General features: G+C 40.0%; 2 protein-coding genes across 2 annotated transcripts; both read left to right on the plus strand.

Moving 5' to 3' along the window:
- Positions 1–12,424: 12,424 nt before the first annotated feature.
- Positions 12,425–32,653, plus strand: LOC127427484 (V-set and transmembrane domain-containing protein 4-like). The gene is made up of 8 exons (XM_051675119.1): positions 12,425–12,559; positions 16,007–16,405; positions 26,610–26,663; positions 29,643–29,750; positions 29,959–29,992; positions 30,096–30,217; positions 31,054–31,118; positions 31,646–32,653. The coding sequence occupies exons 1-8, from the start codon at positions 12,508–12,510 to the stop codon at positions 31,769–31,771; spliced, it is 960 nt and encodes a 319-aa protein (XP_051531079.1). The 5' UTR covers positions 12,425–12,507; the 3' UTR covers positions 31,772–32,653.
- A 3,989-nt stretch (positions 32,654–36,642) lies between these two features.
- lrrc18b (leucine rich repeat containing 18b) lies at positions 36,643–49,658 on the plus strand. The gene is made up of 2 exons (XM_051674711.1): positions 36,643–36,774; positions 48,705–49,658. The coding sequence occupies exon 2, from the start codon at positions 48,710–48,712 to the stop codon at positions 49,475–49,477; it is 768 nt and encodes a 255-aa protein (XP_051530671.1). The 5' UTR covers positions 36,643–36,774; positions 48,705–48,709; the 3' UTR covers positions 49,478–49,658.
- Positions 49,659–52,628: the final 2,970 nt, after the last annotated feature.

The following is a 52,628-nucleotide window of genomic DNA, read 5'->3' on the forward strand; positions in this document are numbered from 1 at the left end:
CGGCGGAGGCGGTCCCATTGGGGTCCCCAAATCGCCCCCAATGCTAGCCGTGCTGGCCTCATACCCGTGGGTAAAAGAACCGAGGCGGGAGCCTCTGGGGTGGCTTGCTTTCTTATGAAGGCAAGCCGCGACCGCAACATTGCCATGGACATAGTCTCGCAATGAGAACATGACCATCCACGAACGCTGTCTCCGCGTGAGCAGTGCCCAGACACGATCGTGACCGTTAGAAGGCGAGAGATAACGAGCGCAACCAGGAATAACACACAATCGGAAAAGCATCTTTAAAAAGACGCATCTTTAAAAAGATGTTCCGTGTGTGCGCTCTTTTAGAGAAATATATCATCTTTTAGAGGGGAAAAATGCTCTTTCAGAAAAAATACTCTCTAGTTTTTCTGCCGAAGCACCCAGGGGCATTCTCTGCAGTGCACCAGTGCAGAGGAGGCAGAAGCTGCTGAAGTGCGCCATCAGATCCAGCAGAGGTGAATGAACAGTGATATTCAGCTCAATGAGCATGACCGTTCGGCTCTGAAGAGAAAATCTGAATGAGTGGTTGCATACCAGCTCCTTTTATACCCGTATGTCCGAGGGAGTGGCATGCAAATACTACTCGCCAATTTTCATTGGCCTTTTATCAAAGACCAGAGGTGTCTCGGGCTCCCAAGAGTGACCCCTAGTGTCACTACATCGACACCAGCGTCGAGTGAGTGACAGATAGGGAACTCAAGGTTAATAACTACAGATCTCCCAGTAGAGCTTGTGAATTTTAGCATGATGCTTTGGTAATTTGGTTAATGGTCTTTTTCATCACCTTACTGTTTTAAGCCCTTAGTAGAGATATAGCTGAGGACTTTACTTTAAGGCAATGACAAGAAATGAAAAGTGGGTAAGATCTATCATTGCTATTATCATGAAATATTAGCAGGTAGATAAATCGAACATGGCTGTGTTTAATAAATCGCCAACAACTGGCAATAAGTGTTACTAATTTCAGCAGTTTTAAACATAGCACAGCACTTTAAATGACCCAATCAAAATATCTGGTTATTAAAACCCATCAAGCCATAAAGCTCTCAGTGGTCAGAGCTGTTATGAATAGCAGTTATGTAATAATCTTCTGATAACACCAGAGTGAAGCGCAATTAAATGATTATTAGGGCTTTCATAGGTTGCATTGCCTGTTTAAGCACATAATTTCTACACTTCACTTAACTTTTTTGACCCATAAATTCATCTCTCTCATTGTAAACCCTGACAGAATGTTACTTAATAATTTTTTTAGAAATTTTGCTGTTGCCCTGTAACATCTGAGCGGTCTCCTGCCCACCAGAGGGAGCCCTCACCTGAATTCTGAACTGTCACTTCCTGTTTCCTGCCACATCAGTTCCTGTATTGTCATTTCCTGTTTGCCTAGTATATAAGCCATGCATTCTCATTCCTATATTCCGAAGTATTGCCAGATCATCTGCCTTACCAAGCGTTTATATCATTGCCTTATTGCCTAGTGTTTTGACCTGTTTGTTTTGACTTCTCTTTTGGATCTCCCCTTTTGCCTGTTTGCCTGGTTGGACTGCTTTACTGTGTTTTTGACCTCACTGCCTGTTTTTCTGACACTGTGTTTGGATTTCGATGGACTGTTTGAATAAACATCCGCATATGGATTCTTCCTCGGCTTCCACCTCTCCATCATTACAGAATACTTCGCCAACTATGAATCCAGCGGATGTTTTTCAGCTTCAAGCGGCGTTCGCTTATCAGAGCGAAATGTTGAAGAACTACCAAGAGCAGCTCAACAAGCTACAGTCGGCAAACGATCATTTGACCCACTATATTCGATCGCTTCCTTCAGCTACACCACCAACGGTAAGACTGGCATCGCCAGACGAGTTTGATGGCTCTGCAGGACAATGTCGTGGTTTTATCAGACAAGCACGCATTTATGTTGAAAGCCAGAGATATCAGTTTCAAAATGAAGCAAGTAAATGTACTTTTCTGATGTCATTGTTATCTGGTAAAGCGATTGATTGGGCTGCAGCGGTTTGGGAGACAGATTCACAGTTTCGTTCCTCCTCTGCATACTTCTTACAACTACTCAGGGATGTGTTTGAATATCCCAAGGGGGGAAAGGATATTTCCACTCAGTTGTTGCACATGTCTCAAGGCAACCGTACCGCTGCAGACTTCGCTATTGAATTTAGAACCCTTGCCGCTCAAAGTGGATGGAATGATGTGTCTCTAAGGGCTGTTTTCAAACAGAGTTTATACCTTGAGCTTCAGACGGAACTGGCCTGCAAGGGTGAGGATTTAATGTTCTCTGAGTTTGTTACTATGGCTATCAAGATAGATAACCTGTTGAGAAACAATCCTAAGAGGAAATCTGCTCATCTGCCTCACACACTTCCTCACTACACCAACCGTCAACCAAGAACAAATAGGCTATGTACATCTATCGGATGAAGAGAGAACTCGACGCCGCCAACATGATCTGTGTTTTTATTGCGGTGAAGCAGGCCACCGTAACGTAGAGTGCCCACACAAAGTCGGGAGAGCCACCACTACTACCAGACGGGTGAGTGTTAATCAATGCTCTCTTCAGATTTCAAAATCGTTGTTGATTCCTGTTCAGCTGACTACTAAAAATGGTCCCATTACCTTGACAGCGTTGATTGACTCTGGTGCTGCTCTGAATTTGATCAACAAAGATATTGTCAAGAAATACACTCTACCTACGTTACCTTGTGTTTCCACAATTTGCATCACTAATGTCAACAATAAACCCATTGAGGGAGGTATCACCTGACAAACTGCACCTGCACAGCTACAGATTGGTCTGTTCTATAGTGAAAACATATCACTCTACATCATTGACTCACCCAGGTATGAAATCATCCTTGGACATCCATGGTTATCTGTTCACGATCCTGTACTATCATGGTATCATGGAGAACTGTCTCACTGGTCCAAATTCTGCCTAACCCATTGCATGAACATCAATATGCCAAGACCATATCTCGCCACGAGTGTTGAGAGTCCGCTCACTGCCCCCAGTCCCAAAATTCCTGCTTGCTATCACGAATACTTAGAGGTATTCAGCAAAGTCAAAGCTACACAGCTACCACAACACCGCCCCTGGGATTGCACCATCGACCTTCTGCCCAGTGCCATGCCACCTAAGAGTAAAGTCTACCCACTATCGCGTCAAGAATCTCAAGCCATGGAAGATTACATCGAAGAGGCTATTAACTCTGGATTCATTCGTCCTTCAACCTCACCAGCAGCAGCAGGTTTCTTCTCCGTTGAGAAGAAGGACGGAGGTCTACGACCATGCATTGATTATCGTGGACTTAACAATGTGATGGTGAAACTCCGCTATCCACTCCCTCTTGTTCTTGCTGCCCTAGAACAACTTCGTGAAGCAAAGATATACACCAAGTTAGACTTAAGAAGCGCTTATAATCTCATCCGGATTAAGGAAGGTGATGAGTGGAAGACTGCATTTCTCACCACCAGAGGTCACTATGAGTACTTGGTGATGCCGTTTGGACTAGCCAACGCGCCAGCTGTGTTTCAGTCATTCATTAACGATATCTTCAGAGACATCTTGAACCAATATGTTATTGCCTACATTGACGATATCCTAATTTACTCCAAGTCGGAAGCTGAACACATTGAACATGTCCAAAACATCCTCTCTCGTCTTCTTAAGCATCAACTCTATGTAAAAGTTGAGAAATGTGAGTTCCATGTTCAGAAAACAACGTTCTTGGGATATCACATAAGTCATCAGGGAGTGGAGATGGACACTACCAAGATCCAGGCAGTCACAGAATTGCCCCAACCATGCACAATCAAGGAACTTCAAAGATTTCTAGGTTTTGCCAACTTCTACTGCCGTTTCATCAGGAATTACAGCATGATCACCTCTCCTTTGACGTCTCTTTTGAGAGGGAAACCATCCAAGTTAAAGTGGACAAACGAAGCCACCATCGCCTTCACAAAACTCAAGTCAAGTTTTACTTTGGCACCTATCCTGAAACACCCTGACCCTAACCTCCCATTTGTAGTGGAGGTGGATGCATCTGACTGCGGAGTTGGAGCAGTACTGTCACAGCGTCAGGGTCAACCAGCTAAGTTGTACCCGTGTGCATTTTTTTCAAGAAAACTCACTTCTGACGAAAGAAACTATGATGTTGGAAATAAGGAGTTACTGTCCATGAAAGCTGTGATAGAGGAGTGGAGACACTGGTTGGAGGGAGCCATTCACCCGTTCCAGGTTATCACCGATCACAAAAATCTTGAGTATGTAAAGAGTGCCAAGAGACTAAACTAACGTCAGGCCAGATGGTCACTGTTCTTTTCAAGATTCCAATTTTCTGTGACATATCGCCCAGGAAGTAAGAATAGCAAGGCAGACGCCCTCTCCAGACGCCATGACCCTCCTCTCCAAGATCATTCTCCTGAACCCTTTCTCCCTCCTTCTGTAATTATCGCTCCTGTGAACTGGGACATCATGGAGGAGATCCAAAGAGCCACGCAGCAAAATCCTCCGCCTGCTATGTGCCCCTCGAACAAACAAAATGTTCCCCAGGAACTACGACAACAGGTCATGCAATGGGTTCATACCTCCATCACCTCAGGTCATCCAGGTATCTGGATATCAGATAGATTCTCCAAGTCTTGCCGTCTTATTCCCCTCAAGGGTCTGCCAACCGCCATGGAAATGGCTCAAGTCCTGTTTCACCAGGTTTTCCGCATCTATGGTTTACCTGAAGACATTGTCTCTGATCGGGGGACTCAATTCACATCTCAGGTTTGGAAAGCCTTCTGCCGACAATTAGACATCAATGTGAGTCTGACGTCAGGATATCACCCCCAGTCAAACGGTCAATTCGAGAGACTGAATCAAGAAATCGGTAGATATCTGAGAACATACTGTAGCCAGGAACAGAATCGGTGGGCAGAGTTCTTGCCATGGGCAGAATATGCACAGAATTCATTAACCCATGCCTCTACAGGACTAACCCCATTCCAATGCGTGCTAGGATATCAACCTCCTTTGTTTCCGTGGTCTGGCGAACCTTCCTCTGTTCCTGCGGTCAACGACTGGATACGTCGTAGCGAGAGGGTATGGGGCTCTGTCCAACCGGGACAGAGGGTCTGGCTCTCTACGAGGGACATCAAGTTACGTCTGCCGAGCAAGAAGCTCAGCCCAAGGTATGTTGGCCCATTCAAAATCGTAAAACAGATAAATGAGGTTACATATCAGCTTGAGCTTCCTGCTAACTACCGCATCTCTCCATCATTTCATGTCTCACTCCTCAAACCGGTCCACCTGAATGCTGATCCCAATGCTGAGTCTCAAGAACCACCGCCTCCGCTGGACATTGACGGATCGCCAGCTTATAGGGTGAACATGCTGCTAGACTCGAGGCGTAGAGGGGGTCGGCTCCAATACCTGGTGGACTGGGAGGGATACGGGCCTGAGGAGAGATCATGGATACCTGCTTCTGATATTCTGGACCCCTCACTCATAGAGGAATTTCATCGAGCCAGACCGCCCAGCACCACGACCACGGGGACGTCCACGCCGAGCGTCAGGAGTCGCTCCTAGAGGGGGGGGTTCTGTAACATCTGAGCGGTCTCCTGCCCACCAGAGGGAGCCCTCACCTGAATTCTGAACTGTCACTTCCTGTTTCCTGCCACATCAGTTCCTGTATTGTCATTTCCTATTTGCCTAATATATAAGCCATGCATGCTCATTCCTATATTGCGAAGTATTGCCAGATCATCTGCCTTACCAAGCATTTATATCATTGCCTTATTGCCTAGTGTTTTGACCTGTTTGTTTTGACTTCTCTTTTGGATCTCCCCTTTTGCCTGTTTGCCTGGTTGGACTGCTTTACTGTGTTTTTGACCTCACTGCCTGTTTTTCTGACACTGTTTGGATTTCGATGGACTGTTTGAATAAACATCCGCATATGGATTCTTCCTCGGCTTCCGCCTCTCCATCATTACATGCCCTAATGTGGTTTTGAATATTCATAGGTATTCATACTTACAGTGGGGTTCTATTACACATACATTTTCAGCACACTATTGTGATTATTTAATTATATAGGGTGCCAACTTCACGGAGGTCACTGAAACATCCGTAAACAACCTTGATGTATCGACAGTGTAGTATTCTTATGTTGGTCGTAAGCCAATCATCTGTCAGAGGCCATGCATGCTTTGTTCTTATTGGTCACAACAGCCTGTCCATATATTATGCAAATAACTCTGTGTTCAGTTCGTGCTTGCTGCTGAAGAGACAGTATTCCTGTTGTGTAGTTAAGCAAGTTAATAAATCAAAATCTTTACTTAAAGTGTACCGGCATCTTTGTATGCCTCATACAAGAACGCAAACACTTCAGACAGCATCCGAAAACATAAATCATACCATTCGAAACTATGTATGAAACTACTGTATGTTTCGGATTATGCCATCAGAAACAAACCCTTTTACATTTGAACTTTGGGGTTCTAACAATCAAAAGTTTCAGGACAGTTGTGACGGCACACACACACATACGCATACAGCAAGAAATTTGTGAAATGCGTTAATATTAAATTGACTTTGTTTTACTTACTGCATATTTTATACTTATTGAGCTTTTTAAAACAATTAAATTCAACCATACAAAGAGTCCTATTGGGATGTAATGTATACATCTGACAAAGTTTCTCCATCATTCACTGATAAATTAAAGTCCTGATAAGTATTAAACTTGTAAAGTTTGAATCGGCAGAGGATTCATAAAGATTTGAATGTCTCTAAAGTTGTTCATGCATAAAAAAGCAATTACGTTTTAGATCCTGTGATTATGTTGATATTGTATGTTTAAGTCATACGTCTTTTCAAACATACAGAAATGTACGTATAAACGTTACATTCACATATCTACAAATACTAATGAGATTCCCTGGTTGTTCCTAATAAAGTAAAGTTATATTTCCCTAGGTTAAAATTAACCTGCCCAAAGAAAGACCACACCAAGCTCAAAGAACTTCACCCCTCTGTCCAAAGGGGCCAACAACTGGGAAAATGGAGGGCCAAGGCTGTGACCCTGAGCCCAAGCTGCTTTCATAAAGGTCGATCACTGCTTGCAGTTTATCAAAACAAAATTCAACAAAACCTCTTAAAAGTGAACACTGAGATGAGGTAGCATGCTTTGCATTTTTTGATTGATCCATTAAGCTTCCATCTTTGTTGTGCCAACTTGTTAGCACTTGTCTGGGGAAAACATGCACTGCTGACACCTAGAAGTGCCCCCTGAAGAGTGAATCTGCATTCTTTCCAGCAAAACAAGCTGAGTAACAAAAGCTGTTTTCTCAGTTCTAATCCTGTTCTGTACACTCAATATCCATTTAGAAACCATTTAAAAACTGCACTGCTTCTTTAGGATTATAAAAATGACATTTTAAACAGCTGTGTTATGACTCCAGCCAGGTCACCTAAGCAACCAAATTGGCCCGGTTGCTAGGGAGGGTAGATTCTCATGGGGTTACCTCCTTGTGGTCGCTATAATGTGGTTCGTTCTCGGTGGGGCACGTGGTGAGTTGAGTGCAGATGCCGCGGTGGATGGTGTGAAGCCTCCACACGCGCTATGTCTCCGTGGCAATGCTCTCAACAAGCCACGTGATAAGATGCTCGGGTTGATGGTCTCAGACGCGGAGGCAACTGGGATTCATCCTCCGCCACCCGGATTGAGGCGAGTCACTACGCGACCACGAGGACTTAAAAAAGCGCATTGGGAATTGGGCATTCTAAAAATTGGGTGAAAAGGGGGAAAAATCAAAATAAAAAAATAAAAAAATAAAAAAAAACAAACAGCTGTGTTATGGTAGAATCTAAATGCATGGTCTAGCAGTGCATGTAATAGCTGAGGTCAGGTATAACATGTGAGCTCTGGTTTCAAAACAAATTGGTGCAATCGATCTCACATGCATGCAATGTGACTGCTACCTCTCAAAAAAGTGCTGGTTGGGTGGAGTATTTGAGAATTGAAAAATAATACACTGACATCATGTAAAACTTAAGTGAACATTAAAATAATATTGTTTAATGTCATATCACACATTTATAATCATAGTAATGTTTTTGAGCTAAAACAGTCTACAGTTTACTTTTATGACTATTTTCTTATCCTTTTTTTTCTACTTTGTCTTTAAGACTTCTACTGTATGTAAACACCCTCTTCACATGTGAATTGAGATACAGCGCATTGCTGCACTTACTCGCGAGCTGTGGGTTTGCTGTCCATTATAGTTTTATCCTCCCCAACCTTAAATAACCAACATGATAACTCAGGAAATCGATATGTTGTTTCCGAATGTTCATGTAACATTTACACCGTTCTACCAACTTACTGGCAAGAGGCATACTCCATCAGACATTTTCACATCAATTAAAGCATGGTCATCTTTCCTTGTTGCGCTACTGATTGCGTGATTGCCCATTGTGCATTGCGTGAGCCACCTCAGAGATACAGGTTCTGGTCCCATGAACACCAGTAGTAATTGTGTTCACATAATCAATGATATGCACAATTTGGAGGATAGAAATTTTCACTCTAAAATGAATTTTTACACCACTGACAGTTAGAGTTGGGGGTAGGGTTAATAAAACTCTTCATTGTCTGACCTTCCCCTTTGGCGTTGAAATGGTCTTTTTTTAACAGAGAGAAAGATTTAAAATTTACAGAATATTTTCATTGTACAATGAATTTTTTTGTACACAGTGCATCAAAGAGTGGTGCTTAAATCAGAGGGAGAATTTTCTGAATTGATACACCTTCTTATAAACATAGTGGTACGAAATGCACTAACTGCCTTTCAGCATTGGTTTTAAGCTAATGGAAAGAGCATTAAAGAGCAGCAAACATTTAATTATCTGCTCATCTTCTCTGGAAACCATACTGATTAACGCACAGGAAATGGTTCTATTTTGAAAGCAGCACATCAGCATGTAAACACAAAAGAACAAATGTAACAGACAGACATGAAAAGACTTCAGAATGTTTGACCATGCAAGATACTGCTCAGCCATCTCCTTTATCTTCACCATTGGTAAGTAGTTATATATTCTGGAAGCTGTAATTTTCTAACATTTCGCTTATTTTCATCAGGGACATAATTATTTTTCTTTATTATTACTAAATTGGTTCTCTAAGACATCAAAGGTATAATTAATATTAAGAAAAAATCCTAAAACATGAATTAGATATCAAAGTATAGAATGTTTATACTGTATGTGTTGACCTCATAAGTATACTTTGACCTAAAGAATGGAATAAATTAATGCTGTCTGCTAAACAAGCATCACTATTGCTTATAGATTAGTTTATTTTTTTTATTTTTTATTTTTTTAAGTATTAAACTCAGCATTGTTTGTGGTAGAAACATGAATAATACCTCAAATTGCATGGCTTCTTGAGGAGAGGTGCGCTGTTATTTTTCTTAGTGAGAGAACTTACCATGTTCTCCTGGCAGACAATAAAACTTGTGTGGGGGGAAAATCCCATAGACTTAAAGGAGGGACCAAGCAATATCAAGGGTCCAGAATATCATCATAGATTTAGGGGTTGAGATTTTTTATTTTATTTATTTATTTATTTATTTTTCAGACAAGAACTATCCATTCACTTTCACTGTCTGATACATTATGCACACAAAATTGGACTACACTTTATATCTAGTAATCTCTAATCTGATTGGCTGGTTTGACACAGTTTCCACAAGTAAAAGTCATGTTTGCTTCTGGGTTAATGAAACAAGTGCATTTTAGGATGAAATAATCACTGAATTTGCCAAAGTTTGTCAACTTAGTGACATCAGATATTCTAAAGATATTCAGTTAGTAGCAAATGAACTATAGATATCCTTTATAATCTAATATAATGCTTTTATTTAAATATAATAAACCCTTAATAAGATTGTAAAAGGCATGTAGGAAGTAGGAACGATACAAACTGTAATGGATCACTTCACAGGTTAGTTTGTAACAGTTTGACATTGCCTCTTGCTGTATTACTGTTCTTTTTTTAATATAAGCTACTGTAAATGGCAATCGTTTGCATTTTTTTTATTAAAGTTCTTACATGCCTCAGTGTAAAGTGATGTAGTGATGTAATGTAGCTATTAGAGATATAATTTCACTTCCTCCGTGCAGGTCTTGATTGTAACTGTTTCTGGCAAGCTGACCTCAAACTGTTCCTGTTCTACCAACTGTAAATAGGTCATTTTGAAGCAACCTGAAAAGTAGAGACACATAAAAACAGTAGGCCTATATGGCTGACTATACAAACTACACATTTCATTATTAGTTTTGTGGCTATGGAAAATAAAGCATGACAAAATTAGACTCATAGACAAGAAGCAAATGGTGAGCATTAAAGGCAACATAATGCTAAAATCAAAATTGTTCCTTAATATTAATTGAAGGTAACCATCTGAAGATGAAGTTAACCATGTTGAATAAAGATAACTGATTAATATCTTACAGATTGCTTGTTGGTGACTTGGGTAAAGGGACAAAACTCCTCCAGTGATGAACCAGGTAGGAGACTACAAACACAGGGTCTAGTATGAGATGAAACAATTCAAAACACATTTAGAGGTGATTGCTGTCCTAATTAGGTCTTTTTCTTTTCTTTTTCTTTCCACTGAGCCTCAGAAATAAAATATGCTCTCATAGGAGCAATGATTGGCCTTGTCTTTTCCATCTGTTTTCTTGTAATAATGATCTGCATGATCAAAAAACAAGTGCTTGAGACTGAGTCATCAGGTAAGAACTGCTCCATAATTCTAATTGAATCATAATCATAAATCATACTAGCTTTAATCAAATAAATAATCAATAATAATCAATAATAAATAATCATATTAATTATAACAACAATATCATATTATGTAATATCAATATATATATTTGCATTTTTAAAGAGGGATCACTAAGAAGGCCATCTGTACGGAAAGAACATTTCATATGCAGGTCATAAAACTATGCTGTTCCTTTCCCACATGTATGATAGTTGTTTGTCTAAAGTGTATTTCTTAAATGTATGACCTCTTCTTTATAGGGCCACTGATGTGGAGAGCAGGAGAGACTAACTACTTCTGAAGACAAACTAATGTTATGATATTAAACTGATTAGAAAGCTACACAAAACAACATATTTTATGTTCTATCTAAATTTGAAATAAGAATGGGGACCTTTACATTTCATTACATCTTGCTTTTTGCCTACCTGATATATTCACAAAATGACACTTCTCATTCACTACTCACTTCCTCAGTCTCTCTAAATATCATTTTTGAGAGAAGATGCCATAATCCAAGCCATGCCATAATTTCCAATCACAAATTGTTCACAAGTCATCAACTCTAACATACAGATGTTAAAAGGGAAAAGTCAAGGGTTAATGAATCATTCACTCAAGGCAGTTTTACTGTTAATCTAAGATTTATGTTTGTATAAAATTACACAGTCCTGCACTTATGATTAAACATGTACAAATGCTGTCTGGTTTGGCAATGTTTTAAAAGCAACACAACATTCATAGCGCAAGTTTACACTTTTTGGTGGAATTAACATGCAAAAGGCTTACTTGGTACTTTGAAAGGGATAGTTTCCCAAAAAATGCTAAATTGTGATCAAGGTAAGACTGTCAGTTATTAGTGTATCCCAAACACTTGAGCCATCATATGGGTTGAGAATATTCATACGGTCATATGGAACTCTTTTATGGGATTTTTTGTGAGTATATGAAGACAGGATTAAATTTTTTGGGTGAACTCTCTCTTTAAGAAGCATGCAATATCACACTTTATCCAGAGGAGGGCAGTCAGTTGTTTCCTGCTGTTGTACATCTGTTTCCACTATCAGCTGGAAAACCATCAGTCTCAAGAACAAGAGTGATCTTGTAAACAAATCCAGTTACTTCTGCAGGGCCCTGCAGCCAGATCCATTCTTATCTGTCAATACATTTCTGAAAACTACATCCCACATCAACAACCATTTTGTTCTGAAACATCTTGACAGGCAACTGTCAAAATCCTGAATTAAATAGGTGGGAAAAAATAACTTTAAATAGGGGAAATGTAAATCACAAAATTTAAAGTTAAGAGTTGGAATAATTAACACTTCAGCACAGAGATATAGTCTGATTAAGAGACTAGCTGTGGTTTGTGTGTTTCCAAATCAGCACATTTTTATTGTATTTAGTTAAGAATACCACTGCACATAAACAGAACAGAACGGAAATTGCATTTCTTTTATTGAGTGTAGTGTGTTGATCTATACAAATGGGGAGGAGAGAGGGGTGTACACTAAGTAAAAACAGAGTGTGGCCTGTATCGAGTTACACAGAGGAAAAATGGGGGGGAAAAAAGAGTCGAGGAATTCACGGGTGAATTTTTTGTGAACACATTCAACTGGAGTTGCATGGAGCCTATCAGACTGGAGAATGAAGATCTCCACAGTGGTAACAGCTCTCCTGACTAGTGTCTTCTTTGGAGGTAAGTGCAGTCTGAAACAAAATCTTATGTTTAATATAGCCAAGAAAATCTCAGCCTACTGTACTGTATATTTTGTGTGTAAATAACTGCAAACTGATATATCTAATGCCTGTTTCTTTTTTTCCATTTTTATTGTTTTTTTATTATTATTATTATTTAATCTATTTATTTATTTATTTTCATTTAAATAAAAGGTGATGGACAATGTAATAGTTGTGAGTTTGAGTATATACAGACAGTCATACAAGGGATAGACTAGATGGTCTGTGCGTTGTCCAAGTCAGTCAAGCTGGTTTAAAGTGCGGTCCAAATGTCTGAGATCTCTTGGATTATTTTCCTTTTAAGCCTGGACAGAAAGTTTAAGGATTTTGAAAATTAATTAATTAATTAATTAATTAATGGCATGGCATAAAATAAACAAAATATTTTCCACTAATTCTTTTGGGTCATTTTCACCAGTGGTTCCAGACTTTTGGACCCCACTGTATGTTCAAAATATGTATAGCATAAAATGACATTTTCAGAGAAAATGTGTGATCATAAAAAGAGGATTTCAGTCAAGTCACATTTTCTCTTAGCCTAAGAATATTTTGTGATGTGTGTGTGTGTGTGTGTGTGTGTGGGCGGGTTTGGATGGTTTACGAGGACATTTTTTTTAGGTTACGGTAATTACAAGGGTATTATGCTATAAATGTGGTTTATGAGGATATTTCTAGTGTCCCCATAAGTCAAATCGCTTAAAAACATACTAAACTGTTCTTTTTTTCTTTTTTTTTTTTTTTTATGTGAAAATGCAGAAAGTTTTTTTGTGAGGGTTAGGGGATAGAATCTACAGTATAAAGAACATTATGTCTATGGAGATTCCTCATTAGGATAGCCTCACCAACATTGTGTGTGTGTGCGTGTGTGCGTGTGTGTGTGTGTGTGTGTGTGTGTGTGTGTGTGTGTGTGGTGTGTGTGTGTGGGTGGGTGTGTGTGGGTGGGTGGGTGGGTGGCTGGGGGGCAGGTTTGGATGGTTTACAAGGACATTTTTGTTGGTTACAAACTCGTAATTACAAGGGTATTATGCTATAAATGTGGTTTATGAGGACATTTCTAGTGTCCCCATAATTCAAATTGCTTAAAAAAAACATACTAAACGATGTTTTATTGAAAATGTAAAAATGCTAAAAGATTTTTGTGGGGGTTAGGTTTACGGGTAGGGTTAGGGTTAGGGTTAGGGTTAGGGGATAGAATCTATAATTCATACAGTATAAAAATCATTATGTCTGTGGAGAGTCCTTATAATGATAGCCGCACCAACATGTGTGTGTGTGTGTGTGTGTGTGTGTGTGTGTGTGTGTGATCACTTTGAGTCTATAAATAGCATTGCATCCTCACAGACAGAACTGACACACCAGTTGAGGTTGTTTCCTTCCTTTAAAAACATGCTTACTGCCTGTGGAAAGTTGCAATTCTGATAGATATTAATGTTACTATAACTGCATTTTGCAAGATTATTTATATGTATGTGGACTGTTGTACATATCGTGGCATTTCCCTGGTGATAAACACCAGAGGCGCTCCAAAAACAATTACTTTTATTCCCTTTCACACAAATCACGAGTAAAATGGCTGATTCTCATTTCCTCACACAATGCTATCGTATGATATCTACAAACTTTTACTATAGCGCAGAACTTGTAAGGTGATACATTTTTATACTTGCATTACATAACCAACTGCATTTACAAACTTGTTCACACACAATCTAAATGTGATGCGGCAAAAATGAAAGTGTGTTGCACTTCCGACTTAAAGGATCGGGGGTCGGGTCAGGGTATGAAATTAACATTCATTTTGCACATCAACCCGACACTGTGGCGGGCAACCTGTAAGACATCTAGGAGTGACAAATTACAATAAATACCGATAGATGCAAAGACACAAGTGTAAAGAAGCACACTTGCTTGTATTTTGAAGAACAGACGAAAGAAAAGCCGTTGATGCGCATGTCTGATTCTCTGTGTGTTCTGAGATTTATTGACGCTTACGCGCATAGCGAGTTCTCACTATTTCTTCTCTGTCAGTCATCTGGGAACAATTTGCATGAATTGTGTTGTCTATCAGAATGCTGCATGCGATCTCAGACCATATCAGGATGCAACAACATTGGGACTACATGTGAATTGTCATATGTGCCATAATTCAGTACAACTTAAGATATGGTTCTTGAACAATAAGTTTCCCTTTTATTTATTTCCCTTTTAAATTATCACGGTCATTTTCAATATTATGGTCAAATTGGGAATTCACCCGCCACTGTGGCTAGTGGGCAAAAAAGTTCATTTCATACCCTGATCGGGGTACTAAGAAGAGTCGACACGTAAGTCAAAAGTGTTATAGAAGCACCACAAAATGAAATGGTTGCTTCAGCAACTGCGTTTTCTATGTCACATACTTTTATTGACACTACCGGTTATGTTTAGGGTAGGGAGGTTGGTTTTGTTCATTTGCAACTCGACAGAGCATTAACCTTGAAAACCTCATGTTTCAGGGAAACATGTACTTGCTTTTAGCAAAAATGTTGCCATGATCAGGCTTTTTTAGTAAAATCAGATTTTGACTAATTCACAAAAGTAAAAAAAAAAAAAATATATATATATATATATATATATATATATATATATATATATATATATATATATATATATATATATATATATATATATATGTATGTATATACACACACACACACACACACATAATATATTATAAAATAGAGATTCAACTTTTTCATTAACAGAATGAAATTTTTTCTCTCCTTTCCATTATTTGTGGGGACTTGTGCCTGTATCTACCCAAATAATGTTCCCCAGATGGTCTTTCAAAGAGAGCTCATAAAGCAGACGAAGCAGTATCTGGAAAAACTCTAAATTTCACAGCAAGGCATTACTTCACTCTTCTGCAGTAATGTCTGCAGACAAATGTCTGATATACACAAACCATGACCAAGACAATTGCTGTGTCTGAAAGTTTGCAAACAATATATGAAGGAAGGCAACAAGAAGTTACAGTATCGACTGACTGGGCAGCGAGGCAGCTGCTTTAGGTTTCGCACACAGCCAGTGAATAAGAAATTGGGTTATTTAAAAAAAAATTATAATAATTTATTCAGTTAACATTTACCACAAAAAACGTATCACTTGGAAGACTCGACTGTCTTAAATTTAAAGATGAAGTGTGTAATGTCTGCACTAACATCACCAAATAGAATTGCAAAATAATGACCATTTACAAACAAGTTTTTAAAAAAGTATTCAGTTCTTTCCCAAACTCATGGCACTGGTGGAGCCAATGTTGTTATGTCCAGCCCAGTCAAGCCACTTAAAGAAACAGATTGCAGTTCAGTTTGGAGTCACTACAAACTTCACCTTTAAATGTTACCTTTGTACTTTTTGATTCCAGATGTTTGCTCTTCTATCAACGTCACAGTCACTCCATTTCCATTCACGTTGGTGGCTGAGGGGGATAACGCCACCTTGTCTTGTCAGGTGACCCAACGGCGCTGGTCGGCGAGCCTGCCCGTTGTACGCTGGATGTTCCTGCCTGAGTGTGGAGGAGAGGAACTACTGGTGGCCAGAGTTAACATGCAGAGAGCAAAGTTCTACGGAAACTACACCAAGAGCTTCCACAAGCCCAAAATAAATTTGACAGTGGTGAAGCAGGGCAAGATATATAACCTTCTCATCTTGAACATCACAGAGAAGGACAGGGGTCTTTACAGCTGCAGGGTTCAGGAGTTTAAGAAGCATCAGGAACGTTGGAAAGCTTTAACCAACAGCTCAGCCTCCACACAGCTCAGAGGTGAGACATTTCTCTAACTTATGATTCCATATCTTGTTGAAAAGACCAGCGTTGAAGGTCACCTTATGTGTTGGTTCCTGGCATCGGATGCTGGTGTGCTGGTGTGCTGGTGGCCTCAACCAGGCTTCTTACCTAGCTTAACTAGCCAGACTACCTTGGTCAACCAGCTTCACCAGAAAGACCATGGAGGAAACCCTCAAGTGCCTCAAAACCTTTTCCTTATGATGGAGTTATTGAAGGAACTGTTACCGTCTTTAGAGTTCTTATAGGAACTAAGAAAGAAGCCGCTTCACCATCAGGCCAAACAGTTTTTGTTGTAGAAGAGTGCTGTACCTTACCAGTCCAGGCTTGCTGGCACTGTTGCGGTACATTTTTCCACTGTGGTGATGTAAAATCAGGATTAGAATAATGATGTGCACGAGTAATCAACTAATTGAGTAATCATTCTGCACCAGCTAGTTGACTATTAAAAACACTACTGGAATATCGCAAAGTGATTTTCCTTTGCTCATTTCCCTACAGCGGGCAATGCTGAATATGCTGTATTTTATGTCTGAATCTCAAATCTCTGGGGGGGGGTGGTGTCATCAAGGTGTTGCTTAAAAGAATGAGATATCATGACGTTTTTGGTGTGTGCTTTCAACAAGTGTGGCACTACCTGTAATATTTTGATTCTTATTGAATTCTATTCTATTGGTATTCGGTTTTGTTGGAGTCAGGCAAGCCAACGGGCATACCGAACCATGCTGAAGTTGAAATGTAACTGGAACAGTTACTCACCATGCTCACAACCATTCAGCTCGAAAGTGGAAAAGCAGCTAAGTTTCTCATAGCCCTTTTCCACCAAAATGACGATGTTCTCGTGCCGTATCATAAACCAGCCACGCATTTCCACTGACTTGAGAACCGAACGATGACGTAACGGGCTACGTGGTAGTTTCACGTGACTACCTCACCTGCCCACAAACAAACATGGGACGTCAATCTGTTTGTATACAGCTTTTACACTTGTTTTTGAGGACATATTAAAACATAGGGATTAATGCAATCCAACGTTATTACAATGCTCTTCAAGATTGCCAGAGACTAAAGACCTACGCTAAAGACGACAGATAATGTAATTAGTATTACATTATTTTGTATGAACTATGGCTTAATTTGCTAAGTTCTGTAAACTGTAACTGTAAAATCATTATAAACATTGGTGTAGCAGATGGTTATATTTGGATTTTTGCCATAGCATTTAATAGTATGTTTACGTCTTGATTGAGAATCCCACCAGTTTACTTAACAGATAGCCGTGATCTTCCTAACTTAGTGAGTAGATGGTCAAAAATCCCCTTACTGGACAAAACAATGCACAAAATAAGAAGACAACAGTATAAGGTGTAAAGTGAAAAGTGAAAAGCTAACAAAGCTGGCAAATTATAATAACTTACTGAGATCAACTGTAGAGAACACAGGAGATTCAGTGTTTATCTCGAGCATGACTGACTGAATTCAATGCCCCAGTTAGATAGCAGGCTGGTCAGTCTCCAAAATATTGTTGCTGCGTCCACTGCCGCTTTTGCCTGGGTCTTACTTATGGTCCCAGTACTTCTTTACGTGTTTTTCTATTTGTTTGTGATATGGTCAATCATCCGTTTGAAGCCGGCATGCACCATTTTCATGCCGTTTCTCTTTCGTAGACTTTTTTCCTTTGCAATATCTCTAGTTTATCTGGGATCTCCATTAAGACCATATCGCAAGTAGAGTGCTCATTTCGTCCGTGTTACCTGAGCGCTTTTAATGCTTGATAATTTTATAGTTTTTTTTTATCGTTTTCATAGAGCAAAGAAGTACTCTTTGCTGCAGACGGTAGCATTCCTACGAAGAGATCAGCTAGCTTTTGGGGCCAGTATGGAACCAGGTTTTCGGCCCCAGAACGGCCTTTTCTGCGATGGAAATGCGCGGAACAGTTCCATAAATCATACTGGCCCAGGAGCCCGCCCTGAACCATGTCGGTGGAAAAGGGCTATCAGAGAACTCAAAGGGTGCCTTGAGGTTTTCCAGAGGATTCCCAGTATGGCTTCTGAGAAACCCCAAACAGTGCTTTGAGAATCTCAGGATTTTTACAGTGATGCTGGTCCAACAGCAAGACCACATCAAACCAGCATAAGTCTGTACTTCCTTTGCCAGTTCAAACTGCCACAGGTGCTGCTGATACAGTTCTACTCAGCAGTCATTGAGTCTGTCCTCTGCACTTCAATAACTGTCTGGTTTGGTTCAGCTTCGAAATCAGACATCAGAAGATTACAAACGAAAGTTCAGACTGCTGAGTGGATTATTGGTTGCCCCCTGCCCTCCCTTCAAGAACTGTACACTTCCAGAGTGAGGAAAAGGGCTGGAAAAATCTCTCTGGAGCCCACTCACCCAGCCCACTATCTTTTTGAACTGTTGCCTTCTGGCCGGCGCTACAGAGCACAGGCACAAGAAAAAAAAATTCCTCAGGCTATCCATCTCATGAACAGTTAAAACTGCCCCATTGAGCAATAATTATGTGCAATACACAGCTTAGTCTATTTATATTTATCAAACAAATATAACATCTTATATAACAGATTCGTATTTGTACATACGTATATATATATATATATATATATATATATATATATATATATATATATATATATATATATATATATGTATATACATACATACTGTGTATATATATGTATGTATGTATGTATGTATTGTCTTATTGTGTATTTCTATATATACTTATGTTTTCTATTCACTTTTTATTTTTATTCTATTTTTTCATTATCTCTGTCTTGTCGTTGTATTGTTTGTGCACTGGAAGCTTCTGTCACCAAGACAAATTTCTTGTATGTGTAACATACATGGCAATAACGCTCATTCTGATTCTGATGATGGGTCTGTTGGGGACATACTGTAGGAAAATAAAAGGTTGGGAAACACTGTTCTAAACAAAATAAACATTTCATTTTAGGTCTTCTAACCAAATAAGTAAAGTAGTCCTAAAACCAGGCCATATGACTAAGCCTAAAACTTGCTGTTCCCTAGAACATGGTCATATTTTCCACTGTGAGTATTTTCAAAAAGACTGATCTGAAGAGCATCTGCCATGTAAGGGAGGATGTGGTGAAGATTTAAATACACAGTAGCACAGAAAGAGCAGGGAATACTGACCCTGAATACTGTTTGTGGGTTTTATGATGCTGTAGGGAGATGTTTTGTGCCACTCTTTTCAGAACGTGCTTTGAAAGACATAAATAAAGCCTTCATAGGGTAAACTGGTGAATTCTTAATCCGTCTTTGTGGATAAAAAAAAAAAAAAACATTAATTTGAGTAAAAGCTGAAGTGTGTAATTTTTTCATTTTTAAAATACTTTCTCCCATCCCAGCTTAATATGCAGAGACAACTACATGTATAAGTAAGCCATGCGTAGGTTAATTTTCCTGAAACTGTAATCACTGTGGCTAAGGATGGAAATTGTAAAGAATTTAACAATCCTGGTTCCAATTCCAATTCCTTAAGAATTGCGGTTCCTTAATGGTTATATTAACAATAATTTTAGTATTTTGAAGAAGCCTTTTTTTAATTTTTTATAAGAACTGCAGTTCTTATTGGATTTACTCTGCTAAACAACCTGTTACAGAATAATGAATTGATTTAATATTTTATCAGAACAGATTCTTGCAAAAGGTGTGTTTACACAGACATTTAAATTAAAATGTTTTCTTAGTTCATTCATTTTTATAAGATACCACTAATTATATCAAAACTTATAATGTGTATCTTCAGTACATTGTCATATCAACAACAACCATTTAGTAGTTACTCTGATTTAAGTATCACAAGCCTTAAGGACATAACACAGTAACATTTCTTGGTTCATTTCGAGTCAGTCATGACAAAATGAATTACTTGCTTGTTCAGCAAGCTTTTTCATTCACCTTTAAAGAACTGACTGATAAGAGTAAAAAATAAATAAATCGAGAGCTAGCACTGTATGTTTTGTGGTGTAAATTCAAAAGAACTAGCTCGAGCAATTCATTTGGGAATCGTACTACCCTGATCACACTGTATGTTTCACACTGAACATTCAAAAGAACTGGTTTATAAGAGTAATTAATTCAGGAATCGGACTACACTGGTTGCACTGTTTTTTTGTGTGTGTGTGTGTGTGTGTGTGTGTGCAGTACTACAAGAAACACTGTCATAGTATTTTAGTATGGTGAAGCATCTTCATCAGTGGTGAAACACATTCGAGAACCGTCATGATTTCAGAATATTTCAGTATTTTTTTTAAACGGAACTGGTTTTGAACAAAAAACAGTTCTCATTTCCCAACCCCTACTATGGCTCTGTAACGTTTTCAGAGCATTGCTCTCTTTCCCAATTAGCCCACACAGCAAAACTGTGTCAACCAATGGCTCGAGTTTGGGGTGGGATTAACTGTTTGTTGACCAATGGAAGAGGGGGTTGTCCAGGAAACCTGTTTGTTTCTTACAATTCCATTTGGCTACACTTGTTGTGCAGAAGTTACACAATTCAAAAAATGGTTGTATTATTTATGCTGTTGCTAATTTTATTTCCATTGCTAAATGGCAAGTAACTTGTCATGTTAAATAAAAAGGCATTCAACCAATAAGCCTTTGTGAGGTTTAGCTGTCATACACTGCATTCACATTGCAAATACAGAGGAAAATTTTGTTCACTTTTATTTTCACAACTTTTTAATACTCTTTCATACATTCACTACTTCTTTTCATTACTGATTATGCTGTTGCCATGCAATGAAATCATTTTTGTGTCAATTCATGCTGTTATGTTAAAACATGTATCTATTCATGCATATTCTGTGAGGATTCTTCAGGCCTTTAAAAAAAAAAAAAAAAAAAAAAAGGATTTTTGGCCGAGGGCATCCTGTACAGGGACACAAGCCTTCTGTAAACCACTGGCAATTTTGTATCTGGCACTTTTTGTTCAGATTTGAGCCCTATGATTCAAAAGAGCTTCTGTCCATCCCAAGTTCTGTCATGCAAGAACAAGAGCTCCAAAAATAAGCATATTTCTGCAGGATCCAAGAATGGAGAAATAAAGAGTAGTCCGTCACGGTTCTGGTAAGCCCGCAGGTTTGTTTTGTTTATTTTGTCATTTTCTCTCCCTCGTGTTTCGCAGGCGTGCTCGACTGGCATGATCGGCGTTTTCATGGGAATGTTCATTGTTCTCAGGGTGGCGCAGATCATGCCACTTATTGCTTGTCGAGCAACACCTGTTCCAGCCTGATTGCACTCCCTACATATGCCCTCATGTTTCTCTGTTTCTTTGCCAGATTATTATGCTAATTTGAGTGCTAACCTAACTCTCCTTGTCTAGCTGGTCCTGTCTTGTCACTCTGTTGGTTTGCCCGTGTTGTTCGGGTTGTGGTTTGCCTTCAGTCTTCGCTGAGTTCACACGATGTTCGGGTTGTGGTTTGCCTTTCAGTCTTCGCTGAGTTCAGCCTGGCAATCCAGTAAGGAATTCCACTCTGTGCCCTCATGCCAGGGATCTACACTTCTGCTGTTGCTCGCATTGTCCGCTGGACATCTCTCTCATCGCCAAGCTTCTACGGAGGATTCTGCCAAGCTCCTCCTGACTTCCATGACACACACACTTCACTGATGAACACACTGCTCTCTACTTTGTGAGGTGGCACATAACTGACTTTATTAATTAATATTTTTGGAACTGTTACCTCTGCTCCTGGATCATTTTGTCCAGCACCTACACATTACAGAATAATCTGGCCACAACATGGACACAGCAGAGGATTACACTCTATGCTCCACCCTTTCTCAGCAGGGAGTTCTGCTGAAACGTCAGCAAGACCAGATTGCTGCCACTAACCAGGATTTGGAGGCAATGGCCACACGTCTCGCCAATCTCACTTCCTATGTGCAACAGCACCACCCATCTCCAAGATTTCCTCACCAGCCCCCGCGACGCCTGTGTATTCTGGACGATTTGATGCCCACATTCCATATTGGAGTCCTTATTGTCTGTCTTAACTCTGCTATTTCCCCTGACCAGTCTAGTGTTTCATTGCAGGATGAACCAGCGGACTTATCCGGAGTGCCGTCAACATTCTCTGGCAGATGGTCTCATTCGCCCTTCCTCCTCGCCGGTAGGGGCGAGGTTCTTCTTCGTGGAGAAGAAGAATAGCTCGCTTAGACCCCATATAGATTATCTGGGGCTGAATGACATCACGGTAAAGAATCGTTATCCTTTGCCGTTGATGTCCTTCGAACTCTTGTAAGGGGCGTCCGTCTTTACGAAGTGGGACCTACACAATGCTTATCACCGAATTAGGGAGGGGGATGATTGGAAGATGGCATTTAACACCCATAGGGGGCACTTTGAATATTTGGTTATGCTTTTAGGATTGGTCAACCCCCTTGCCATCTTCCAGGGGCTCGTGAATGATTATGAGACATGATCTATTGGTTCATGTTCATTTTTCTAGAAGATATACTGATCTTCTCCCAGAATATCCAGGATCATGTGCAACACATCAGGAGGGTGCTCCAGTGACTGTTAGAGAATCGGCTTTTCGTCAAGGCGGAGAAATGTGCTTTTCATGTACAATCGGTTCGGTTTCTGGGGTTCATTCTGGGGTTCACTCATTTTTATCAGAGGTTTATTATGTATTACAGTCAGCTTGTTGCACCTTTGACAGATCTCACCTCCACACGCACTGGTTTTTGTTGGTCATATTCTTAGCGCCAAATGTCTCAACTCTAGGCAGGCCCACTGGGCATTATTTTTTGCATGCTTTAATTTTGTGCTGTCGTATCGCCCGGGCTCTAATAACATAATGCCCGACTCTCTCTGTCGATGTTTTGAAGTCGAGACCTCCACTGTCCCACCGGATACCATTCTACCCTCCACTCGCGTGGTGGGCATGGTATACTGGGAGGTGGAGGCCAAAGTCCGTACGGCTCTATGCAACACCATGTATCCAGCCGCGTGCCCAGCGGGTTGTTTGTTCCACGATCTGTCCAGACGCATGTCCTACAGTGGGGTCACTCGTCTAACTTCAATTGTTATCCTGGGGCAACTCGTACCCAAATGCTCTTTAGACAGTGATTCTGGTGGCCATCACTAGTGCACATAGCCATGGATTTTGTTACTGGTCTTCCCCCTCCCATGGCAACACAGTCATTTTGACTGTAGTGGACCGGTTCTTTAGCGAGGGAGACAGCGGTAGCAGTCATTAATCACGTCTTTCGCATTCATGGCCTCTTGGTTGATGTGGTTTCTGACAGAGGCCCCCAGTTTGTGTCATGTTTTTGGGCAGAGTTCTGCCGACAGCTGGGGGTTACAGGGAGTTTGTCCTCTGGGTTCCATCCCCAAACAAATGGGCAAGCTGAGCAGGCAAATCAGGAGCTGGAGAAAGCTCTGCATTGTGTGGCCTCCCGTAATCCATCTTCTTGGAGCGATCATTTAGTCTGGGTCGAGTACACCCATAACTCCTTGCAACCTCGGTTACCAGCCCCCTCTGTTCCCCGCACAAGAACTCGATGTCCAGGTTCCATCCATTCATGCCTTTTTGCAGAGGTGCCGACGAACCTGGAAAGCCACTAGAGAAGCCCTCATGCTGAATGGCGCTCACGTTAAGAGGTCTGCAGACCGGCACCGGGTTAAGGCCCCAACTTACATGTGGGGGCAGAAGGTTTGGTTGTCCTTTAAGGACATCCCTCTCCGACTCCCCTCACGTAATCTGGGTCCCAGGTTTATCAGACCGTTTTCCATTACCAAGGTCATTAGCCCGGTGATGGTTCGTCTCAAACTACCTCCTCACCTCAAGCGTATCCATCCGGTTTTTCATGTTTCTAAAATCAAACCCATTTTACGTTCTGTGTTACATCCTGCCACTCCCGTTCCCCCTCCTCCACGTCTTATTGATGGCTCTCCAGAATATATGGTCAGGTGACTGATCAATGTTAGGCGGAGTGGCAGAGGGCTCCAGTACCTGGTCAAGTGGGAGGGCTATGGACCTGGGGAGAGGTGTTGTGTCCAGGCTGGGGACATCGTGGACCACGCCCTCATAGATGAGTTTAACCTCTGGCAAGGTAATTCTGCCAGGGATGCCAGGATGTGTCCCTGGGGGGGGGGGGGGGTCGGTACTGTCACGGTTCTGGTAAGACCACAGGTTTGTTTTGTTTGTTTTGTCATTTTCTCTCCCTTGTGTTTCGCAGGCGTGCTTGACTGGCATGATTGGTCATTGTTCTCAGGGCGGCGCCAATCATGCCACTTATTGCTTGTCGAGCAACACCTGTACCAGCCTGATTGCACTCCCTACATATGCCCTCATGTTTCTCTGTTTCTTTGCCAGATTATTATGCTAAGTTGAGTACTAACCTCGCTCTCCTTGTCTAGCTGGTCCTGTCTTGTCACTCTGTTAATTTGCCCATGTTGTTCGGGTTGTGGTTTGCCTTCCAGTCTTCACTGAGTTCAGCCTGGCAATCCACTAAGGAATTCTGCTCTATGCCCGCATGCCGGGGATCTACACTTCTGCTGTTGTTTGCATTGTCTGCTGGACTTCTCTCTCATTGCCAAGCTCCTCCTGACTTCCACGACACACACACTCCACTGACGAACACAGTACTCTCTACTCTGCATGGTGGCACATTACTGACTTTATTAATAAATATTTTTGGAACTGTTACCTCTGCTCCTGGGTCATTCTGTCCAGCACCTACACATTACAGTAGTCCATGTGCAAGCAGAAAAAGCTATATGCAGAAGACAGTATATGCTTAGCCAACTGGAAATGCCATACATGTTCTAAATTCTAAATATGTGTCTAAGGCTACGTACTAGATACTCAATAAGCAGAGTTACAGTATATCTATTACTTTTATGCTCCCTTTATGTGGATATTGGAGCTTCAAAATTGTGGCACACATTCACTAGCATTGTGAGGACCTACAGAGCTGAGATATTCTTTTAAAAATCTTAATTTGTGTTATGCAGAAGAAAGAAAGTCATATGCATCTGGGATGCCAAAAGGAAATATTGTAATACAATAAAGAATACTGCACTCATGAAACCAATTTATCAGGACTTCAATTAAAACTCAAATAAGCTAGTTATACATGATTAGCATACATACTTTGACACTTTGAGCCACAGTCAGAGTCTATTAAGCCCGAGACAGAGCATTTGTATTAAAATTAATGGGAGAAATTGGAACGCCCAATATGGCGGATGTAGGAAAAAAGTCCCGCCTTACAGGTCACCTTTTAGATACAGACATAGGCTGTCAGTCGACTCGAGAATGCACGTGTTCACTGAACCAAAAAATAATTTAAAATGGAATAAAATGAATATATATATATATATATATAAATTGCTAATTAACCCACACAATAAAACCAATGTATAGAGAATGTTGTAAAAAGGATATTTTACTGGTTCTGGATGCTGATTGGTTAACACAGTGTTCCAGTTAAAATATGGTACCAGCTTTAACACAAAAAAACCTGTTTTCCATATCGTTGTACAGCACAAATAGCAGCTTGTATTTTTGTTAAATAGCAATGTCCTGTTAGGCAATGTCAGGGATAATATTCTAGCAGAAGAATGCAATTTATAGCATTTTAATGAGAATTTGTGTCATTAATATTTTAATTATGTAGTAACCATTTTTTTAAAGCAATAGTGCATTCAAAGTTTTGCTGTATTGTAAACATATTCATGACGTGCCTAACAACGGCCCTTAGCTATGACTATATTCACAATATATCAAGGTTTCTTGTACCTTATTGCTTAACTATACCGCTGACACAGAAATCACAGTCAACACAGGATTGTAAATAAAATTTTGCTCTTCAGTGATCTGTTGCACACCCAAATAGGCGGTAAAACTTCCTGGGCAGTCAGGACGGCTATGTTTGTAGTACCAGCTATCCCTACAGTCATCAGCTACTGCCGTGGTTATGCGTATTTCAGGGCGTCACAGTGGGTGTTAGCCACCATGAGCTGTGGACAGAGCAAGAAGATATCCAGAGAGAGAGAGGGATAGCCTTGCTGCTGTCATCCCACACACAATTCCCCTGTAATTAACATGATTTATCTGTGTGTGTGTTGTGTAATTACAATGGTTTGGAGCCACAGTGATGAGTGTGCAATTCTCCCTTCTTCCTCTCACAGTTCATGTTCTCCCAGCTGCTAGACCAAAGGAAGAACTCTGGAGTCTGTTTGAAGGTAAGCCCCAGAACTGTGTTCACCCATATTGTCTCGGATAAAAAGAAACATGCTGAGCATGGTGTTCCAATGCAGTGAGTGTCTAGAAATGGAAGGAAAGATAGCTTTTCTTAAAGGAACAGTTCACCCACAAATAGAAATTCTGACATCATTTACTCACCCTTGCATCATTCCAAACCCATATGACTTACTTTCTACTGTGGAACACAATTTTTGGAGAATACTATAGCCGGTCTTTTCCATATAATCAGTGTATAAAGCAAATGAGGACTGGGGCTGTCAAGCTCCAATGACCTAAAGCACCCTAAAAATATCATTAAAGTAGTCCATATGACTCAAAAATATCTCAAGTTTTCTGAAGCCTTACGATAGCTTTGTATGAGGAACATATATTGTATATAATTTTAGTCAACTAAAATAATATTTGGTTTAATTGACGATAATATGCAAAATGACAGACCGGATTTTATCCAAACATTAAAAAATTCCCAACATACTATGACTGGATAATTTCAATTAATTCTTTCTAAATTTCTCTTTCTTGAAAAAACAAAACAAACAAACAAAAAAAAAAGTGTTAGTGCATTGTTAATCTTGTAAAAAAAAAATAATTAAAAAAAAGTGGCCAGTTTATTCTTGGTAATTCACCTTTTGTGTTCCACAGAAGAAGAAAGTCATACTGGTTTATACAACATGAAGGTGAGTAAATAATGACAGAATCTTCATTTTTGGGTAAACTACTGTATTTAATTAACTGCCGCTATTTTTACAAACCCGGTTTCTAGTGCTCGAATTGATTCCAGTCTTATGGGGGCTCCCTAACCCTTGAGGTTTTGGGGGTGGTAGTGTTTTGAAATGTTACTTTGTTTTTTAAATAATTTTGAAATAAACATTAGTAAAAACCTACACTTCTATAAATTGAAACATGAAGGAAATATGAGAATGTGACATATACTGGAGGCAGATTGCTGCAATCTCATGAACAAAATATAAATAACGTGACTTGAAAATCACAATAATAGCCAGTTGGTGGCTGCAGTGTTCTATGCTGGGTGGTCTGATTGCTTGTTGTAAGGTAATTATATATTTTAAGTTACGCATTTGGATATATTTAGACATTATCAAACTATTATTTATCAAAGTTTACCATTTTAAAATGGATTTAAAGTGTCAGTTTTTGCAGTTAACAGAAACGAACTGCAAAATTGTGAAAATTCAATTAGCATATAAGACAGAAGAATCAGAGTAAACATTTTGCAATTTCAAACTTTCTATAGTAAAAATTTATTTTGCAAACATTTTCAAATCAGTGAGGTGAACAGCAATGAACAATAAAAGGCATAAAAACAACGAACAGTAAATGATAAAAAACAGTAAGAACAGTATAGAATGATGCAATGTCTATTCATTCATGCATCTGTGGCAGTGTGTAGATATGATGGTGTGTACCTTGCAGATAGTGTACAGTACCTTGCAGTACCTTTTTTTTACTCTGCGGGGTTCGGCATACTGGGAGGAGGGTACAGGTCGGAGGCGGGGTCTGGCGGCCTGGGAGGAGGGTACTGGGGCTCCAGCTGAACCGTTCCTCCTCGTCTTCCGCTTAGGAGTCATAGGAGATCTGGAGGTCTGACCGGATGAGGGTGAGTCAACAGGCATTGTCAGGGGTAACCCAATGCACCCGGTGTGACAGGTAACTCACAAACGATAAAACCTCCAGACTTCCCATCTCCCAGGAGCCGAGGTCGGCCTCAAGGCAGGTGTTAAAAAGTTCCTTGAGGGCAGCGTCGATTGTCGATTGCCCCTCAACTGTTCTCAGGAACTCGCAGGCAAAAACCCTCATGTCAGCCTTCCCTTGATGGAGGGATTAAAGCTGGTCAAGCTGAGCTGAATGCTCTCTGATGGTGCTCCAGGGGGTAGGAGATGGGAAAAGAAGGATGACCATAATGCCTCTGCTGGGTCCAAATCTTGTCGAATCATTCGACAAGATTTGGGTATGAGAGCAAGGCAGGACCCAAATGCAGGGAGGCAAGGATATAGGCTTTATTAATAATAATTAAAAAAAAATCTCACAGGAGATAAAACCAACAGAACAAAAACACTCAGAAAGCAATAATCCAGAAACCGACCGAAGTCAATAACAGATACAGGAACCAACCGACTGGAGACAAACATTAACAATTCGACACAGGACTCAACACGAGGGGGCTTAAGAAGGGAGAGGTTAATGGGGAGCAGGTGCCGCCAATGATTTGTCAATTGGAGAACGAGCTGTTTTCAGGGCAACGGAGCTGGCAAACACAGGAAAACTCTCAGACAAGACAAACTGACAGACAGAGGAGGCAGTCAGGCCAGACTGTGACAGTGTGTGTGTGCATGTGTGTGTGTGTGGTGTGTGTGTGTGTGTGTGTGTGTGTGTGTGTGTGTGTGCATGTGTTATTGTTATTGTCTTACCCCCTCATTTCTGAGTGTGTGTGCTTAGCATTATGGCTGATTTATTGGTTTTATTTGACAAATAAAAAAAATGCTCTGTGTTATGGTCTCACCAGTTCATTGTTGTGTGTGTGTGTGTGTGTGTGTGTGTGTGTGTGTGTGTGTGTGTGTGTGTGTGTGTGTGAGTGGGTGTGTATGTTTTGCACTCTGGATGTTTTATAGTCTCACCCTTTTTCTGTGTGTTTTGTCTGCATTTTGGCTGATTTATTTATTGTATTTGACAGATAAAAAAATCCTCTGTTTTATGTTCTTTCCCATTCAGGTTAAATGGTTTTCATTTTCAAAAAGGTGTTATTTAGCTATTTACTTCAACACAGAATCTTTTTTTTTTTTTTTTAGTGTAGATCCTGTTGTCAAGTGTGTGTATTTTGTGTGTGTGTGTGTGTGTGTAGTGAGAGAGTTTTTTTACCTTTACATTTACCTGTAGAACATACACTTGTGTCTTTTGAGTAGATCTGTATGAGGTGTCTTTTTTCTTGTGTGTTTCAGATGTGTATCTGTGTGCAGTGCTGGTTTGTTGTGTTGGGATTTTGTGCATGTGCATGTTCACTGTAGCTGTGAGCTGTCAATATCTGCAGAGGAAGAGACGTTTAAAAGGTATGAACTTTCATCATGCTTTTATTGACTTAATGTAGTCTAATAAATAATTTCTGTATAAGTTATGGAGTGCAATTAACATGCATGTTGGTATTTATACTCTATACATTTGAAGTGATCCTGGGGTTGGACAGTTTTAATGCCCCTGTAATAACTTCTGATGACCATCTAATGCGACATCTTAATCTGTATTTCTTAATTTTTCTAGAAAACTATCATTTGGTAAAGAGCCCACAGAACAGGTAATAAACATGAAGAAAATTGGAAAGCATGGGGAAAATTTGTAACAGCAGGGGAGAAGTTCAACTGTCCTCACAAAGAGCAATTGTGTCTATTTGTGTTCAGCTCAGGAGAGACAGTCACTAGTTTAGTCAGCCTGTCCCCAGCTCTTCCAAAAAAGAAGAGAAAGTACAAGAAAAAGAAAATCACGGAGCAGCCAGATGTGCCACCAGTGATACCGGCTAAAGGTAACATTCCTAAAACAATCCCTACAATTGCTCATGAACTCTGAGGCAGTGTGCAAGATGGTTTGCTGCTGTTATCAGTGTTAGGAATGCATGTAACAATCCATGAGGTAACAATTGCAGGTTACCACTTCTTACAGTGTACTTTTATCTTATTTGTATGGTAAATATAAACTAATATGTCAGGACAAATTTTGATGTTGGCTTGACAAAGCCTTGTCTGAAAGTTTAAACTAGTTGTAAAAATTTGCCATTTAATGGTTATACAGACATTACATTAAAATAATCAGCCATCCAGCTAGCTAGATAGACAAACAGTCAGATAAACCAATATACAGACAGACAGACAGATACAGAGAAAGAGAGAGAGAGAGAGAGAGAGAGAGAGAGAGAGAGAGAGAGAGAGAGAGAGAGAGAGAAAGGGAGAGAGAGAGTGAGCACAGTAAAGGCCTTTTGTGCTTTGTTTACATTAAAAAAGTTTGACAGTTTTAGAGTTTGAACTAACGAGAACTCTTATTTTTGATTGTCCATCGTGTGTAAACCGAGTGTCCAATCAGTTAGAAAAGACATAGGACACAAAGTCAGATCAGTCTAAAGGTATATACCAAGTTTGCTAGATGTAGCTTGAAAGCTCCAGGAGGTGTTAGTGTTAAAATTGTTGGTCTCAGTTTAGGGATTTTGAAAAAACCCTAAATCAAGTTTTTAGAATAACAGTATGTTGGCTTTGTCAAGCCATCGTAATAAAAACATTTGTGTATAATAGTAAGTGTATAACAGTAATTTACTCTTTTAATGTTACTTTGAAATAAACGTTTAATAACTGAAATATTCCATTTCAGCCCCTATTGCAGACAAAATCCGAAAGCCAAAGCTTTTAAAACCTCAACCCAGGAAAGTGGTTTTGGTAAGTTCCTTGTATGTTAACTCTTTGTATTACAAAACTGCCAATAAATGTATTTAATCTTATTTTATTTTTATTTTTTTTCAAAGTCAAAAGCAAACATTATTCACAACCTGTTTTATGTCGGCAATGTATTTCCAAGTGAAATGGGTTATTCAAAAAGACAAAAAACTAAAAATAAAAATATGTAGTGCAAGACTTAATTTTACCCTTCAGGAATTAATTCAATCATATAAAGTGTTTTTATGATAGGTGGTTGGAGGGGAGGACTTGAAAAAAGTGAGGAATTGGTGACAGCTAAAAAGGAAAGTTATAACAGAGGCGAAATAGGGTTTTCTAAAAGAAGGCAAAACAATTATTTGGAATTAAATGCATGAAACATGCGCAATAAGACAATAAATGTGCATTAAGAAAGTAAATAGGAATTTTGAATTTCAACTTGAACATGAATTTTGATTCCATGTTGATATTTACCTTATTTAAAATCTTCACTTATCTGTTCCCTACTGTTCCTGTTCCTGAACCAACAGCCCAAAATTGCAGAGGAGAGTCTGACATATGCTGAACTTGAACTGATGAAGCCACTGCCCGATGCCAAAACTGCAAAGACAGGAACTGTGTACGCTCAAATACTCTTTGAGGATAAGACAGTTTAGCATTAACACCATTTTCTTGGTAGAAAACTATTATTTATAAAAACTCTATATTGATTTTATGTTAATCCACCAAGAATTATTTTCTTGGTGGATTAACATTTGTGTGTGAAATTTGCTCCATGTAAACACTGCTTCACAAATAGTTACATCATGTCCTTTAGGGTAGTGTTGCGCATTTAGTGTGGAAGTCACCAGGTTAACCGAATTTACATGGTCATGACAAGAGTTAAAAAATTGGATAGAACTTTGCACAGCAAAGATTAGGAAGTGATTTATTACATTAGTGTAATGTTAATGCCTGAAACAAATTTTATGTACACATCTATTCTAGTGTAATGTCTTCCTTCATTGTACAGTGATGCATTACTGTAAAAGTGTTTTTGTTTGTTTTTACAAACTGAGGGATGGAGTTGAAATAATTTTCTGTGGTAATAAAAAATACATTTTTGAGCTTAACTTGTGTTGGACCCAAAACATAGCTTTACATTTATAGAATTTGCTTACACCTGTTTGTTTTCTTTTAAAATATGTTCAAGCTCTACGAGACACACCAAAGCCAATGAAAGAGTGCACTAAAAGAAGACATATGGGTTTGGAATAGCTCATAAAAGAAAGATTTCCATTTTTGACCATCGGATGAGTTTCAGACGGGATTCTTTGAGTGGCATCCAGAAGTAGGTCATCTGAGGCTTGCACGTGCCCCACCTATGACATACTGGGGAAAAAACTGAGCACAAACCACATCCTTGACTCCTTAAACTGACTTCCATTTGCCAGTTTTCCAGAGAGTGTCTGAAAGCTTATAATTCTATTTCACACATTTCCCATTTTTAAAAAATTTCAAGTGACAATGCAAACAGAAATAAATTCATGACAAAACAAGAGGTCTACATACTGTTTACTCGCTCAGGAATGAAGAGACAGCAGAAGATGTGAAGATCGAATCTGTAGTAACACAAGAAAGACAGATACTAACATAATAACTCATAGCACTGTCAGAATGAATTCAGCACAATCTGCAGACCTTCTCCACATGCAATGCCTCAGCAAATCAAAACAAAAAATAAAGTGCAAAAGTGCCCATCTACTTTTTCAGCCGGTTTGGTCCTGGAGGTATTTTTTTCCATTCATTTTATCCATAGGGATTTCATAAAATCCTTCATAACAGTTCTAACAGACTGGTCTCACTGTAAAATTGGAAAAAAGTAGATTGACTTTTCTTTAGACAAACTGGTCTGTGCTTAACGAAATTAGAAAATACTGCCCCCAGTGGCCAAGGTGGTAAGTTTTGTTGGGCGTAGGGGCTCGTGTAAGCCCCATTTTCTGGCTAAAATGTCCACAGAGGGGTGCCAAAAGTGAGTCATGAAGCATGTTGTTTTCAGCTGTACAGGGTGTAATACAGTAAACAGGAATGCATATTTTATACCAGCTTTTTCTGATTGGTGGATTTTCCTCAGTATTATATAGTGTAGTTCTTTAACCATAAATTCTGCTATTAAACAAGATATTTTAAAAATGAAGAAAAAACAATGGCATTGTCCTGCAATCATCCACTAAAACCCTAGCATTGTGGCAGCAATTCTTTTGCACTGGCAAGCACCACTCACATTTTCTTCAGAAAATGTAAAAATCAGGTTTACAGCTCTTCGACTGCCAACATGCTTGATGCCCCGTTCCTCAGAAATGTCCTGAGTTCTCCCATCATCACTCTTTCCATCCAAGCTCTTCTAACTCGAGATGTGACAGGATGAGCAGGAGAAAACAAGAGACTCTCATGTTGGGCTTCTCAGAACCAGAAACCAGATCCTTGCATGTCTATCAAGCAGCAGTTTGTGAGTTGCAGAAAAGAAGCTCTGACATGTCCTCTCCAAGGAGCCTTTAGATCACACAAGCAATTTGCTGACGGTCTTTGGGTAAGATATCAATGTTTAATAGTGACAAAGATACGCACCTGTTGCTTCAAATGCTGAAAATTAGGAAATTATACAATGAGTGAATAATGTCTAAAAGTTTAAAAGAAGGTTTTTTAATATAGTCATAAACATTGAAACAAATGGGCTTAAAAATCCTTTTATTTTTATCCCAGACCAATTGTTTTTTTTTTTTTCATTATTATTTAATCATTGAAAAACATTAGCATAAAAAATAAAATAAAAACCACTTTCCTAGAGCAAATACATTAAGCAAGTCATGTTTCAACTCTGGCAAAAAGACCACCTATTAGATAGGTTAGATAGACATCTTTATGGGTCTATAGCATTCCAGGTGGGTGACCATGATTTTCCAAGAACCCATTTCTGGTTCTTTTGTTGTTCTTGAAACAACATTCCTATCAAACAAGTATAGTCTTAACACTAACTATAAACCTAACCCTAAAGTCTAATCACTTCATTGGAATGGTGTTCCAGAACCAACAAGGATGTTAACCCACACATGTCCTACTTCTAGGAAAAATCTCAGTCACCGTTTGGGGATATATGATATCATAATACATAACTCAGATCAGCCTTAGTGCTTTCTGATCTACCAACAATAAATATCATAAGACTTGCAGGTGACTTAAGGTGAAATGCCTTACCATTTCAGTCACTGCCTGTATTTGGATCAGTGACTGGATTGTTTTGTCTGGTTCAAACATTTAGATAATGTAAGCCAGTATTTTATGATTAAAAAAAAAAAAATATGAGATCCTAAATGTTGAGCAAAGTTACAGTTTAAAACCAGACTTTAAAAGATAAAATATGTCCTCATGTTTTATATTCATATTTCCTTGCCTTTTTTTTTTTTTTTTTTTTTTTTAGTTCCAAAATGCTTTCCATAATCTGTCAGTTAAGTAAACAAATCCATCGTACTTCATATTTATTACAGCCATTTACTGCCCTCTCTTGGAGATAAAATGCAATGACAAATGAGGTGATATTTTGTGTGTAAGTGAAATGTTATATTTTACAGATTAAAAATAAAGGTAGTTGGGGTTCACTACTGGTTGACATATCATATTCCATGCACGATGATACCAGGCCAGTCCTCTCATGCATGCACAGAATGTGTACAAACTCTACACATTCAATCCATATGCATCCCAAAGAATTATCAACAGATGAACAAAACTGGGAGCTCTCTTGCCCAAGGTATGCTCTCACATTCTAACCAGCACACGTGTGTAACACAGCGTCCATTGCAAAACTCTTAAAGGGGCCACGTCCAATTTATGACCAGAGTTAAATTACATGAAATTTCTCCACTTGGCTACAGTAAAAATAAAAATCAATCAGCCACAATGTAGAACACACACTGACATTCACACACACACTCACTCACTCAAACACTCACTCACTCACACACACACACACACACATACACTTCAAGGTCAAATGAAAGTCTTAAGCCCATATTATACTTCGGTCACACAAGAACGCTCAGGATGTGTGACGCAGATTTCGTCATCAGCAAAGCACTCAAGCACTGAACGCGTGCAGGCCGATTTTTCTAACAGCATGTCTTTGAATGCACAGAATGTGCAAGCGCCTGGAATTATTTGCACTAATTAGTGAGTCCACAAGGTGGGTTCACATTTCAGCCTTTGCTTTCATGAAGAGGTGCTAAAAGAAGATGTAATCGTCATTAAACAACAGGAGACGAAAGTAGAAACAACAACAGTGGATGTGCATGTCAAGAACGTGTGTGTGAGGAGGTTAGGTGATACCTGCATCTGTATAACTTGAGTCTGAAAAAAAATAAAGACATCTTTATGGGTCTAAACTCCTGAAGAAAAGTCCGGTGTCTCATAGCAGTCGTAGCATGAATGCGCCAACCACCTGTGTATGCGCACAAAGTCAAATGACGTATACTTTTGACAGGCTTGCGTACGCAGACGCTAAGCGTTCGTGTCAAAACTGAAGTATACTTTGGGCTTTAGTCTGATGCCACTGTGAGAAAGTTTACGCTCTGGTGTGGGAGCTGCACACCATGGTCAGGTTTAACTGTAAGCATTTTGTGGCATCATTGCAAAATCTCGCCCTTAAGCCAAGTGGTTTAAAAACCTACAATTTTATAAATAATCCACTTTTATAATGTCTTAATATATATCCAATGCATAACTTGTGATTTTTTTACAGCATTTGGCTCATAGACATCAGCCAATGCATGGAGCATTGAAGCCATCAACTGACCATAATTTTCATGTCATGTAATTGCGATTTTATTCCAGCAGATGTCACCAGAGACCCCCAATGCATGACACAGTTTTATGTTTTGACAATCTTTCAGTTTACTAAAATGAATGTGTTTATTGTTGTGAATATAACAATAAATGCCTTTACTGTAGATATTGTAATTACATTTCTAATATATATATATATATATATATATATATATATATATATATATATATATATATATATAATAAAATAAAATAAAATCGGGGGTTCCACATTTAATGTTTCGGGTCAAATTTGACCTGAACAAATGAAAGCTTTTTTTAAAAACACCATGACAAGTCACGTACAGCACTTAAAATATACACTTTCCTTATATATTACTGTCACATAGATTTTACCTAAAATCTTAATGTTGATTAAAATAAAAGCTCATTAAAGTATAATACAAAATATCTTTGTCATCTTATAAAAAAACAAGCCACTGTAAATTGTGCTCCTCACTCAACAATCCTGCGACAAAACCATAAAACTACCAGGCAGAACTGCACATTTCGGTTGCCTGGAGACAGAAGAAAACAAAACTGTCTTCATGGTAGGCACGACTGTTACAATAATCCCATAAAGGCAGCAACAAGCAGTGCTGTCTACTCAGAGGAAATGAAGTAAGTCGGGTTTACCCTGATGGTTTTTATTTACAGGGTTTCCGAGAGGCGCTTGTACATTATTCACATGGAAGGATCCTTAACAAAGACGGACTGTAATGATGAGCACACAGTAGTCTCTGACAATTAAAGATGTGACATCTATAAGCTGCTTTGAGAGACAGAGACCCAATCACAGCAGGTAAGAAGGCAACAATTCCTATCTAAATAACGTAAACATTACTGTCAACGTCGCTTTAATCTTTTCATTTTGAACGGAGGTGGGATTCATCTGATTTAATTGAGACATTTTAAACTGTAACAGTAAAGTTCAGTTGCACTGTTAATTGTAAACTACTTATTAGGCTACTGTATAAGTGATTCAAGTTTATTAAAGTGGTGGCCACATTGTCATTATGAATGCTCTTACATTTTGAGCTGTGGTGGCATATTCATATTGTGCAGCACAAATTTAGTCTTTAACAAGTTTGTTTTCAGAGTTTGCTTGCTGTAACCAGTCACCAGTCTTATATGTTGTCATTGCTTAGTTGCAAAACATCAAACTACTATTATCCTCCTGTTTAAGATTGCATGGTGTGTTGTGTGGTGGAATAATTTTGTGGGCCAGTAATTTCGGCCCTGTTTCATTTCATTAAACCAAAGCACTCATCTGTGGAGAGGGGGTAAAATCTTTCCATGGCAGGGAGACCTGCCACGGAGACCTGCCACCGCCACAGGATGCTCTCAATTGACCTGCCACCGCCACAAGCAGCTCCCATTCGACCTGCCACAACCACAGCTCCCACTCGACCTGTGACCACCACAGGCAGCTCTCACTCGACCTGTCACCACCACAGGCAGTTCCCACTCGGCATGTCACCACCACAGGCAGCTCCCATTCGACCTGCTACCACCACAGGCAGCTTTCACTCGACTTGTCACCGCTACAGGCAGCTCCCAATCAACCTGCCACTGTCACAGGCAGCTCCCAATCGACCTGTCACCACCACAGGCATCGACCTGCCACTGCCACAGGCAGCTATCACTCGATCTGCCACCACCACAGGCAGCTCTCACTCGACCTGCCACCGCCACAGACAGCTCTCACTCAACCTGCCACCGCCTGTTACTCACGCGGTCACAGTCATAAGTGTCTCCCTCATGATCCGTCACCGTTATTTGTGTCTCTCTCGCGATCTGTCACCGTTAACATATAAACAATATATATATATATATATATATATATATATATATATATATATATATATATATATATATATGTATATATACTTAAACATTTCGATATATGGGCAGTTTCATAATATTTCCAAATGCACATATGTACACTTACTATACACTACTACTTAATACATACAGTATATATGCACTCCTTTAGCACTTCTCTTGCCTCTACAATCCATATGTATTCTGCCTGTCTTTTGCACAAGAGAACTTGCTGCAACCTCATAATGTAAAGCCTGCATCACTGCAATATTTGCACTACTAAGAGTAAGATGTGTGTACCACTTTCCCATATGTTTAGCTCACTGTAAATTACCCCTAATTGTAAATGTTCTGTATTTATTGATTGTATTTATTGTTTTTCTGTGAAGAGTTCTATTGTTATTTTTACTAATACATGGGTCTACTGGTCATGTATTTCATCTGTGCCAAGTGTTGGTCTTGTAAGAAGGGCCATTTTTAAGCATAGGTGAACTAGGCGGTCGCCTAGGGTGCCACTAGCTGGGAGGGGCGCCAATGAGGAGGCCGCTGCCACGCCAACATGTCTCTGCCTCATCTCCTCCACGTTTTGCATTCACTATCAAAATCCTTGTCTAAATCCTTGTCTAAACAGCACACATAGGTTACATCACAACTGGTATTTAATCTTCACCCTGCGTTTTTGCGAATGAGACACAAAACCTGCGTTTATAGACAGAAACCCTAACATTCACTTAAAATCCCCATTAGTTGTGTAGTAAAAGGTGATTAGAATTAGAATTTGAAGTGCTTAATACAGTAGGCTACAAATCTGAAAATAGCAATATATGCTGTACACTTATGCTGAAAATAAATGTTCATAAATGTTTTGTTTTCTGATTTAAAAAAGGTAACATACACATACAGTATATGCAACATATTTCAAAATATGACAAAAATTGCCACTTTCATATATGTAACATATTTGTTTCGAAAAACTTGTGGAATTTAAATTTGTACATAAATGCTCAAATATGTGAACTATAATTGTATTTGTTTGTATATGGCCATATATCAGATTTCAATATCAGACGATGTAATAATTGCAACATGCCTAATGAATCCTCATTTGTGGCTTTAGTTTACAGATTTATTGCACTCTATTTTAAACTTAGAGAAGTTTTCTTGCATTGTCTGAGGCAGAAAACTGTAAAACAAAAACAATTAAAGGTCTTCCAATACTCACAGGTTTCACCTAAATGTATGGTTATTCTTTCTTTGTTTCTTGCTAATTGCATATTCAGTTATTGTGCACTAAAATATTTACATGTTATTGCATTTACACTGTAATTAACACAATTGTAGAGGTATATAATAATGATTTGTGAGTTTTCACTGCAAAACAACCCCAGAAAATTCAGGACAAAGTGCCGCAAAATTCTGGTGGGACTGAATAAAAATAAAATGACTTGCACTTGAACCTAAAGATTCAAACGGAGGCTGCTGCAGAGTAAAATATTAACGGGGCAGAAAGTAAAGCCAAATTGTTTACACTTAAGTCCTACCCATTCCAGCTAAAAAGCTGTGTCCTGATCAAGAGGGAGACGCAACTAACTATGACGCATCGAGAGGGAGACATAAAGAAAGGTGACTCATCGAGAGGGAGATGCAGCTAACTGTGATGCATCGAGAGGGAGACACAAAGAACAGTGACACATCGAGAGGGAGACACAAAGAACAGTGACACATCGAGAGGGAGACACAAAGAACAGTGACACATCGAGAGGGAGACACAGCTAACTGTGACAAATCAAGAGGGAGATGCAACTAACTGCGAAGCATCGAGAGGGAGACACATCTAACTGATGCATCGAGAGGGAGATGCAACTAACTGTGACGCAGCAAGAGGGAGATGCAAAGAAAGGTGACGCATCGAGAGGGAGATGCATCTAACTGTGACGCATCGAGAGTGAGTCGCAAAGAACGGTGACGCATCGAGAGGAAGACGCAACTAACTGTGACGCATCAAAAGGGAGACGCAACTAACTGTGACGCATCAAAAGGGAGACGCAAAGAAAAGTGATGCATCGAGAGGGAGATGCAAAGAACGGTGATGCATCGAGAGGGAGATGCAACTAATTGTGATGCATTGAAAGGGGGACGCAAAGAAAAGTGATGCATCAAGAGGGAGATGCAAAGAAAGGTGACGCATTGAGAGGGAGACGCAACTAAATGTGACGCATCGAAAGGGAGACGCAAAGAAAGGTGATGCATCGATAGGGAGACGCAACTAACTGTGATGCATCGAGAGGGAGATGCAACTAACTGTGACGCATTGAGAGAGAAGCAAAGAACGGTGATGCATCGAGAGGGAGATGCAAAGAAAGGTGACGCATCGAGAGGGAGATGCAAAGAACAGTGTTGAGTCGAGTGAGAGCTGCCTGTGGTGGTGGCAGGTCTCTGTGGCGCTCAGTGTCACCTATGCTGTGTGTCCTTCAACAGCAGCACTGAAGCATGACAGTCACCTCTGTCAGCCACACTTTGTCCCAATACAGTATGTAACACGTCTCAAGGGATTACATTCCTAATCATCATTTTCCTAGGTGTAAAAAGGACAATTTGTGTATGTACATTGGTAGACCTTCAACATACAGTGATGTCATGAATATAATGGCTCTGTTCCAAAACTTAACACACCGCACACCAGACGAGAAGTGTCACGCACAGGTATCACACATATAACACGATGTTGGCAGTCCAAAACAGAAGAATCTAATCACGGTATAGACAAAAAAAAAATCATACATTCTTCAAGAATGTAATGCAACTGGAGTTCATACATGACGCCATGTGAAGGGCAGACGTGTGAGAGACAGCTCTGCGCACTTTCTAATTTTTTAAAATTATTTTCATGATATAATCCGGTGAAATTCGATACACCCAGTTACACATTTACAGTTTGAGGTAAACATGGCAAAGAAGTTAAAATCCTTGGGCTCTGGAGATATTAAAAGACACTAACGGGTTCAAGATGAAAGCCCAGACAGGCCTGTGGACCGTGGACTCGATTTGGATGGCGCGGCGGGAGAAGGAATCCAGCGTCAACTGTCCAACATGTCGGTGATGTTGACGAAGGTACTTGCAGACTTGGAGGATCTCGCTGTAATATGTAGATCGATTACGGCGATGGCAAAAAAATTCTCTGAGTTAGTCACAAGAGTGACAGATGTTGAGAGACGTGTTGATTATTTGGAGTTATCAGAGAGAGAATTAGCCGCTAATCTGCCCGCGACAAAAGTTGATTTGGAACGTGTTCTTGAAAAGCTTGAAGATCTTGAGAATAGAAGCCGCAGGAATAACATTTGAATTGTTGGAATTCCTGAGCATGAGGAGGGCAGAGATATGGTGAAATTCCTAGACAAGCTTTTCCCGAGTCTGCTCGATATAACAGGCCACAAGCTGGAAATCGAGCAAGCTCACAGAGTCCCAGCTCACAGATCTGCTGAGGGAGAAAGGCCCTGATCGATTCTGGCCAAATTTTTTAGATCATCCGATAAAGATCTCGTGTTGTGCCAGGCGAGGAGCAAAGGAAAGCTTTCTTGGAAGAATTACGATATATTCTTGTTCCTGGATTTTGCGAACTCAACGAGAGAAACGTGATCGGTTTAAGGAATGCAAGAAACTCTTACATCAGCAGAAGATTACTTTTGCTCTGATGTTTCCAGCCAGACTGAGAATAAACACCAAGGATGGCAGCAAAGTATTTACATGTCCCAATCAGGCAATGTCTTTTATTGAAACAATGGGTGAGTAACCATTGGGTGTTTTTCTTATGAGTGGATTGACTCACTGTACATACTCTGGCTTTCGGAGGAAGCTGGGAGCCATTTTTGTTTCTTTTTGCATTGGCTCTGCCGAGCGGCTGGAGTTTGTTTTGTTTTGTGGATTGACACTTTTCCTTAAAGAAACTTTTGCATTGACGGAAGATCACTTTTACAATGAAGTTCCCGGGCAGATTGAGAATAGACACTACGGATGACCGCAAAATATCTACATGCCAACACAATGGATGTCTTTTATAAAGTTGGCGGACTGTGTAAATCATGGGATATACTTTTATGCAGCCTCCGAGTGAATTGACTCTTGACCATCCGAGGAACCAGGATGCATGTTTCGTTTCCTTTTGTGCTGGTTCCGCCTAGTGGTTGGAGCTTGTTTTGTTAAATAACACTACTTCGGGACAGTTATGGATGAATCTGTCAGTTCCTTGTGCTTATGCCTCCTGTTGGCTGGAGTATGATTTGTGGAATGATTATGTCATCTGCTGCACTCATCAGCTGGCTCACTGAAGATTTATTTGTCTGTCCGAGGAAAATGAACGGATTTATATTGGCTGGAATTTGTTTTGTGAAGGAACACATCTTTGAGGGAGTTCTGTGAATGAGTCTACACATTCCTTGTGTTTATTCTGCCTATTGGCTGGGGTTTGTTTTACAAAATATTTGATGTTTTGTAATTTTGCCTTACAACTTTGTGAGGCAAGATTGAGCAATCCGATGGCAAAGTTGTCACGGGGGCCTCATGTAGGCGTACATGGACTCTTTGAGTATAAAGGGATTGATGCCAGTTGGCGCTTTCGTGCACGGGGTTAATGCGCACGTTTTTCTTTTTTCTGTTTGTTTCGTTCGGGGGGAAGTTCAGGGTTTTATTGTTGCTTTAATGTTGAAATGATCTTCGTAATTTTGTTTTTGGCACACAATTTATTTTTTCTATTATATCAAAATGTTAAATGTTAATATGAGTGTAATATCTCTCCACATGGAATGTAAATGGGTTGGGGCACCCCATAAAAAGAAGGAAGGTTATTTCTTTTCTTAAACGTAAGAAATATGATATAGTGTTTCTTCAAGAAACACATCTTTCCCCTCAGGAAGCTGAAAAATTTGGGAAGATATGGGGTGGACATGTTTTCTTTAATGTTGGCTCAAGTAAGAGCAAGGGAGTCATTATATTGGTAAATAAACATTTACAATTCAAATGTCTCAAACAGTTTAATGATAAATTAGGAAGAGTCATTATTGTTTTAGCAGGAATTCAGGGACAAAGGGATGTTGCAAGCCACTGGCATCCCTCAAGATATAATTTTGGGAGGAGACTTTAATCTTTTGTTGATCATAGTGAAGCAAAAGTGAGCAACATTGACCCCCTAGAGCAACATTGATGCTTCACAGGATGTGTAAAAATCTTGGTCTTACAGATATTTGGAGACTTTTGAACCCATCTGGTAGAGACTATACATTTTTTTCATCAGTCCATAAGATTTATTCTAGAATAAAAATGTTTTTTTTTTTTTGTTTTTTTTTGATATCCAAATCCCTCATTTCATCTGTTGCTGATTGCTCAATTGGAAACATTTTAGTCTCGGATCACGCCCTGGTGAGTTTAGAGGTGTTGCCACATGTAGAGAAAAATAAATCATATAGTTGGCACCTTAATGTATCCCTTTTGCAAAATCCTGATTTCCAACAAATGTTAAAGGCTGAAATCAATGTTTATATGGAGACCAACTGGTCCTCGGTATCCTCTGTGGGCGTGGCTTGGGAGGCACTTAAGGCGGTTCTTAGGGGTTGGATCATACAGTATGCCTCATTCATCAAAAAATCCAAAGCACGAGAACTTGTGGAGTTGGAAGGAAATATTAAAAGTGCAAACTGAAGACTGAGCAAAAAAATGCTCTTGATTCTGAGATAACCTTGGAGGAGCTTGACGAGGTAATTAAGTCCCTACCTACTGGCAAGGCTCCGGGGCCAGATGGTTTTGCCGCAGAATTTTTTAGATCCTATGCTACAGAACTGGCTCCACTTTTGTTAGAAGTTTATACTGAATCATTAAAGAATGGAAAGCTTCCTCCAACCATGACACTAGCCCGGATCAGTCTGATTCTTAAAAAGGACAAAGATCCAAGCGAGTGTAAAAGTTACCGTCCAATCTCCCTGATCCAACTAGATGTAATGGATTAATTTAGATTTTATTGGACCCCCTCTAGACTGTATAGGCTTGGTCTTAAAGACACACCCACCTGCTGGAGATGCCAATCGGAGGATGGAGACATGGCCCATGTTTCTTGGTGGTGTGTCGAGATCCAGAAATTCTGGTTGAAGGTTCAGAATTTTGTGTGCGACGTGGTTGGCACTCGGGTTTCGTTTTGCCCCAGACTTTGTGTTCTGGGCGATGGGGTGCTCATCGATGTGGGGGATAGCCATATAGAGAACTGGGTTCTGACCTGTGTGATGATCGCCAGGCAGGTTATTTTAAGGGCTTGGAGGTCAGCTGGTGCGCCCCCATATCCAGAGTGGTGCACGGAGGTGGGGAGGGTGGCAGCTTATGAGGAGGTGTCATTGGGAAGACGGGGTGGCTTGGATATGTTTATACAGAAATGGGGCAGGTATTTTGAGTTTTTGGAGGGCTCTCAGGTGGGGTGTGGAGAGAGTAGTGTAATATAGTTAGTATGATTATTATGTTTGTATATGTATGTATGTATGTATGTATGTTTGTATATCAAATCAAATCAAATCACTTTATTGTCACACAGCCATATACACAAGTGCAATGGTGTGTGAAATTCTTGGGTGCAGTTCCGATCAACATAGCAGTCGTGACAGTGATGAGACATATACCAATTTACAATAACATCAAATTAACACAACACGATTTAAACATCTGTTATACATAATTACACTCAACTTAAAACATCAAATTAACACAACACAATTTAAGCATCTGTTATACACATAATTACACTCAACTTAAAACATCAAATTAACACAACACAATTTAAACATCTGTTATACACATAATTACACTCAACAATATACAAATAATAACATACACTGTACAGTATACAATATGCTGTTTTTGTTTTTGTTTTTTGTTTTTTTGTTTTTTACTATATAGATACACATTATTCAATAAAAATTAAAATATATATATAAAAAAAGTATATATATATATATATATATATATATATATATATATATATATATATATATATATATATATATATATAGAATGTACAGTATTGTACTGTATTGACATTCAGGCTGTCGGTTGATAGTCAGTTGTTAAGAGAGACATAATATAATAATAGTAATATAATTTATGACAGTCCGCTGTGAGATAAAAGAGTAATAAAGTGCAGGGCTGATGTATTTTGATCGTGGGAGATCAAAAGTTCAAAAGTCTGATTGCTTGGGGGAAGAAGCTATCATGGAGTCGGCTGGTGCGGGTCCTGATGCTGCGATACCGCCTACCTGATGGTAGCAGTGAGAACAGCCCATGGCTCGGGTGGCTGGAGTCTCTGATGATCCTCCGAGCTTTTTTCACACACCGCCTTGTATATATTTCCTGGAGGGAGGGAAGCTCACCTCCGATGATGTGTTTGGCAGTTCGCACCACCCTTTGCAGTGCTTTGCGGTTGTGGGCGGTGCTATTGCCGTACCAGGCGGAGATACAGCCAGTCAGGATGCTCTCCACAGTGCAGGTATAGAACCGTGTGAGGATGTGGCGGTTCATTCCAAACTTCCTCAGCCGTCTCAGGAAGAAGAGGTGCTGATGAGCCTTCTTCACAACGACTTCAGTGTGGACGGACCATGTGAGTTCCTCAGTGATGTGGACACCCAGGAACTTGAAGCTGCTGACTCTCTCCACTGGTGCTCCATTGATGGTGATTGGACTGTGTTCTCTGTCTTTTCTTCTGAAGTCCACCACAAGCTCCTTTGTCTTACTGACGTTGAGGGAGAGGTTGTGCTCCTGACACCAGTGTGTCAGAGTGTGCACCTCCTCTCTGTAGGCTGTTTCATCATTGTCAGTGATCAGACCTACCACCGTCGTGTCATCAGCAAACTTAATGATGGCATTGGAGCAATGTGTTGCCACACAGTCATGTGTGTACAAGGAATACAGTAGTGGGCTGAGAACACAGCCCTGCGGGGCTCCAGTGTTGAGGGTTAGTGATGAGGAGATGTTGCTGCCTATTCTAACCACCTGGCGTCTGCTTGACAGGAAGTCCAGGATCCAGCTGCACAGCGAGCTGTTTAAGCCCAGAGCCCGGAGTTTCTCATCTAGCTTGGAGGGCACTATGGTGTTGAATGCTGAGCTGTAGACTACAAACAACATTCTCACATAAGTGTTCTTTTTTTCCAGGTGGGAGAGAGCAGTGTGTATTGTAGATGCAATGGCATCATCAGTGGAGCGGTTGTTGCGATAAGCAAACTGCAGAGGGTCAAGATTGAGTGGCAAGACAGAGCAGATGTAATCTCTGATTAGTCTCTCAAAGCATTAGCTGATGATGGGGGTCAGAGCAACAGGACGCCAGTCATTTAAACAAGTTATTTTTGATTGTTTTGGAACAGGCACAATGGTGGATGTTTTAAAGCATGTGGGGACTACAGACAAAGAGAGGGAAAGGTTGAAAATGTCCGTAAAAACACCAGCCAGCTGGTTCGCACACGCTCTGATGACGCGGCCCGGAATGCCGTCTGGACCCGCGGCTTTGCGGATATTCACCCATCGGAAGGATCGGGTTACATCCACTACAGAGACGGAGAGTGAACTAACCTCTGTAGCTTCGGCCGTGAGAGCTCTCTCCGCGAGGGCAGTGTTATTTCCCTCGAAACGAGCATAAAAAGTATTTAGCTCATCCGGTAGAGAGGCAGCGGTGTTCATGGCGGAGTTTTTATTCCCTTTAAAGTCCGTGATGATGTTAATTCCCTGCCACATGCTTCTAGAGTTGGTGGTGTTAAACTGTCCTTCAATCTTGCTCCTGTACTGGCGTTTTGCTGTTTTGATAGTTTTTCGGAGGGCATAACTGGCTTGTTTATGCTCCTCCGCGTTCCCGGAATTAAAAGCGGAGGTCCGCACATTAAGTGCCGCGCGAACATCGCTATTGATCCACGGCTTCTGATTCGGATAGATTCGTACAGTTCTGGTCGGAATCACTTCCTCTACGCACGTTCTGATGAAACACATTACGCTATCAGCGTAAAGCTTGATGTCGTCATCAGAAGCGGACCGGAACATCTCCCAGTCCGTGTGATCAAAACAGTCTTGTAGCGTAGAGTCTGATTGGTCCGACCAGCACTGGATCGTTCTGAGGGTGGGTGCTTCCTGTTTCAATTTCTGCCTGTAAGCGGGCAGAAGCAGAATGGAAGAGTGGTCCGATTTGCCAAATGGTGGGCGGGGGAGGGATTTGTAGCCATCCCGGAACGGAGAGTAGCAATGATCCAAAACCCGGTCCCCTCGTGTGTTGAAACTAATGTGCTGGTGATATTTTGGTGCAACTGATTTTAAACTGGCTTTATTAAAGTCCCCGGTCACAATGAACGCGGCCTCAGGGTGCGTGGTTTCCTGCTCACTTATAATCCCATACAGTTCCTTGAGTGCCCGGTCTGTGTCGGCTTGTGGGGGAATGTACACAGCAGTGATAATGACCGCTGTATGTATGTATGTATGTATGTATATATGTGTATATATATATATATGTATATATGTGTGTCTGTTTGATTTTTATTTCTATATATTTACTTATGTTTAACCACAGGGTTGTTTTTTGTTTTGGGGGGGGGGGGATTGGGGAGGGGGGTTGTGGGGTTTATATGTTGAATTTATATATATATATATATATATATATATATATATATATATATATATATATATATATATATATATATGTGTGTGTTTTGCATTTCATTGTTATTGCATGATTTATTAAAAAAAATGTTAATTACAAAAAAAAAAATACAAAAATAAAATAAAAAGAATGTAATGCAACTGCGCAAATTGAAACATTAGAAAGGGTGACATTATTATGCAGTTTTTTAATATATAGCCTAGGCTTTTTTCAAGCTTTCAAAGCATATAATTACAAACTTGTTAGCGATAAATTGCCAATACACAATGTATCTTCTATCCTAGGCTGAAGTCAATAAAGTATGTCCATTGATTACGATTTGGGTCAAATTCAACTTATTTTAGTAGAAAACTTTGTACGCTGAAGAATTTTAAACAGACACCAAAGTAGAAGCTGGGCACCATCGATATTTTCCAAATGGTCGCGGCAGTGTGCGTACATTCATAGAAAACAATGGTTTCTAATTTTACAGCGTGGTATATCAACCACCTGACGTGTTTGTGTGCGACCTCCTTAAAGGTACTGTAAGTGATTTTTTTTAATTTTATTAAATGACATGAAGAAAATGACCCTATTGACTATGAATGGTTTATTATAGTTGTCTCTGTATATCAAGCTGGGGTAGAATAAAGCAATTTAACGCTGAAAAAGTGATATACTTCAGCTTTAAGGCAGCATCCTAACCGAAATGGTAACTCATTAGTCATTGTTATGGAACGGATTACATTGGAAGCAACTCTGAATCAAAGAAATGTCGCTCCTCATGCAAGCGCACAAGTGACTCGACTCAAAATTTATTTCAAAAGTTTGACATTAGCATGTTGCTAAATTAACAAAGCTTTCTTGATACTCTAATAAGCATAAAAATACTAAGCAGACACAAATCTTAGGTAAAACGCAGATTTTGAATAACTTTGAAGTGTTTATCCTAAAGTAATAAATTAAATGTATTTCTTATCGACATTTCTCTCGCTTTGTCATCTTTGATGGATTTTTTTCCCACTGAGCTCACAACAATGCTAATACGTTTTCACTTGAAAATGCACTGATTTTGCTACTGATTTCTCATCCACACTGTAATGGCATTTTGGAACAGCCATAAATTTGGTGTTTAACGGTTAAAGGCATTTGCTTATATGTCCCTCATCTTCAAATATCTCCAAAATCTAAACTCTTTGAAAGAATACATTTCACATTTCATTTTGTGTTTGTAGTGTTAATTTACACAATGTTCTTGTTCATAGACACTATGGTGAAGGGGAAGAAGAAATTAAATGATCCGTCAGGTAGAAAAATCACACTCAAGATGGCGAAGAACGCTCTGAAGGTAACTATAGATGGCAAACGTCGTCTGGACCTCAGCAACATGGACATTGCCACCTTCCCAAAGTGCATATTAAAGCTCTGCGATGTAGACGAGCTGGACCTCAGCCGCAACCTGCTCAAGAAGATTCCAGACACCATTGACAGGTTTGTTAACCTTCGGTGGCTGGACCTGCACAGCAACCATTTGGAGCAGATACCTGCTGCTATAGGACGTATGCATAACCTCTACAACCTCAATCTATGCAACAACCATCTGACCACCTCGGGCCTGCCGCATGAGCTGGGGCTCCTGAGGAACCTATGGATCCTCAACCTGGGAATGAACCGCATCGAGACACTCCCTCCCTCCATGGCTGCTCTCAAAGAGCTTCGAGAGCTGGGGCTTTTCAACAACCTCTTGACACATTTGCCCAAGTGCCTCCAGAGCCTTCCGAAACTGCAAAAGGTGAACATCAAGTCTAACCCCATCACTACAGATGACCCTCAAGGTGTGGATCGCATCCAGAGAGTGGATTGTCTGTACCTAGTGAGGGAGGACTGTCTGTGTGTTGACTGCTTGAAAAGGTGTAAGGAGGAAAGGGAGAGGTTAGACAGTCGTGTGAGTGCAGCATCTACACAAAAGAAGTCCATCTTTGGTGGGCTTATTACGCCAAATTCTGTAGCGCAAGAGAATCAGGCTGTATGGAGGTGAAATGTAGAAGTGCTGAATTAACCTGTGAATCCCCAAAAGATTCAAAATCTATCCTGTCTTAAAGGTATATGTGTGCATCTAATTGATAACACTTTATATAACAAAATAATATTTGCAGTAAACATTGTGCATTGATATTGGCACTAGATTTTTTAAATGTCATGCAATCACAATAAACTGATAAAATCACTGATCTAAAACAGGTTTCATTCATTTCAGTACAATTATGTGTTAATAAAGGGATACACAAAGAATGTTTTCATGTGGTATATCATAATCATTAGTCTCTCACAGAATTTCACAGCACAAATGAATGTTGAACATTACATTTATATAGTGCTTTTCTGACACTACACTCAAAGTGCTTTACACAGTGAACAGGGGACTCACCTCAACCACCACCACTGTGCAGCATCCACCTGGAGACTGGTGGAGAGGAGAGAGGAGAGCCAATTCATGGATGAGATTATTAGGAGACCATGATTGAGAAGGGCCAATGGGGATAATTTGGCCAGGACACCGGGGTACATCGCTACTCTTTACAAAAAGTGCCCTGGGATTTTTAATAACCACAGTCAGGACCTCAGTTTAACGTCTCATGTGATGACTTAAAACTGCTCCAAGATACAGGATCCAAAGGACAATTTCCAGGAAAAAAGCCAAGGGAGCCAAGGCAACAACAGCATACATCAGCGTCCAGAAACACCAGAGCCACAGTCTCTGTCACTACTGTAGGGCTTTACTGGTGGTTTAGATCAGTGTTACTATCAGAAATAATTAATAATTATTTCTTTAGTTATTAATTAATATTTAAATTAATTAATTGAATCTAACTCATTAAAACCTCATATGGGGCTCCAGTAAATGTAGTGCGCTACGTTTAGGAGCGGGTTTGGTTATTAGCAATAATTAATAATTATCAAAGATAATTATTAATTATTAAAATCAATAGAACATTGATGAGAATCAATGTTAGCTTTTTTAATCCTTTAAATCAACAATTATCAAAGATAATCATTAATGGTTAACATCGATGAAACATTAATTAAAATTAACACTAGCTTATTGATCATTCAAATTCAACAATCATCAAATATAATTATCAAAAATCAACAGAATATTAATAAAGATTAACATTGACGGGGCACCACCCTGGAATCAGGGACTAATAACCAGATAGTATAACAGTCTCAATATTAGATTGTTTTCTTAGGAAAATCGACATCCGAAGAATATAGATTTTCGGGAAAAAAACAATGAATGAAGGCTTGAATCCGAGTACTGACATCCCGTCAGCATGACACAGGCGTATGCAAAACAAACCAAAACACTTCTCTTTGTAATATAAACAAAGTTTATTTATGCAGTAATATCAATTAATAATTAATACAATGCAGTCAATAAACTTCCGACTTACAACTATAAACTAAACAGTGATATGATTAGATATGGAAATCAAAATAATCCTATAACACATGAGGGTGTGTGTGTGTGTGTGTGTGAGAGCGAGCGAGTGTGTGTGTGTGTAAGGAGGGACGCGCACAAAATGGCGGACGTGTCTCTCATGGAGAGTATGTCACGCGAGACTTCCGGCCAGGGAATATGGCCACGAATGTGGGCGGAGAGAAACCAGTCAATGGCATCTACCAGTTACCGCGTGTATCCGCTTGTACGATAGCTTAGGGACAAAGCTGAGCTTTAGCACGAAGTTATCTACAAGCCAAAAATGTGTGCCAGAATGTTTGTGAGGGGTTGCGTGTGTGTGTGTGTGTGTGTGTGTGTGTGTGTGGTTAGTACGAGAGAGAGAGAAAATTAAGTGACGGCCCCAAAGCCGATTTCGCGATTGTGGGAGAGAAAGCAGCTGTTAGTTTATCTCTCAGAGACGCGGTGGACGGCTCATAAACAGTCCCGCGTTCTTTGATTCTTTAATGGATAAACTCAGTTTGCTGGTCTCACCCGCGATGGCAAAAATGCACAACAGTCCAATTTGGTTGGACCACAATACAGCAAATCAAATTTGTGATAAATAATACCCTGAGTATTAATAATGAGCAGACATGGCGGTCCGTAAACTGTACAAGCAAAAACCTTGTAACACAAGAATAACACACTATAATATTCTATCTCTGCCCAGACGTAAACCTCTTACTTGAATCGCATGAGGATGCAGAATGTGTGTTCATCCGTCCTTTAACTCAGACTCGGTTCCTTGAGGCTCGGGTGATGACGGGAGGCCGTTTCCTTGCTCTGTCGGCGGGCGTACGGCTGCTGATTCTCGGCGGGCTGGCGGAGAATTCAGAAATGTCGACTTGATTGAAGATGGAAGAGAAATCTTTAATCTCTTCACTTCTGCAGGCAAACGGATGAAGATGCGGATTGCTCGGCGGTCTCCTTCGGATCCGTTAGAGTGTTCGGATGAACACAGAGTAATCTCAACTCGTCCAGCGAGATGGCGATTGTATGGCCACAGTTTCAAGTCGGACGTTACTTCCTTGTGCCACGAGGTTGCACCTGAGAGCAGCAATGAGCTACGTCTATACACGGTGAACAAAGTTGCTGGAAGCAAATCCCGGAAGCATTTCAGAGGTATTTCTACTCCTGATGATGTCATGGTTTGAGGTGCGTTCTGTCATGTGCCTCATCCAATAGGTGTTGAGAGTTCGATCCTTTAGTGAGCAAGGCTTCATGGGATTTGTAGTCTGTTTTGGACTCCCTTTGTTTGATTTTGGTGCGGTTTTTATCAGTAAGATTTACGACTTGTATGTGGGGGCCTGAGTTAGGTTTTACGACTGTGTTAGGCCTGCCTTTGTCTTCTATCTGAATACATGAGGCCCAACACCACACACCTTCTCCCTCTCATCAACATCCCCACTTCTGAGCTTCTCTGAGAAAATGGAGGAACTAGTGTATGTTGGTTGAAAGTTCTCCCACTCCATTGCTGCGAGCCCCCAGATAATAACCATAAAACGGCGGGCCCCTCTACCACCAAAGCCTGCAGGCCCAGCTCACCCTCCCTCTGAGAAAGCTCTCCGGCCACTGCCACAACGCAAGGGTACATCTCGTTCTTCTGCTCTTGGTGAACAACAAACAACTGATAACAGCTCTAATTGATGTGTATCGGGTCCCCGCTACGGTAGCAGCAACATTCACA

Source organism: Myxocyprinus asiaticus, chromosome 36 (assembly GCF_019703515.2).
Source record: "Myxocyprinus asiaticus isolate MX2 ecotype Aquarium Trade chromosome 36, UBuf_Myxa_2, whole genome shotgun sequence".
Lineage (NCBI taxonomy): Eukaryota > Metazoa > Chordata > Actinopteri > Cypriniformes > Catostomidae > Myxocyprinus > Myxocyprinus asiaticus.

Excerpts from the sequence above, each read along its gene's own strand:
- LOC127427484 (XM_051675119.1), top strand. The coding sequence starts at position 12,508 with ATGAAGATCTCCACAGTGGTAACAGCTCTCCTGACTAGTGTCTTCTTT. Across the intron at positions 12,560-16,006 it reads GACTAGTGTCTTCTTTGGAG|ATGTTTGCTCTTCTATCAAC; the intron begins GTAAGTGCAGTC and ends TTTTGATTCCAG. Across the intron at positions 29,993-30,095 it reads GTAAAGAGCCCACAGAACAG|CTCAGGAGAGACAGTCACTA; the intron begins GTAATAAACATG and ends ATTTGTGTTCAG.
- lrrc18b (XM_051674711.1), top strand. The coding sequence starts at position 48,710 with ATGGTGAAGGGGAAGAAGAAATTAAATGATCCGTCAGGTAGAAAAATC.